A 72,089-nucleotide genomic window follows, 5' to 3' on the forward strand; every position below is an offset into this window, starting at 1 on the left:
TGTTGTATCCACGCCCTCCATCAATTTTGAAATATCATTTCAAGGCATGAGTCAAAGAATTAGGTAGATAAAAAGCTATAGTGGATCCCACCACAGAAAACAGTGGGAAGAGTGATTCCCACCTTTGAAACTATCCTAAGGCCACCGTAATGTTTATTTGAAATTCAACCTATTCAAAAGTTAAAAAAGACATGAAAGATGGGAAAACACAAATATAAGCTAGATCTAAAACTTTTGGTCTTTAGAAGTTTTTAATTGTGGGCGCCACTGGCCCCACCGTTTTCTGTGCTGGGTCCATTAGAGCTTTAGATTTAACTCATTATCTCGATCTTGCCTTAAAATGATCTCTCGAAACGGATGGAAGGCGAGGATACAAAACATACATCATGGTAGGGCTCAGAAAACTTGGGGACGTCAATTCAATAGCTAGTATCGAGACTCAACCATTAGTATCTAATCTGCACCCCATTTTAAATGATTTGATTGAGCCATGTGCTGTTGTTAAATTTTATTAGTGGATTTGCATTGAGTCACTTACAATTATTACAAAATGACAGCACTTTAAAATAATATACATAGCCAACGTTAGTAGTATTTTATAGGCCAGGTGCCCTTGTTAGGGATGAGTGTTAGAAAATCAGTATAACTTTCAAGCATGCTTCGTGCAATCTTTTTTTAAATTAATATCCTGTATCCTAACCAAATCTTGCAATGTTGAGTAAGAAAGATATTCAGCTCAAGTCATTGAGATATTTAGTCGTTTGGTGATGTGGATTGCTTTCATTTTATTTCTAATGACACAATATGATGGGAATTAACTAAGCCACGTGCCACTATCATATGTGACACCGTAAAGCACAAGCAACTCTCAAAACAAAGATGTAAATGTCTGGCCTTATCTCTGACATAGATTGTGCTGCGTGGGCCCCCTAATGATTTTTGTGTTTTATGGCGCAACTTGCAGTCGGTGCAACCCTAATTATTGGGCCTGTGATGCATGTGCTTTACATCCATGTTGTCCATCAATTTTGATAAATCATTTCAAGATATACATGATATTAAAAATGAAATAGCTTCAAATCTTAAGTGGACAGCACAAAAGTGTTGGTTTAATACTCACCGTTGTAAATTGCTTAGGGATGCCAGATGTTTATTTGTCATCCAACCCATTGAAAAGGTCACAAAGAGCTAAATGAGGGGACCACACAGATATCAGCTTGATACAAAACTTTTGTGCCCATGATAAGTTTTTAATGGTCATTGTTTCTTATGGTGTGGTCCACCTGATATTTAGATATGCTTATTTTTTTAGACCAAATCCTATAATGAGTTATAAAAAAATGGATTAATGCCATGGATGTAGAGCACATGTATCAGGGTAGGCATCATGGCCACGGATCCATAGAAGCTGCACCAGTGTATTATCCATGCCAAATGCAAATCCAAATCTAAAGTCGAGCACATCATAAGAAATATTCATGATTAAATGTACACCATTAAAACCTTTGTAAGCCCCACCATGTTATAAGTGATCATTTTTTGTGATGTCTTTAACTTTTACTATTTTAAATTTTCAAAAAATTCCTTAAAATTTTTTAATATAATTAATTTATGTTGTCACTTAGTGACCATTAACACTCAATGTTAGCCTATATGTGGGTGGTACCAATAAAAAACTGCACAAATTCAATTAATCAATCGTAGAAAGCCAACAAATCCATCTGATCACTTAAGCATCGAGTCTAGCCCCATGATTTATTCACATGGGGCCCAAATTTAACCGACTTATCATTGACTAATTAAGACAACTACAATTAAATTAAAAATCTACGAGACAACTAGAAGTTAGATCTTAATTAACAAACCAAATTAATCTAATTATCCATTTATCCTACAAACCAATGGTTTAGAGTTATTATGACCGAATCGTCATTTTCGCTAATTATGAATAGACCATACTATGAATATAGTTAATCCAAACTTTAATTATTGCGTATAAGAAATCTTGCCTTGGTTATCCAAACGAGCTCTATACCACTCATTAGTGGGCCAATAATTCCAAAACTATACAGTAATGTTTGTCTCACTGGGCTTGACGTCCATTGCAGGTGACGAACCAAGAAAATGCTTACAACGACTCAACTTAGGCCGAAATTCAAGTACTTGTAACACGCAAATCCCCTAAGCTGAAATCTGAAACTTAAGTGAAATAGACATTATCTCTTTCAACTTAAGTAAAATAGATCTTCTCTCTTTCCCAGAATTGTGACTTTCCGACCTTTAGATTGCAACCAAATTGAAGCATGAGTTAAAGATATTTATCTGCTCATATCCGTATAGCCGTGGTCCCGATTGATCACCAACGACTGTCCATTGCAAGTGGGGTCCCTACGGTTTATCGAAGTGTCTAATTGCCACTAAATTATGATGTAACATACATACCATGGTGAGACACCTACCCTTTGGTGCCGATGAGCTTGTGAGCCTCTGTTGAAGCCCTGTAAGTCAGAAACACCCTTCCCCAAGACAAGTCTAATGGAAAAAAGGGCATCGGGGCTATTTGTGCACATTTTAGCACTATAAATAGGCCTTACTTCTCACACTCTCACTCCCATACAAATTTTCACTTTCAAAAAGAGGAGAGAGAGAGAGAGGAGGATAATGGGAGAAGGTGTAAGAGGGGATAAATTGGAGCATTTGCCCCATCCCCACTAGCCCGTGACGTAATTGTGACCGCACCACACCGTCGGAATTACCCCGTCGACAAATAAAGGTAACTATTGAGCATTTTCTTAAGATTTAGATCTTAGAGGCTGATTGCATGTGCCCTTACAAGCTAACCTCACTAGCGTAAGGCACCGGCAAGCCGATCCACAAGACTCTGGCCTTAGGAGCAGGTCCAAAAGTTGATGTACCACTCCAAGATGCGAATCATTACCTTTAGGTTGGCAATTATCGAACCTATGTCGCAAATAATGATTGCGTAGTGAAATTATAGTTGCATGCAAATCAACGAAATCCCTTAAATTAATTGTCTTCCATAAATTGTAAATCATGTTAGTGTAGCTGAATATTTGAACAAATGCTAGAATAGACTGAATTTATTAAAAATTTCCGCCCATATGCTCTATATATTCCACTAATATATGCACGTTTTTATCTTAATGCTGTAAATTCCGCGATGATTGAATAATGCACCCACATGTCTATTTGATTGCCCATATTAACTGAAACATCCCAAACATCTTAAATTACTAACATGTATATTTGCCTATTCCTGAAATAGAAATGTTTGTGGCATATTATTAAAATTTAGCCAATTGGTAAATTGGGTTGGCCGGCAAACTGGAAAAAATCAGAAGGGCAGCCCCATTAGATCGGCTGCTCTGGCCCAATCCGACCGATATAGGCCGAAGATGGACAACCGACAGTAATTAGATTACACAGGATGCTTACACCCATTACCGGTTGCGCGTAGTTCTCTTGAGTCAGCCGAATTAGTCCACTAGTCGGCCAACTATGCGTGTTCACCATGTATGTTCACGTCTACATGAATCTGTAGCACCCTCATACCCTGGAGAGGCCCACTGATAACTGTTAGCGAGACGATCCTCAAGTCTCAAGAGCCGGACATGGTGGTACGGGATACTATATCCGCGTTATCGGCCTACGTTGGGGTGATGAGCCTCCTCGTAGTGACAATCGAACAACTAATAAGGCTACGAGCCTAGTACATCAAACCGAAATAATGTCGCGACCGTTTCACAATTGCATTTGGGTGATGACCCTTACATCACTTGTGGGCACCCTTCACCCGTTGATGGACGACCTAACCCTGTGCGTCCAGGTTGTGTCATTCGGGTTCCGAGTGATCGGTTGAGCCAGTGTTAACTTCACATTAATTGGAGAGTTGTCGTTTAGGTGGTAAATTCTAACATGGATCAAGGATTGCAGGCACAGAGCCGATAAGACCGCCCTGAGCCTAGCAATCTGGATAAGATCATTGATTATATGGAGATGTTTCAACTTCCACAATCTTGCTAGATGAACGAACTTAATTAATTCACTTGGCTAACATGAGCATTCGTCACATTGCATTAGCTAAGTATGACGACTTGGCAGTTGAGGTCGGATGATGAGGGAGTGTTGGTTATTTACGAATGTGAAGTTGGAGTCGCTATGAGGGAGTGTTGGATAGCGAAAGCATGCATCGTATCATTATAACATACACGTAAGTATCTAGGAACTGTATGTTTAAGTTGCTTTTTAGTAGTTGTGCATGTGAATTTTATAACTTGTATAACTTGATGTCAATGGAACTACTAAGTTGATCACCCACTCTCACTCTGGGACGATGTTTAAAAACATCAACCAGACCATATCTTAGATGTAGGTACCATTGAGTCCAATGTGCTGGACGAGACATCCATAGACTTCGAGGAAGAGCTCTCATATTTTCAGCTCTTAAGCGGGTTGCTATAGTTTGCTCTAGGGCCAACGATGACGCTGTAGGGCAAAGACATTTTGTACATTTTTTTTAATAATGTGTATTTTTTTTTGCCGGGACGCAGTCTCGTGAGCTGACCGAATATACATAATTTTGCTAGTCGAATCTTAAGGTTAAGTTATGTTTACCTTAGCATACTTGCATTATCCATTTAATTTCTTAAATGCTCATACACCGACCAGATAAACTCAAATCACTCGCTTCCGCGAGACATAAGTGACACCCGGAAACTCGAGAGCTGGGTTTTAATCAACCTCCAAAATTCAAGGCGTTACAATTTTATACATGCCATCCATCTATTTTGTTTGCTCATTTTAGTGCACCCAAATGAGGCAAGTCCAAATCTAAAGTAGACCATATCACAAGAAAAAATGTTGATTGAATGCCCACTATTAGAATTTTCTTAGGGCCATAAAAGTTTTAAATTAAACCCATTAAGCTTTTTATTGATGTATGTGTTTTATAGCTGCGGCTTAGGTCAGTGCATCCCTAACTATTGGGTCCACCGTGATGTATATATCTTATATATGTATGATCCATCAATTTTGATGAATCATTTTAGTTTATGACCACAAAAATGAAGTAAATCCAAATTTTAAGCGAAACACAGTAAAGTAAGCAATGTTGATTTATTCCCCTTTAAAAACTTCTTAGGGGCTGTTGGAATGTTTATTTGCCATCTAACACGCCGATAAGGTTATAAAGACCTGGTTGAGCATTTTACTTATAAGTACAGACCCTCTATTAGCTCATGTTTAATTGAATTGAAGCATTTGATTGAGTTGGCACAACAGTGGGCAAACTAAAACGGATTTATGGTGTGACACCCACCAACGGTGTGATGATGTGATAAAATACTATGGGCCCTACTATGATGTTTTGTTATATCTACACTATCCATCTATTTTTCAAAATTATTTAAGGGCACAAGTCCAAAAAATGTGAATAGCATCTAATACAATTCAATACCATTTTAATCCACAAACCAAACACGCGCGTAAGCACATAAATGAGCCACATATATGACCATTGCATTTAATGCAACTGGCATTTAACGATTCATGCATTTAATGCAATCCAAGCTTATTATTTCGCGAGGTCTAGCTGGGTGCACATGGGTCGTTTGACGCCATGGATTGAAGGGATTGGAGAGGGTTTTGGCACCATTGTTGTTTGGCAGCATAAAGTAAATGGTGATTTTAAATTTAGAGGTTTCTCCTCTCCCGAGGGGTTTGCAAGCCAAGGTGAGAGCTTGGATTACACCTAAAATCATTTCAATAACTATACGTGTAACAAGTCTCATTGTATATTATCATTCTATTGAGTATATGGCTCACTAATGATGATCAGCACCATCCAAACATTGTCTAGCACCGTTCAAACATTGTTTATATTAATCAACGATTAAAATCGTTGATTAGTCACTCAGACATGATCTTATGCTTGCGATCTATCCGAGACTTGGAATTTCATCATTTTCAGGTAAAACATATATTTAAAGGGGCTTATCACAACCATAATGTCAAAATTTGTATATCTCATTAATTAGGGATGTTAAAATTGATTTAATAATTAAATTCAAACTCCTATAAATATGTCAGGTATTTTTGAATCACACTCCAGGTGCCAAACGCACTGGAAGGATCAGGGGGTTTTCAATCCGGAGGGCTCCGAATCCAAAGAGTTCCAAATCCACGCTCCCAAGCAAGCCCTATAATATGAGAGAAGGAATAGACGCCATGGATAAACAGATACCTCACATGGGCCCACCCACGTACCAGGGCAATTCTTTGAGTGGGCCCACTGTGATTTATTGATTTATCCATGCCGTCCATTCCTCTTCTTGGATCATTTTAAGATTTAAAATAAAAAATGAGACAGATCCAACGCTTAAGTGGACCACACCACATAAGCCTATTGCATTTAATACTACTAACATTTAATGCATGGTCATTTCATGCAACTCAAGCTTATTATTTGGTGTGGTTCACTTGAGCTTTGGATCTGACTCATTTTTGTGCACGTATTTTAAAATAACCAGAGAGGAGGGATGGACGGGTGGATAAACCGATACATCACAGTGGGCCCGCCCACGAAACTGCCCGTTCGCGGCTACAGACGGGCGGGGTTGGACGCAATCCGCATCCCCTGTCAGAGGGAAACGGACCTGCCACCTGTCCCGTGGCTGGTGGTCGGTGCTCTGTGGGCTCTACCATGATGTACATGTTTCATCCATTCCGTTCATTTATTTTTAAAGATTATTTTAAGCATTTATATGAAAAATTAGAGATATATAAAACTCTGGTGGTCCACACCACATGAAAACAATAGTGATTGGATATCCACCATTAAAATCCTCCTAAGGCCCACTGTACTGTTTATTTGATATCCAATCTGTTGATTAGATCATATAGGCCCAGATGAAGGGAAAGAGGCAAAATCAGCTTGATCAAAAGCTTTTATGGGCCCCAAAATGTTTTTAATGGTCAACGCTCATTCAACATTGTTTCCTGTAATGTGGTCCACTTGAGATTATTATATACCTCAGTTTAATGATCTGTAAAAATAGATGGACAGCATGGATGAAACACATACATTATGGTGGGCCCACAGAGCACCGACCACCAGCCATTGGCTGGTGTCAGGGCGAGTAGCCAATCCGCTTCCCCGTCAGGGTGCATTAAGCATTTAATGCGTCAGGCAGGTGCAGGACGCAATCCGCGTTCGCCGCTGGCTACCTATAAGGTTTACTTTGGCAAACCAAGATCTAAGTGGGTAGAACTTTTGTTAGATCCAAGCCCTCCATCATCTATGTTCTTTCATTATACCCGTTGAAACTAAAATTCATGATTATAAAAAATTCGAGTAGGCCACAACACAGGACTTGATCCGCTACATTTTTTTATGACCCACCGTGGATGCCATCCAATCCATTAATCCAATGTGTCTCAGCAGGATGAAAGAGTAACCCGAAAATAATTATATTCTAAAACTTAAATGGGCCATGCAACGTGGATTTAAAGGTTTTCGGGTATACATTTTTTGAAGCGGTCCACTAAAATGTTGAATCATCCTAATTTTTGCGATCAAGGCCCAACAAGGGCTGGTCTGCGCGATGGATGGCCTGGATTTCATGTACTTGTAAGTCGTTCCTCTCACTTTAGCGAAAGTAACCCTTGTAACTGCCCTAGGTGAAGTACCCAAGTATTTTCGGGTCCTGAGAAATGATTCATGAATGTGGTAAATCAATGGTCAACATTCAACCAATAAAAGGCCAAAATTTTCTCCGGTCAGGATCTTTCAATCACCGTACATGGTGGGCCCCTCCTAGCTAATTTTGCCAACCGTCGATTTTGTACACACAATGCTAATGCATGCAACGTGACACTTACATGGGCGAGTCCGTTGGTAGTAATAACTTCGAACTGGCATGTGTCCCAAGAAATCTGGACCTTTGAAATGGAAATGGAGGCTTATTTGCTCATAAATACATGCGGGGAGTTGATGTGTATATGAATATTAGGGGTGGATATCGTATTGATAAAACCATGGAATTAGATTGAAATTGACGAAACGGTCTGGTTTTAAAGTGCAACAATTCTGGTTTCAGTTCCAAAAATTAAATAACCGATTACACCAATTCAGCTCTCGGTTTGGAGGTACATAGAACTGAACCAAACCACGAACCGGTCCATAGAACCAATCCGTAGAACCAAACTTGAAACCCTTTGATTGTTTCCATATTTGACTCGTGATTCATAGTTTACAATGCTATATTTGATTGTTTTCATAAATATATTTTTGCATATCTTATATAATATCTAAACCACTCATCAAATGAATCACAACATGATTGGACATAAACTAGATTATAAAATAAAACATGCAATTGTGTTGGTTTATAAAAAGCCTAGAATCGCAAAATCGATCCAAAACAGAAACAGTTTTAACAGTCCTGTTCCGGTTTAATTTTAGGGTGCTAACGGTCCGATTCTGATTCCGAATATCCTCTAAGGACAAATTCGGAATATCCTTTGACAATTAAGAAAGCTTCAGTTCCAATTTCACTTCAGAAGTGAACCGAACCGACCCGTGTGCACCCCTGGAATATCTCTTCCTTTTGGCTATCTTTATCCGTGCACAATCGCATGCACCGTGCCAACATAAAACACACGTGTAAATCATCACTAGGCTGCATTTTTTTAACCGATCCCCAACTTAAGTGGGCCACAGTAAAAAAAAAATGAACGGCCAAAAATTAGTTGTTTAAACATCACTATTTTAAAGTGCCCTCCAAAACCCACGTGGGTGCTGTAAAAGCTATGTGGCCCCATGTGTTATGTACACCGTCCAACCATTTTGCCAGCTCTTTTTGGGCATGAACCCAAAAGTGAGTCAGGTCCAAATCTAAGGTGGGCCACACCACACACGTACATCAAAATATAACTTTGTGCTCTCAAGAAGCTTTTCAATGGTGGGTTTTTAATCACTACTGTTTCCTCTGGTGTGGTCCACTTTAGATTTGAATCTGCCTCAAATTTCAAGTTTGTGTCCTAAAATGGTCCGGCAAAATGGATAGACTGTGCGGATAAAACACATAAGTCATGGTGGGCCACTACTTCGTTACATGAGGAGCGGTACCGAATCCGAGTTATCTGGTCCGGACATGTGGCAGGTAATATACCAATCGGGTCCACCAATGTACTGGCATCTGGTCGAATGGCTTCTGTCTTCAAAATAAGACCCACGCGCAATCCTATCCGTTGCTTTTTGTACCGTTTATCCGGTTTATCCGATTGCATGTTTTATTGGGATGAGGAAGGCCGTCCAATATACATGCTAGGCCGGGTCTTCCAGAACCACCTGGTCGAACGGTCTGCCATGTGGATCCGAAAACCGACCAATTCGAGACGGTTAATTTCAAGGCTTTTTTTTTAAATATAGAAAATAGCGCCCACAGTGCCATGGCTACTTTTTGGGTGAACTGTCTATCGGGATTGCATCTTAAATGATGATCTGAGCCGTTCATATTTTTGGATTTTATGGTACACTGATTTTTAATGGTTCATATTTAAATCTAAGAATCAAAGGTTAGGATCATACACATGTAATCCGGCCGAAAACCTACCTCGTCCGGTACCGTGGTATGGTTGTTCATGTCAAAGCTGTTATTTTAAAACCGACGTTCCGGATTTGGTCTTCTTTAGGCAAGCGGTCCCATTCCTAATGGTCCGAACGGCTGGTCGTACAAAACTTGTGTGCGGATTATGTGAAGCCTTGCCCCGGGAAAAATAGATCGATCTATAAATGCAGGTTAAACCAAGACCTGGAGCATCTCAACAGCTAAAGGAGGTGAGAAGCCCAACACCTCTCTAAGGAGAGAAGTTGGGGGTGAGTGCGTGAGGGGTGTGCGTGTGTTCCAAAAAAAAAAAAAAAATGTCATCCTAAAAGTAGAGACCAATAAAATTGTTCAAAAGACCAGCACAATCCTTAACGGATTCTCCAGAGAAAACAATGAGAAAGTCCAAAGGTTGAAGTGGAGATTACGGGGACATCACAAGGACCTTTGATCGATTTAACCAGTTAATGATGCCAATCTTCTTATAACTTGATTAGTGTTATGACTCTTATTAGCCAACCTTATTCGAAGTTCGAACTACCACGTCCTGGTCTCCAGGCAAAGGCCAACCTAACATGAAGGAAGATTTATCCAATTTTTCCTCTAAGTATTGTGAAAAATTAACTTGCGATTAGTTCGGAATTCTAAGATCTTCACTGATGATTTCGGGAGATTTCTTATACGTTAGAAGTTCTAATCCAACTATAATATGCACCTACTAAATTGAAAAGATCCCTCTGCGATACAATCTCCCCTCTATTATAAACAAGGAGACTCGTAATACTGAAAGGTACACACACATTATCTTTACCCTATACCACTTCTACAAAGATCCGGGTTCCTGACTTCCGCATCGGAGAGTTACCTGCATTAGTTAGGGTCTTTCTTGTTTGTTCACTATGGTCGCAGTCAAGAGTACAAGAAAAGTTAACTAGAAAACAATATCAAGAAAGCTCACTATAAATATACATTGTATATTAGATCCATCCATCCTTTTTTTCGTATCGTTTTAAGTTTGAGCCAAAGAATAAAAATAAAGCACATCTAAACCTCAAGTGGACCATAGTAAAGGAAACGGTGGTGATTGAATGCCATACATTTAAAAACTTCCTATGGACCACCGTAGCGCTGCGGACGTTTAATGCAAACCTGGATGCGGTGAAAAATCAAATATCAGCTTCATCCAAAACTTCTTTGGCCTTCAAGGAGCTGTGTTCTTTTCTATGGTCCACTGAGATTTAGGTTTGATCTCATTTTTAAGATAATGCCCTAAAATGATTCGAAAAAACGAATGAACGGCGTCGATATATAATACATACACCAAGGTGGGCCCCACAGTAAGGGCCTAACCGTCTTGGGTGTGGTCGGGGGACGCGCCCAATCCGTCCCGCAAAACACTGACACGTACCACTCGACAATTGGCAACGGTCAAACGAGAAAGGAAGCGGATTGCGCAGCGTACCGAGTAAACTCTGTGGGGCCCACTACGACGTATATGTCTTATCCACGCCGTACATCCGTTTTTCCACCTCATTTTAGGGCATCAGTCCCAAAACTGAAAAACATCCAAAGCTAAAGTGGACCACACCGAAGAAACAGTAGGATAATAACGTCTACCGTTGAAACCTTTTAAAAGGCCTACATTGATGTTTATTTTTAATCCAAGCTGTTCATAGGGTCACCCAGACATGGATGAATGGAAAACATAAATATCAGCTTGATCAAGAACTTCCGTGGTCCCCAAGAAGTTTCAACGGTAACCCTTCAATTCACACTATTTCCTGTGGTGTGGCCCAGTTGAGATTTGGATATGCTTGGGTTCTTGGATCATGACCTAAAATGACCAGTTAAAGTGGATGGATGGCATTAACAAGGCATATACATAAACGGTGGGCCCCACGTAGTTTACTTACAACGTGCGAAGTTATTCCGTACGCAATCCGCGTCCAACGAGAAAAACCACGTGTCCGAAAGCGCTTGGCAGGTTATGAAAACAAGAAAAACGTGCCACGTGTACTTTCTATTGAACGGTATACGTCGGGTGCATGGTATGAACCTGATACTTCGATGATCCAAGCAAGTCCTCAAACTGGACCGTCTATTTTAAGGGCCATTTTAACAAGTGATCCTAACCGTCCAATTTGTGTACCTCTAATGGATGGTTAAGATACAAAAAGAGTAAAGTCTGCAAATTCAAAGCCAACACGTGGCCGTTGATCAAATTTCAGGGTTGTACGGTTAATCCGACTCTGGGGCTATGGCCCACCAATGATAGCCCCGCTGCGAGGCAGCCATGCTTTATAAACACGCGGTAATCGATCATCTACCGCCCGATGCATGTTGTAGGACATCCCAACCGTCCAAAACGTAGGCCCCACGTTGAAGATTGCCTGGCGCCAAAATCAGGACATTCGATTGGTGTAGTGGGCCATCCTGCCAAAATCAACGGCAATGCGACCGTTGGATTCGTCATAATGTGGGCCTACCTGATGAACGGATAACCTTCATTTTCGAGAGGATCCTTCTCTTGCACGGGTGTTAGACTCCCAGGAGTTTCAACACCCGGTCAAGGGTTCCAGTATCCATAGATGGTTGAAAGCCTAGTACGGCGTGAGTGTGTGTGCGTGTGTTAAAAAAATAAAATAAAATAAAAAACCTTCATTTACGATGTGGGCCCATCTTTTGCTCGGTTGTCAGATGTCCCACGTGTGTGACAAGTTGGCGGGAAAATCTGAGATGCGTGGTGCATGCATGATGCACGATATAAGGTGGGCCCAGACCGAATCAAGGGGCGTGCTTACCGCGCAAATGAACCTTTTTTCTCGTTCGTAACGTCTGCTAATTCTACACGCGTGCGGAGCACTGCGCACCCAACCGTTGCCACACGTATAGCTATCAACACGTGTGAGAGACACGACCTCCCCACTTCTTATCTTCTTCTGCCTAAAAAGCAGGAAGTTCTCCACTCCTCTGGTGACCAGAATGTAAAATCAAATCAATAGTTAATTATCCCTAGCCGTCCATTTTTTTTATACACCGTGTTGCAGTTAGAGTGTAAAATCACTTGATTTTTACTCAAGAAGATCTAAACGGCGTATACCAACTGATGGAAAGATCTGATCTTTCACTCGTCTTCCATAATGGCACGTGTGAATGCGTGTGCTCCTACTCGCGTTTGGAATTACCCAATATAAACGTATTTATGGTGACGGCTATTTTTTTGCATGGTTCTCTGTACTACTTTACTTATGAACTAAAATTAGTAGCCTGCAAAGGGTAGCCTTCGGTGTATTTCCCGCCGTTTCTTGTTTCCCTAAATAGTGGTGATTGGCCAACCGTACACGTGGCATGCCGGGGTTGCCAGTCCATATCTCTAAACATATGGTCGTGATGTGGGCCGACAGTATCCCGGATATCATGTCTGCTGGAATATCAAGACCATCCATTCTTTGGCCATCGGATGAACGGTTAGAATGAGATGCCACCTGTCTAAGTTTAGTGAATGACGTTCGATCGTTAATTTGTGCAGTTCTCTGTATTTGATGGGTGCCAGTTAATTGGACGGTCTGGATCGTCGCTCGACCGGCGTTTGGGAAAGGAGAAAAACGCGCGGGGAGGTCTATATGGAAATAAACCTGAGTGAAAATATATTATTATATACCGAAACTACCCTTTAGAAATCGCTACAATTTCGACTATTATAATTCATTTTTTCCCGACGAGATTTATACCCATTGCTGCGAGAGCTAGGTGTGGCGACGGACCGGGTCTGAGCCGGGGCTAGCCTAGGCCAGACCCGGCCCGACCCAACACTTCAGACCAACAGCTCGAGAATCCTAATTTGTCTCGCGAATATTTCTAGTCTATTTATTTTCTAAGTAACTTACTCACGTAAAAATAAATAAATAACTACATTTTAGATAAATAAATTCCGTGATCTGAATTTACGATAGATGGTTGCATAACTAAGAAACCAATAATCTGTATTTAATATAAATGATTTCATAACTAAGAATTAAAATGACATTTTTTAGGATATAGTACACCTATATAAAAAGAAACCAGTAATCTGTATTTAATATAAATGATTTCATAACTAAGAATTAAAATGACATTTTTTAGGATATAGTACGCCTATATAAAAAAAAACCAGTAATCTGTATTTAATATAAATGATTTCATAACTAAGAATTAAAATGACATTTTTTAGGATATAGTACGCCTATATAAAAAGCCATGTGGGGCCAGGTTAGTTGAGTATGGTTGAGATAAAAGACACATGCTTAACCCAACCCATATGCTAAGTTAGTAGGTCCAAGCCTAGCCCAAAGCCATCCTAGGCTGGTTTGGTCCGGCAAGCTACAAAATCCATTGCCATTTTTATTGAGATTTGAGTGTAAGGAAGAGAGCTTGTGGTTGCATTGGGATACTTAGGACATTTATTATTAGACCACTTTTGGCTTTAATTCATTGTCAGGGTTATAAAAAAAATGTTCTTCCCATGGAGGAATCTCATAAGGTTGCTGGTGAGGTAAGTGATAATTTGTTTTAGCACTGAATTAACAAATTTCATTTTCCATTATTTTTCAACAAAATTTTAATTATTTAAGTTTTTATTTTTTATTTTTTATATTATAAGGCCAAGTTGAAAATAAATCTTAATAAAAATTAATAGGTTAGATTAATACTATGATAATGAAATAATAAATTAACTTTTATATATATATATATATATATATATATGGAAAAGGTACTATGCGCTCAACCTCACGAGTCCGTCCCATGAGGTCGAGTTGTGTGGGCCCCACCATGATGCTTTTCGAACATCTACCCCATCAGTCAGATGCACCATTCCATCGTGGGCCTAGGTCTCAAAAATTAAGTCAATCCGTGACTTGTGTGGGCCACACCACATACAGAAGTGGGGAGGGGCCGTGTACCATTAAAACATTCATAATCATTTTTTGGGCCCACGGAGATGTGGTTTGCAAATCCAGCCCATCCATTATGTGTGTCCCACTTGGATGAGGGTTCAGACCAAGTTTCAGCAGCATTCAAAACTTAGGTGGGCCCCACCAAGTGCTTTTATATGTTTTTTGCATGTCTTCACATGATTTTAGATGGTATGGCCCACCTGAGTTCCGTATACGGCTGATTTTTCCTATAATTTAGAGGGGACCCATCAAATGCACGGTGTTGATGGTCGACACGCATCACGGTGAGGCCCATACAGCTCGACCTCACGGTAGCTTATCGTGAGGTGGAGCGCATAGTACCTTTTCCCATATATATATATTCGTAAATTACATAATAAATATATGTTGGAAATTTGAAAATCTTGTAATATTAATGTGATGACATTTTTTGTTTAACTTTTCTGGAAAAAAAAAAAAATTTCAAATTTCGGCAATTTTTTTTACAACATTTGGCCCATGCGATGCCCATTTAAAAGGAACAAAACGCTCAACAAATAACGTGTTATTTAATAATTATAACTTTGAACTTTCATTTTGATGGATTGAGATGATAATCGACAATCATGAAACTGCTAACTATTAATTTATACTTTCCTAATCCATTTAGGACAAACATAGACTTATATTGCATCATTCACACCATTTTTCTAGTTTTTTGTTTAGCCGGCATGTTAACTCACTTAGGGATTGTTTCAACGCCCACAATCATGTACTACATATGATATACTTCATTGACATCACAAATATGTTTTTTCAAGATCTCTTTTCACTCGAAATGAGGAAAAACATTTATGGTCAATATAACTCTTAATAATAGTTTATCATTGCTAAAAGGGTCAAATATATATATATATATATATATATATATATATATGGTAAAAGTCATGTGTAATTAGGTAATAACATAATGTTCCGTGCACATATTCTAAATATTTTGCATATACGAGCATTCGTGTTTGAACACACACATGTGCTAACATCAATCTTTAAGTGTTTCACATATATCAATCAATGAGCACATATGTCATAATGTCAGGCATGTCATTGGTCATCTTAAGCTCCTTGCATATTCCACCATTCATTATCCCACATGCTCAACAAATAAGGCACGCTACAAGTAGTCAAACATTTCATGACCTATATGGCACATGCAAAACAACACATGCAACATGCAATTTTGTGTGCATCCAAACAACCATTAAAAAAAATATTAAAATATATATAAGAAAAGAAAACTAATAATATATTTCAAATAACAATTCATTCTTTCAAATTACGAAAAATTATGTGGTAGATGGAAGCTTAAATCTCTAAAATAGAGCATTCTACTTACAATGAAGAGTTAAATTTATAGATGATTAGATAGGCGTTGTCATGGTTGATTACAACTCACTTGATTTGTAGAGTTATGCTCTACATGATCATGGGATCAATTCCAAAGAGAAAAGAGGAAAGTCAATGTCCAAAGAGTGAATGATCATATAACTTTTTTCTTTCTACCATTTAGAGACCAACTCTAATTTGTTTAGATAATTTAAGAAAAAAAGAATAATAAAGCGGACCAATGGTTTGATGGATTATGTTATTTAAAATTAATTTATTATTTCTTATGCCATTTATTTTAAGGTTAGGATTTTCTCGTCGAGATAAATTTGTGCATATTATCTATAATGGCAAGGCATGTCAAATCAACGTTTTGGATCATCAAATAATGGGCCACACTTGTGAAGATAGAGAGGATTAAGGATAGTTGTGTGGTTTTGATATGAGGTGTGTGTTAAGTAGCATCGCTTGTATCCCGGCTATAACATAGTTGTCTATGCTATATTAAGACCTTGTGTAGATTGACATTGTCAGGATGTGTTTCCAATCCATTTTTGTCTATAACTTATTATTGGGGGCTTTAAAAAATGCTATTTTTAACATTGCTTGTATTGTAACCGTAACGCAATTAATTGTGCTATATTAAGACCTTTACGTGGACCGACATTGTTGGGGATGTATGGTTAATCCATCTACAATTATAGTTTATTGTCAGAGTTTTAGAAAATACTATTTTTAACATAAAATGTAAATATATAGTGGATAGGGTCAACGACACATACTTTAACATGTGTTGTACCTACTTAGGAGAAACAAGACAAAATATATAAGTATAATTATAGTTTGTTATAAAACAGATGTCTTAAATTTATTTTCATCGCGCTGCTCGACTAGTTAAGGATCCCTTTGACCAGTCGAAGCCCGCTCAACTCGAAGTCTAATGACAAGGTTTCTGAAAATCTCGAGGTCTTCGACTAGTTGAGGGACAGGCTTAACCAGTTGAAGGTGCCCTTCGACCAGTCGAAGCTTATGTAGATGGTGCGTGGATTCTACGCGGACTGCGTAAATTTGAGACGGTTTTAGAGAGGTGCGTAAGTGGAGTTTTCTAAACTATAAATAAGGGTCTCTAAGGCCTTTCTAAGCAATGCTAAGGCTTTCCAAAGGGGTTCCAAGGGTTCTTAAAAGGGTTTTAGGATTTTTAAAGGGTACAGTAAGGGTGAGATTTGAGGTTGTTCGAATCGGGTAAGTCATTTCTCTTTGTAATTTTTATTTTTATAGTGGAATTCTGTCGCTTTATGCTGTGATTTTTTTCCGAAGGGGTTTTCCACGTTAAATCATTGTGTTTTCTTGTGATTTCTTGGTACTCTTGAATTGCTATCCTAGATTCACATCTGTGTGATTTCGCAGCACAAATCCCAACATAATTTTTCATCACAATGAAAAAAATATAACAATTGGTGGCCAAGAAAGTCTAACATGTTACTTTTATAAATTCGTATTCTCACATTACAATTCAAAATAATATTCAGTTATTTGTTGGCTCGCTATGTTGTATTCACTAATTAAAATTTTAAAAAATAAGAAAACTTTAAATTATCCTTCAAGTAATTTTTATTTTTAAACTATGAAAAGTTATGCAACAGTGGAAGAGCTAAATCTCTAAATTGAGATATTTCATTTGTAATGAAAAAACTATTTTTGGCTTTTAGTCATAACAATTCTATTGAATAAGGAATGCAGTGGCTAACACGAGCATATCTCAAGTAGTTGGTATAAAGATTAGATGACAATGGCGATGAATGTCATATGGATGCAAGAGAAGAAGACACGGGAGTTCGGCAATGACAAATGAGGAAGTTTAAACCGATGTTTCACATGTATGCGGGAGAAGAAGATAGAAGGGTTGGCGATGAATGTCACATGGATGCAAGAGAAGAAGACACGGGAGTTCGGCAATGACAAATGAGGAAGTTTAAACCAATGTTTCACATGTATGCGGGAAAAGAAGATAGAAGGGTTCAACGGAGAGAGAGAGAGAGAGAGAGAGAGAGAGAGAGAGAGAGCATGCGCTAGGGGAGGAGGTATTGAGGCTAAACCGACATGCCACATATATGCAAAAGAGGAAGATAAAAGGGTTCGATGGCATAAGATCCATTCCAAATTCTTTTGATTTCTTGGCCCACTGTGGATTCAAATCTCCATAAATGTTTGTTTGACATTTTAAGACAACCTTTGACAAAATAGATGCACGGATTAGATGCCACCCAAGCACCATAGTAGGCTCCCATATAGTCTTGTGTAGGCTACATGCACGCAGAGTGAGAAAATTAGGTGTAAGCTATTCACAAAGAGGGTTTGTACATTTATATGAATACATTTTATTTTTTTTAGTCAAAATCCCTTCTTTAAGTCCTAGAGTTTTAACTTTCACTAAAATTTACTAATGAAGCCAAATTTGTCATTGCTCATTATTTTTTGTGGACATACTCTAAGTTGTTTTAATGCTTTTTATTTATTTGTTTATTTAATGAACTCTAAACCATGGGTTAGATGATGACCACATTTTCAAGTCTTTAAAATAACCCTGGATTTTTTATTTTATTTTATTTTAAGTATGTCCCATGTCATTCAAATATTCAAATGTTGCAACAACTGGTAAACTGATTGTGAAGTCGAAAAAGTCCAAGAGTTGCTTGCTTTATATACGGGTTAGGTAACCACAACAATTCTAGACATCTCTGCCCTCACAGTTAAATAGCTTTGGACATTTTTTCCTAGTAACTAGTCTTTGCCATATATGATAAATGTATCATAAAAATATAGCTAATTGGCAGTGAACCATTTATATTTTATTACACATGAAATGTTATAGGTTACACTAGCTTCTTGACTTCTCCATTTGTGTACTGTAACCCATATATAAAGTATGACAAAGGTTCTATGGGGCTGATCTTGATAATTGTGTAACATCCACTTCATACATACATCAGTCGCGTTGGCTAGTGCGAGCACTAAAACATCTTTCCATGACATTCTAACATGACTTTAAGGTAATAGGTATTATGCACCGTACACATCACAGCAGGCCTCACATGACCCTTGGGCGGATTACAGGCAAAGAGGGGGAGAAGACTGTAAGCTATTCATGGTGGGGGTTCCTCACACTTACATAAGATTTCTTTTTTCTTTTCTGTCAAAATCCCTTCTTAGGTTATAGAGTTTTAGTTTTGGTAAAACTAACGATAAGAGCAAATTTATTATTGCTCAATGCTTTTGTCATACATAGCTCTAAACCGTAGCTATATAATGGTTGCATTTTCAACTCTCCAAAATAACCTTAGCACTTTTATTTTATTTTAAATATCATCCATTGTCATTAAAATATTCGAAGGTCCCACCAATTAGTAAACTAATTGCGAGGCCGAAAAAGTTCAAAAGTTGCCTCATTTATATATGAAATAGCTGTCTTGGTATCGATTCCCTAGTGGGGGTGGCTAACAGTGAAGTGTGAACTAACAGTGGGTGTACTAACAAGCTAACAAGAAGATACAAAAGAAAAAAGAATAAAAAAATGGTAGCTTTGGACATTTTTACCCTCGCGATTAATCTTCAACGCACACTAAAATAAATTTATTTAAAAAATATAGTGATGTGACAGTGAACCATTGATATTTTATTGCCCAAGGGGTGTTATAAGTTACAATACCGACTTCCACGCTTATTTGCATGCATCCCATATTTAAAGTGCAATAAATGTTATATAGAGCTAGCCTGAATAATTGTATAACATCTACTCTATGTATCTATTACGCGGTGCACCACTGCTTGAATATGTTATAATAATAAAAAAGAATATACATTAGTCATCCATCATTTCCTCATCTCTTTTTTCTTCTCCATGTCTACTCTCATCTAATATATTCCCTTGCATCTCTTCAACCCTTTTTCCTTTTTCTCCCTTCCTCCCTATTCTATGTGCATCCAGGTGTCTTTCCAACATACCGAAACACTCATTTTTAAATTAAGATTTTTCCCATAAAATTCTACAGCAATTCGAATTTTAAGAGTGGTGCATTTCAACTGACAAGGTTAAGAAAATACCCTCATTTAATCTTTTCCTAAAAGACAATAAAGTCAAGTATGACATCCAATCCATCCAACACATATACCCCACGATAACAATCAAACAAACCACCAAAATCTTGCAGATCCAATCATAAGGTGGCCCACACATTAGAAAAACAAATACACCATCAAAAAAACATTCAAATTCATCAGTAATCAATCTTAACCATTCAATCTACCTATTTTTGGTTTTTTAGCGATCATCACAGTGGGATCCACACATCTAAACGATTAGATGTCATAAACCTACCACGTGGGCCCCACGTTCATCAACCCCCTAAGTTTGAAGGCAAAAATTAAAGCAGGGGTTATTTTGGTCATTTCGACCCTAACAAAAAACACCACCCGGGAATTTAGTAAATCACCGATGAATTCTGCCCCCATAAAAAAAAATCCTTTTTTTATTTTCATATTTCCTTAGATACAATGAGTATTTTAGTAATTTCAAATTAAGAAGGGCATTTTTGTCATTTCAAATTATCCCATTTCTCCCCCCCTCTCTCTCAGAAGAAAAACGGCGAAAGAAGAGAGAGAAAGTCCACGTCTCCCACGACCTCCAGCAGTTCCAAAGCCATTATAAAAACCTCTCTTTCCATCTCTTCTCACTCCTCAGTAATAAAAACCAAACCAAAAACGAGGGAGCACCAAATTCAAACTCCTTCCCTTTTTTTCAAACCCCGCTCTCTCTCTCTCTCTCGTCATTTTCTTCCTATCCTTCACCACCTTCCCCACTCATGGCGCACGATAGCGACCTCCCCTGCGACGGTGACGGCATCTGCATGCTCTGCAAGAAAGTCCCATCCGACGAAGAGAAGCTCATCTGCAACACGTGCGCTACCCCCTGGCACGTGCCGTGCCTTTCGTCTCCTCCCCAATCTCTCTCTTCCACTCTCCAATGGAACTGTCCCGACTGCTCCCCAGTTCCGTCCGTCGACTCCAAGCCCGCACCGTCCGTCGCGGCTTCTCTCTCCAACGACCTCATTTCCGCCGTCCGAGCTATTGAAGCCGACGGATCGTTGAACGACGAGGAGAAGGCGAGGAGACGGCAGGAACTTATGTCTGGTGGGGCCCGATCATCGGTCGATGGAGATGGGAAGAAGAGAGAGAAGGGAGGGAATGGTGGTGTTCTCGATCTTCTCGATGGGAGTTTGAACTGCTCCTTCTGCATGCAGTTGCCAGAGAGACCCGTTACGGTCAGACTCATTTCCTTTATCTTCTCTCTCTACTGTCAGACGTGTTGTAGTCAGACTCCATTCTCACTTTCTTTCTTCTGGAAGCTCTCATTTGAGTTTTCATCGATTGATTTTTTTAGGTTTGTTTGCTTTTTAGTATTCATTTTTTTTTTGCGGAGAGATTTTGGATTTTGAAAATTTGGATGTGCGTTTGATGGAATTCGTGTTCTGTTTTTCTGTTTTTTTTTTTTTTAAAAAAAATTCGTTGAGTCGTTTGGATTTCAGTTTCAAGCTTCGTTTCTGCTTTAATGGAGTCCTCTTTCCGAAGATTTTGGGCTGAAATATTTAGAATGGGCCGGGGCGGGTCTGGGCTTTGACAGGCCCAGTGATAGCTGGGTCGGATCTGGTTTTTTCTGCTTGCTCTGAAGATCCTATGATAAGCCCTGCCCGTCCGGTCCATTTTTTGTATGGGCTGGGCCTGGATGAGTGTTGTACGGCACCGGTTCTCAACTCGCCCGATTCCACTCGGTCTGCGCTTTCAGTGGCAACGATTGGAATTGAAATGTTAGTGGGATTTGGGTAGTTGCGAAGTTGAGGTGGTCGGATCCGGACTCGTCCTGATTCAACTCGGTTTCAACTGAGTCTCTGTTGGAAAAACTCACGAGTTGATCAGAAGCTCAGACCAGTGAAGGTGATTTTCTGAATTTTGATTAAGATGGAAGAACTCTTAAAATGACCAAAATACCATTACCAGCTTCTCGAAAGTTGCATGTGTTCACGTCATCTGCAAGGCCACGAAAGTCATTTGGAAGGTTCATGGGTTCCTTTTAACTCGACCGAGTGGACTCGGTTTGAGCCCATTTATCATGGGAAAGAGCTCAGTCTAGTTGGTTGATGGGGCTTTCCATTGCTGTCTTGTACTGAGTTCTCTCTCTATCTTGTGTTTCAGACGCCGTGTGGGCACAACTTCTGCCTGAAATGCTTCCAGAAGTGGGTCGCCCAAGGTAAGCGTACGTGCGCAAAATGCCGCCACACCATCCCCCCGAAGATGGCGAGCCAGCCAAGGATCAACTCGGCGCTTGTCGTCGCGATCAGGATGGCGCGGACAGAAAAATCTGCTGCCTCTGGCGCCACCCTGAAACCACTTCCCTTCATGCACAACCAGAACCGGCCCGACAAGGCGTTCACGACAGAGCGTGCGAAGAGGGCTGGGAAGGCAAACGCATGCAGTGGGAAGATCTTTGTCACTGTCCCACCTGACCATTTTGGCCCGATTCCTGCGGTTAATGATCCTGAGAGAAACCAAGGAGTGCTGGTGGGGGAGTCTTGGGAGGACCGCATGGAGTGCAGGCAGTGGGGGGCCCACCTACCCCATGTTGCCGGGATTGCTGGGCAATCGGATTACGGGGCGCAGTCGGTGGCATTATCAGGAGGCTATGAGGATGATGAGGATCATGGCGAGTGGTTTCTCTACACAGGAAGGTATCTTTTCTGCCTTTTATGTCAACTTATTGCTTCTGGGATTTGGTTGATTTGAAACCTGTATGTTGTTGCATTTGACTGTTGTTCTCTGGACTACAATGCTCTGGTTGACTCAGCGAGTTGATTTGGCTGGAATTGTGGTCATTTATATTCTGCTGGTGTATTACTCATGTATATTACCGTTTTATGTTGGTTTTATTGGCTTTCAAATTCATTTTTTGGTCAATGATTGTCACTGTCTTTAACAGCCAAATGTCTGTCAAAGCTCCTGGGTCCTTAGTGGATTAACTCAGTTGAGTTGTGAATTGACTCACCGAGTTTATTGTCCTCTTCATCTGCTCAGCCACACTTCCATACTCGTGTTTCCTTTTTCTTCCGTTCTTTTTTCCCCTTCTGAAAATTCATGATACTAATTCCTATACGCATGCCTGGGGTTTTATAACTTGATTCGACTTGGCCTGACTTGATGTTGATTCACATTTGATTGAAACCCTGACGGAGTGGGCCATGGACATCCTTTTCCCAAGGACGATAATCTAATTTAATCTAATTCTTTGTTGAGCAGACCTGCAAAGATGACCTATTTTTGATATTGAGCTGATTTTGCATTTTCCTATTAAGGTGGAGTCCCATGAGTCTGCATGTGTCCTAGGCTCCTAGCATGGTCTAAGTTGGAAGTCTGAGTTGGATTTTTGAATTGTCCCTTTTGACATGCGTCCGAGGCTCCTAGCATGGTCTGTTTCTGTTGGATTTATATTGATTTGGTTTTTTGTTTCCTTTATTGTTATTATGATGGGCAGTGGCGGGAGAGACTTGAGTGGCAACAGGCGAACTAACAAGGAACAGTCCTTTGACCAGAAATTCGAGAAGCTGAATGAGGCATTGCGAGTCAGCTGCAAGAAAGGTTACCCAGTTCGAGTGGTGAGGTATATACACAAACCCTGGATGGGTGGCTGTTAGCAGAATTTATTATTATTAAGCATTTTTATCAACTATTAAAGATGTCCTTCTGAATAATTTATTAGTAATAGAGGGGCCACTTTAATCATCTAGTTCATGTTGACAAATCACCATTATGATAACAGATGTAATCTTTTCAAAAGTAAAAACCACTTTTAGCAAGATGAAATCATGAAGTTTTGGCATGCATTTGGCAGAACGTCCAAAAAAGTTATCATGTTATGTTTCCTCTTAGGGGGCACATGTGGCATATGTGGAGCATTTACACGCATCACATGTAGGGTGCTGGAAGATGGATGGGGACGCATGTGAGACTGATGGGGTGCTTAAAACTAGATGGTGGCATGTGGGGCACACGTCACACACTGGTAGTCTTGGGGCGCTTGAAGATGGATGGTGACACATTATCACATGTGATACATGTAGGGTGTTTGAAGATGGATATTGGCACATGAAGTGCATTGGCAGATGGCATATGTGGGGCAATTGATGATTGACAATGGCACATGGCACATGTGGGGCACTAGATGATGGAAAATGGCACCAGGCAACTGGCACATGGCAGTTGCACATTACATGTTGGGCACTTGGAAATGGACAATGGCTTATGTCACCCATGATGTATTGTCACATTGTCAAATTGGCATAAGAAAATTTTTGCTGTGGGAAAATGCGTTTCTTGCAAAAAGTCTTTTGCAGACATAGTAAAACCGGTTACATGGGAAAGGACCTTTTTTTTTTCCTTACCAAGAATCCAAACAGCCCCCCGAAGTAGATTTTTCTAGCTTTCCTTTTAGAAGAATATTTGAAAAAAAAAAGTTGTTTCCATGTTAGGATTTTCCATTCCATCCAAATGCCCCAAAGGAACAGGCGTTTCCGGCCTTCGCTGAAGTTTAGGTTACGTTTGGACCAGAATACCTGAGAATAATTTCTTGGTGGGCTTCCTGGTCCGATGCCGCACTGTAGGGTTTTTGACTTGTCATTTGTGGTGTGTTGATGGTTCTGTTTTCCCATTGTTTTTTCCCCATCATTTTTGTTTTGCTAGGCGTCATTCCATTCTCCCATTACTTTCATGTTGCTGGGTGCCCACTGAATGACCAGCTGCTAACCTGGCTATGAGGCAGCACAAGATCCTACTGGTCCCTGAGAATTTTTTCTGAAGGATTGTATGCCTAAGGTGGCCTAAAGAAGTGTTATTTTTGCATGCTCCATATGTGCCCGTTATATTCACAATAAATAATGATATAATTAGAAAACTAACTGCAAGTGCAGGTCTCTTAAAATGATACTAACTTTTGTTAGATTTAGAGAACAGGAAGATCTCTATTTGTGGAAGTGGTTTTAAGTTTTATATTATGACGATGGAAAGATAAAAGTGCCCTTGTATTTATTACAAAACACACTTATACCCAACTGCTTATGCTTGCAATTGCTCAAGGGGGTGCTTGGATGGGCACCGAATTCATTAACTTGGCATAATTTTAATTGCCAAATTCATGAATCTTGTGATCAATGTGTTTGATTAGCCTTAACTGCTAAATTAACCCATTTCCCAATTAGCAATGGGGGCTTAAATCTTGAACTTGGCAATTCTAAAAATTTAAAATTCCCCATTTCACTAAGTTGGTGAATCAAAGGTTTCCTCGGGTGAGCTTGTGATTGATTCACACCTGCTACCACCAAATCTCCACTTCCCTAGGCAGATCCTACATGATGAAATGTCCTAGTCATTGACCATTTACTTAATATGGACTGCCAAGTGTCCAAGCTATTGCTCGGGTGGTTAGCATCATATGATAAAAGTAATTTTTAGAGTGATGCAACTTTTGGGTCCCACGTGAGGATGATCATTAAACCCTTTTCTGGTATAATCAATACGGATCATCCATTTCTTAGCCGATGGTCACTAGCTAGGATCATTTGGGCAAAGTGACTTTTTTGGAGGGATTAGCAATGAAAGGTGGGCTCCACGTGATGTAGGGTCTAGATAATGGGTAGGACATTTCTATTATAATAAATAAGGGCTATCCATTAGGATAATTATATGTAGGTAATGTTTTGGAGGGATGAAAATCAAAGGTGGGCCCACATCATTGCTGGTCTAGATAATATCTTGAGCTCTATTGTAAGCAATATGGACTTTCCATCTTCCTAGCTATTAATTAGATGGTTAGGAAGACAATCAATCATTCAAACTCCTCTATTATAATTGATAGGGATAATCTATTTCCCAAGTAATGGTTAGAATCATCTGATCAAAATGATTTTTAGGAGGACCCACAATGAAAGGTGGGCCGTGCTTGATGGACGGTTTGTGCCACTGATAACACCTCTAGTGTAACGGTTTTGGATTGTCAATTTTCTATTCATCAATTAGATTATTAGATGGCTGGGATCATTATATCAAAGTGGTTTTTTGGAGGGATGGGAATAAAAGGTGGGTCTCATGTAATGGATTTCCTAAATTGACCATTGGACCTCTAGTGTAAGTGTCCATGACTGAACCTTTTCTAGTGTAACCTTTTTGATAGCCGTTGATCGTTGGTTACCATCATCTTATCAAAGTGACTTGAGGAATTAAAGGTGGGCCTAAAATATGGGCCATACATATTCCTAGCTGTTAATGGTTAGAGTCATCCAATCAAAGTGGTTCTTTAGAGAGACAGGTAATCAAAGTTGGGATGCATTATAAACGTTTGTATCCATGATTGGACTGTTTTTCTATGCCGTATTTTATTTGGACCATCAATTTTTATATTAAATATGCATGTATGGTATACACAAACAATATATCGTATTGAATTTTCAAGATGAACTCAAGGTACCATTTGCATTGTTTGATTTGTGCTGAAGGTTTTGATACAATGCAGTGTCTCTTAAGATGTGTATGCTGTTTAGTTTTTACTACACTGCAGTTTTGAAATTACTGAATATGCATGTTCTCTTTTGTAAAGTTGTCTTAACTGCTAAATGCAACCTCCTATTCTCCTTGATATTTGGTAATTAACTAATTATTCATTAAAATTCTTGGCCAAGTTTTCAAAACTATGTGCAAGAAATTTATTTCTATATATTCTCTGATGAAAGTGATTGTAATCAACCTATGGCTACTAAATCGTGTTAACAGTATTACATTGTGGCTGTGGGAGTTTTTGTGTTCTCATTCCTGGTCCCAAGCCTGGATAAAGTCGGGTTGTGTCAGGTTGGCTTCAGGTGTCAAACTTATGCCATAATTTCTATCATGATCCGACGGAATAAGATTCATGTGGCTGAACCCAATTAATTGGTATAATAAGGCTTAGGTGATGATGGTGATGGTTGTCAAAGCTATGTTGGTCAATAAATTTCAGTGGGCTAAGCTAAATCAGTTTTATTGGCCGGGGGGGACTTGCCTAAGTAAATTTTTGCATGTTGTGTATAGGATTAATTCCTGCGCAGCTGAATTCTGGCAGTGGGTCATTGCCCCTGGATCAATGCCACAATATGTTTGTCACCAAGATTAGTTTTGCATGGTTTGAAAACTCGAAAGCAGTTCAGTCAACGTGACCATCTTTTTGAGTTGACTCAACCAAAATCATGAATGGCCAAGAGTTTATTGCTTTGTCAAGATTTTAGGCGTGGTTGACCTGACTCCCTGACGTGCCCAAGTCATTTATCACCAACTGTTTTAATCAATTTTTAATGAGATGGTTGTTTTTGGAGAAGTCCTCTATTAATGATAAGGGTTTCCTATTTTTACCCCTTATTCTCTGTAAATTTGCTATACTTTCTTTTAGAGAGGCAGCATTTACTATTTTACTAATGTTTCATTATTATTATATTTTAAAAATTGGTGCTGAGTCATGAATATCAAGACCTCACTTGCTGGCTTTTGAGTCGAGTTGAGTTTTTAAACCGTGGTGTTTGCTTGTAACAGCAAAAAACTAGAGGCATATGTGAAATTCCCTATCAAATCATTACAAGTTTTGACTGTCTTTTGTGTGTGGGGCCTTATCTGGACAGATCGTGTAAAAATTTCTAGTAATAGATAGTTTCATTTAAAGTTCAAAATGAGAATACAATGTCATGGGGGAGAAGCAGTGACTGCTCATTCTAGTGAAGATCTTGAGGAAACCTCCTTACCAAGGCTGGTGACAATTTTGTTTGCCTCTCATATGATTTGGCTAGAAGATAATCTTTCCAAGAAACAATGCTTAATCAATTGTTTTAAATAGCGGTCTTGGAGGAGACTGAAACTAGTATGACTCACCCTGGTTTGTTCTGTTTTGGTTGTTTCGATCCCTGCTCTGTCTGGTGACTTGTACCAGTCCTAATCGAAGCTGATGACTTGGGGGAAGCCAAGTTGTATGATATTTTGAACCATGCTCTTTAATCTCATCTTCGATAATGGCTAGCTTCTAGTGCTTGAAATCTTGGATAGTGTAATCTTTAGCCATTTGGTTGTAGGTTTCATTATTCATTTTTGATGAAAGATTGGGAAATTGATAAAGTAAATGTCATGGTAGAGTTGTAGACCCATCTGCAGGTTAAATGTACTTCACCATTTATTATAAGACTTCATTCTCATTATCCATATTTTTTGACCAGGTTCTTATGTTTTATAAATTGTCTTCCCTTTTTAGAGTTTTTATCAATTAATTATAAAAGGACTAAATCTTTTATCTAACGAACTAAAATGTAAAGCCTTCTCATTTGCTTAATGCAGTCCTACTATTCACATAGTTCAAAACTTTAAACCTACAACTTCAAGTAACCATCTGATTAATATTAAAACGAAGTAGGATTTCTGAAATAACCTGGGGCAAGATAAATTGATGAGAATGTAAATGAAAATGCCTTGGGAAGTTTATTTTTTAGCATGTCTAAAAGCTAATTTTTAGAATAAAATAACGTGTGAGCTTGCCCTAGGACAATTAGTAAGTTAATGAGGTAGCACATCTGAAATATGAATAATGGAATTTTGGTATTGCTGCACGTTTTGTGTCATTACTCTGAACAGTGGTTGGCATGAAGGTTATATTGAAACTTCTTCACTTTTTTTTTTTTCTTTCTTTTGTGAGAATGAGCTGGTTGGTGACTGTGTGATTGCTCCTATCAATTCCTATTGAATGAACGCTCATATCTGTCCTATATCTAACTCAACCAGCTTTTGCCCGCCAATTAGTTTTGTAGGATGAAAAACTTTCAATAGTCAAAGAACACAAGAAGACATTTTAAATGAAGTTGGGGGTATTTTTGGAGCTGGAAAATGTGGCTGTTGTCTGGCATGTGGTTCAGATATCACTGCAGAAAGCCTGCAACGGCTTAGATTTTAGCTGCATTTTTTTCAATTCTGTGATGCTGGCAGGCTGCCAGAACTTCACTTTGCATGTAGCATGCATGGAGCATAGTAGTAGGGAGCGTGCAACAGAGGCTTTGTGGTGCTCACCATGATGGCTATGTGAAATCCATACTGTTAATTTGTTTTGCTGGCTCATGTTAGGATGTTGGCCCAAAAGACGAAGCAGATTTAAAGTTTGAGTGCGCCACAACACATGAAAAAGTGGAGATGGATTGCCCACCTTTGAAAATCATGAGATCCCTTCTCTCTTTCACTCTTTGCATGTGGCCCACACATTTACTACAATTTTTCCTCTTCCTATGTCTCCTACTCTCTCCCCCCCCCCCCCCCCACCTTTCCATAGTATCTTAAGTGGCAACAAATGAGATGCAGTCTCTCGCCAATTTAACTATTAGTATTTATAGTCAAATTTCAGTCTTAAGGAAATGCCTCTTCATTGGGTTCTGTGCAATGCCTTTGCTTGACAGACATACTTCTATTTAACTTGAAATTGCATAGAGATTTTAGCTTACGACCAGATATTGCTCTGATGTCTAGTCTAAAGCAACAGCTTTTCTCTAAAATTTTGTTTCATGAGCAGGTCACACAAGGAGAAACGCTCTTGCTATGCACCTGAAACTGGAGTGCGGTATGATGGAATTTACAGGATTGAGAAATGCTGGCGCAAAGTTGGAGTCCAGGTATTGTCATGCGCTTAATTAGGTGGTCTTTAATCTGATGTTTCAAGATATGTTTGGTTTTCTTGGCTGCTTTCGGTCTAGCTTGGCTGCTAATCAATGGTCTCAAGAATATGGAGGGAGCCACAGTAGCATCTTGCATGTCTTCCTTTTCTTTTACGGGAAGAACCTCTCAAGTGGGTTTGTGCTGCTGCGTGTCCAATATGTTCTTCATATTTTTTGTTCTCTTGCATTTCTATGAATGGCCATCTCTGTATTTCTTTAGTTTGGGAAAGGCCCAGGCCCGAGTTCTGTTCATAATTGCATTGGGTGCTTTTTAACTGTTTGTAAATAGGTGCTTTCGGTTCTCGTTTCCTTTTTTCCTTCTATTTTTTTGTTTGAATCAATTTCTGAGTTTTTGGCCTTACATTAACTAGTGAGCAATTGCTGCTGAAGAGAGATTGATAAGCTATGCCGAACTTGGTTTCAGGGTTTCAAAGTCTGCAGGTATCTGTTTGTTCGATGTGATGATGAACCTGCGCCATGGACAAGGTTTGTTTCGGGTGTCCTGCTCTCAGAGTTCTGCTCTTAATCTACGTTGTGCTGATGGGACCTTTTTTCCTTTCCTATCTTAAACTAAAAAAATGCAGTGATGAACATGGGGATCGCCCAAGACCTTTGCCTGGCATTAAAGAGCTGAAGAATGCAACTGATGTTACAGAAAGGAAGGAGAAACCGGCATGGGACTATGAAGTATGCATATCCACATATCATCTCTCTCTCTCTCTCTCTCTCTCTCTCTCTCTCTCTCTCTCTCTCTATTTTTCCTGCACTTGTATTTGGCTTGAATTTATTGTTTCTTCTTCTGTTATCCAAAAACATGGTGGGTTATCATTTTTTGTAAGAGGTGTAGAAGTGTAAGCTTGTCTAATGAGCTTCTCTTTTTTCCTGCCTCTCAAAACACAGTACTGAGAGAATTGGGGTGACATCTCTCGTAAATAATGGAAAAAGAAAATAAAAATAAACATTCAGGGGTGCTCTGATGATGTCTACATTAATGGGATTTGGATGCACATCCAAGCACATGCACCACTATTTGTTGTTTAAGAAACTTTTGTAAGAATATTCATTTTTTAGATGAATCGTCTGATCCTCAGCCCAATGGTATCCGCTGCAATACTGGTTTTCAGTTTGTAGTGGGGCTCATTCTTTGAAAATCTCCTCCATATGATCAAAGACGGTTCATATTCTAGTAGACAATTGAGAAAAGAAATACAATGTTGATGTTCCACATAAAAGGAGCCTATAATTGGTAGCTAGGAACTTCATACGTGGGAGATATTTGTGGCATGGTTGATCCATGGTAGTTCTCATAATGTTCTTGATTAACTGAACTATGGGCCCCACTTGCATGAACTGAAATAAAAGCATATGATGAATAAAAGGGCAAATGTTCTTAAATGTGTTTGGGGATATGTTTTCATTTCTAGATTTTGATCATGGGTTTCCACTGTTTTTATGCCGTAGGTTTCTTTTGTGCACTGAGATGTCTTATGTTTCTATCTATCAGGAAGGGAATGGCTGGAAGTGGACAAAGCCACCGCCGATGAGCAGAAGATCTGCAGACACTGGAAATCCTGAAGACAGAAAGAGAGGTCGAAAATCTACAACACAAGGCCTCTCTGTCAGAGACAGGCTCCTAAAAGGTTTAGACTCCTTTCTGCCCTTTTCTATAGTGAAAGAATTGAAATTTGGCCCAGCAGGAGACCTCACTTGTATGCTACATCCCATCCATTGTATGCTTGGCAATTGCCATACATGAATGTTAATCTAGGTCATCCAAATGATGGCCCAACTTGGACAGAGCATGACTCTTATGGATCGTCGCACAATCCTGTCCAAGTGCGAATAAACGTATGGTGAACATCGTTAAAGGACTTGGCAAGTCAGGTAACTAGTCTGGCGTTGAGTTGAGCCCTGACTTATTTGAGCTGGAGGTGAATTATTGGGGTGACTTGTGGTGCTGAACTGGATCCAGTTTAACTGGGTCCAAGTCAACTTGGATGAGTTGGAGGTGAATCATCGCAGTCCAAGTAGTCTCAGACTTGCATTTGATTTGTTTGAGTCTTAAAAAAACATGATGGTGAATATAAAAATAATCAGCGGTTGTAGTTGAACAGGGAAAATCATGCGGTTAATTTTGCCCCACTGAGTGTGAATTCTGTATCCATGGTGGGGCAGAGCTAAAATTGGCATGGATGTATGCCATGTGTACAGTGGATGAGTTGCTGAGCCTGAGTGAAGTCTAGCTTGTCCGAGAGATACCACCTGTACCCTCTTCATTACAGTCACACACAGAAAAGATGTTGGTACTATCTATCCTTAGGAATTATAATCACTTGAGTTTCTGTAAGTGTTTAGTTCACTGAGTCACAGCCTTGCCTGCATTTGTTCCATGGTTCCATGAATCAGATCATTCATCTGAGGACTGATTCACGTTGGATGGGAATGCTCAGAAACTCTCCCAAAGATCTGATGATCCTAATCCTTCTTTGCTCCATATTTTACTGAATGTGGACTTTTGCTGTTTTTTAACCTTCAATCTGTAGGCCACAGATTGAAGGGTTTGGATCATCCAATCTAGCAGATTTCTAGGGCTTCCTACATCCACATCCCATGATGATTAGCATTCTGGATGACATACCACGGACCCCACACGCACAGGAGCCTGAAGACTCTTCAAATCCTCTCTAGTCCATGCCTTTATCCATCTTCCACCGAACAATCCTATCGAGTGCTCTTTGAATTAAAAGTTTGATCACAACATGTTTTTATATCTACCATTATAGATAACACTAGAAGTCAGTGGACATTTTTATCTCTGCAATTAGTCATCTAGAGATTTTAAAACAAAAGGACATTTATGGCCCTTTTCCATCATTTCCATTTTTCATGAGAGTAGCCTGTACCATTCTCTCCACTTTGTGTCTATCTGCACATAATGCAAATCCTTACAGAAGCAAGTCCAACAAAAACCATGTGTGCCACTGTGACATGTTTGTGACATCCACTCCATCCATCAGTTGTGGCAGCTCATGTTAGAATGTGTGCCCAAAATGGAAGCTCATGTAAAACTTGTGGTCCAAATGATTAGAATGAATGAGATGGGGACGCTTCTGTTGAAACCATTCCTTCGGTCTTTCTCTCTTTGCATGTAGTCCACACCTAGCCCACCCTTTCTCAATCTCTCTCCTCTCTCCATTTGTGTTGTACATGCCACACTATCTAGTGAAAACAGATTACTATAAATTTGGTTTTCCTAAAACGAGATGGGGTAGAAAACTCATTGATGAATGAGAAAAGTTGTAGAATTTATTTTGTAGATTTCTTTTTTTTCATTTCATTTTCTTTGGTAATAATCTATTGTGGTATGTTTGGCAATCCATCCCTTGATTCTTATTTATTTTTTACCAATCCATTCTTACAATCTTTTGGGCATCCAATAATGCAGAGTTCAGCTGCCTACTCTGTCGTAAAGTGATGACGCTTCCGCTCACGACTCCCTGTGCTCATAACTTCTGCAAACCATGTTTGGAGGGTGCATTTGCAGGCCGAGCATTTGTGCGAGAGAGGACCCATGTGGGAGGCCGGAGCCTCCGAGTAAAAAAGAATGTCATGAAGTGCCCCTCGTGCCCCAACGACATCTCTGACTTCCTTCAAAATCCTCAGGTATGTCTATCAAGCATATGTTCCTTCTCTAAAGTTACATGATTAGTCTTTAGGCTGATGATGCCTTTTTGTTGACTTGATGAGTCTTTAGGCTAATGAAATGGGTAATTTGTGACCGTAGCTTTTATAATGGGCCGCTGTATGTCTCATGTTATGGTCCAAATCGGCTGGTATTTTCGTCAAAATTTCTACTAATACTGGCCGTGTTGTCCCATCAAAACTTCCTTCCAAGATGGAATATATGCCCCTTGCTATGGATGGGCCACAACATTGCAACTCATGCGGGTTGGGTTGAGGGTCAGGGTTGAGGGTCAAACGGAGCCTGGTCTGACCTCAACAAGACCAAACCTGCAGCCCAACTCAACCCGAATTCCAACCTGAGCTTCCCAACATGAATTCCTCTATACTCAGCATAAACTGACCCAAGCCGACCCAGATACATGAGATTCTTCCCAGCATGACCTAGCCTGACCTGAATTTTCTCAACCCTAACCCAATACCCAACATTTGGAACCTGACAACACGACCCAAACTTAGGTTGGTTTAGTTAGGTTGGGGTTAATTTGAACTGTTGCAGCCCCAACGGGGCATGGGAAATCCCTGCGCTGATCACATGATCCTAGCCATCAGAACCGTGGCCATCAGATGGATGGTTCAAACTAAAAATGTTTAACAGTCCAAATCCTTGTTGTACACAAACTGAGAGGTAGTGTCACATTATACCAGCTATTGAGAAAAGCACAAAACTAGATAATAAAAAAATGTTACGTCTTACTGTTATATTGGGTGTGGCCGCTAATATAAGGGCGGTCGACTATGGTTCCAGGATTTGACTGACACGTGCTGTGTATGGTTTTAAGACTTGGTTGAATTAGATGTATCGATTCCAACTTGGTTGGACCCGATCCGGTTTGACACTACGAGTCACCTCCCACCCATGAGAGTCGGGCTGCTTCACCCACGACTTGGGTGAGCTGCAACTCGACTCAACGCTGAACAAGTTGGTCCAAGTTGCTAAGTCATTTAACCATGGTCGTGACACTGGAACTAAAAACCTTGATTGCAACAGGTTAACAGAGAGCTGATGGATGTGATTGAATCGCTAAAATCCAAGTCTGAGGAGAATGTTGAGGATTTGAATGAGGAAGGAAGCGAGGGTACAGACGAGAAAAAGTCTGATGATGCAGACGGAGATACCGAAGTTGGCTCTGAAAATCCTGAAAAGGCAGAAGGTGGCAGTGATGAGGAGGTTGCCAAAAACCAAGTGGAGGTGGTGGTACCCAAGCGGAAGAAGACGGAGAACAGTACCAATGGGAAGAAGGCAAAGAAGAGCAAGAAGTCCAGTGATGCAGAAGCAGGACATGATTCCCCATCTAGCCCGCTCCATGTGCGGTCTTCGTCCGACGATGATTTTGAGTAATTGGAATGCGATCTGGTGGGTTAAATTGTTCGGTTGCTGGCTGCAGGTACATTTCATTCTTTTTTGAGTCTTTTAGTCTGCCCGATTTTTATTTATTTTTGCATGCCCACCATATCTGGTATAAAGACGGTCCATGAAATTGGGCCTCGATCTTCAACTTCCAAATTAAAGAGGAGGAAAAATAACATTTTGGGTGCCAAAATGTCAATATAAGTTTCAATCTTTTTGTCACCTTGACAACATTATTAAATTTCTAATAGAAGATTTACATAGTACATTTTGAGTTATTGATTGATATGATCAAGGTATCCAACAACCATTATGTAATGGAGACAGCTGGCCCCATTATGCTGTTATGTGGCCATAACGGCTGTTATGAAAAAGAAAATGATTTGTAACGCCCGATATGTTGCTGTTACAGTTTTTTCAATTTAGTTTTTATTAAGTTGGCTGTAAGCGTGTTACGGTTGTTAGGCAATACCTGCAATGTGATATGATGATGAATTGTAGTACTGCTCACATGATTGCATGTTTGATACTTCTTTTTGGCGATCTGGAATTGTGATATGATGGGACCCATATGTATGGCCATGTATATGGGATGTGGATTGCATACTTATACTGACAGTAGCGACTAGTTGCTGGATGGTGTTCCGCGGCCCCCACAATGATGTATGTGTTTTATCTAGGCTGTCCCATCCATTTGGCCAGTTCATTGTTGGCCATGGGCCTACAAATGAGGCAGATTAAAATCTTAGTGAACTACACGGGAAAGAGTGGTGATTGAATGCCCACCTTTAGAGACTTCGTGGGGGCCACGATGGTTTTGGATCAAGCCGATATTTATGTTTTCATGTCATCCAGATCTGTGACATAATCAACAGGTTGATGGCTAATAAACATCAGTGGGGTCTAGGAAAGCTGATATCACCACTTTTTTCCTGTGTTGTCCACTGTAGATTTGGATCTGCCTCATTTTTGGGCTCGTGCCGTAAAGTAATGATCCAAAATGGGTGGACGGTGGATAAAACACATCATTTTGGTGCCCGCCTACTTTATGTATAGCATCTTACCTGTCCATCATATGCAGTGTGTGGTTGGGGTGGGGATCCCTAACCGTGGGTCCCATTGTGATGTATGTGCCTTACATTTGTTGTTGGTAGATGTCTCAAATCTGTCAAATAGGCTCAATGTCATTAAGGAAATTTGGTCAGCTCGAGATAGCTCGGCTGAAAATTTAGTAGCATATTCTTTTGAATTTGCGGGAAGTTCGGCTAGCATAAGGTTAAGTTTGGCTAGCCCACTTCGGGTAGCCCGAGCTTTGCTTAGGCTAGCCGAAGGTTACACAGTTTGTATGTGGACCGTGTAAATTTGAGGCAATTTTCGGACTATTCCAAGTCGGTGTGAAAGTAGGGTTTCCTAATTTATAATTAGGAGTTTCTAAGGCCATTTTAAAACAAGTTAAGGTTTTTTAAAAGTATTCTAAGGGTTTTTAGAAGTGGTTCTAGGGTTTCAAAGGGTGTAGCAAGGGTGATATTCGAGGTTGTTTGAATCGGGTAAGTCTTCTCTTTGTAATTTATGCTTTCATAGTGGATTTCTGTCGTTTTGTGTTGTGATTTTTTTCCGAAAGTGATTTCCACGTTAAATATTTGTGTTTTCTTGTGTTTGCTTGGTGCTATTGGATTGCTATCCTAGATCCACATTTGTGTGATTCCGCAGTACAAATCTCAACAAGTGGTATCAGAGCAATCGTTGGGGCACATATTTGAATCTGAGGGATAAACAATAATGGTAAGTACTAGGTATGATATTGAGAAGTACTCAAGGAAAAATAACTTTGAGTTATGGAAGATCAAGATAATCAGTTTCTTAATTAAGCAAGGCGAAGATGGTGCTCTTGAGGAGCGAAAGTCTATTATGACTGATGATGATTGAAATACTCTTAATAAGAAGGCCTGATCTGTTTATGTTTTATGGATGAGGTTCTCTATGATGTCATGAGAGAGAAAAATTGCGGCTAAGTTATGGGCGAAGTTAAAGGATGTGTATATGAAAAATTCATCTGAAAAATGCTTACACTTGAAGCGTCAGTGGTATAACTTCAAGATGACAAAGGCTAGAGATCTGAACGCTCACATTAACAATTTTAATAAATTAGTTTGCAAATTGCTGAATATGGAGGAAGTGATGAAAGATGAAGAACAAGCATGTATATTACTGAATTCTCTTCTGGTGTCGTATGAGTCATTCAAGGGCACAATTTGCACCACGAATAAAACCGTAAGTGTCGACATCGTTATCTTAGCCTTTCAAGGGAAGGCCATGAGAAAGCTAAATGGTGACATGAGGACATCTTCTGATGCACTATTTACGAGGGGTAGAAATTCTGAACAATGTACAAGATTTTCAAGTTCTAGATCCAAATTTAAGGGCAAGTGCAAATGTAAGATAAAATGCTGGAACTATGGGATGGAAAGACACATGAAGAATGGTTATGAAAATCCTAAATCGAAGAGAGAAGAATCTAAGGTTTCGTACAGGGAGGCCAATGCTGCCACATCAGATGAACCGAGTGGATGTGATGGTGATGTCTTATCTGTATCAACGATCAGATGCCCATACGATGATCGTAAGGGCGAATGGATCCTAGACACAAGGTCATCTTTTCACATAACTCCACATCAGAGTTGGTTCACTAGTTACAGAGTGCGCGATGGTGGACATGTGTTTATGGGCAATGATGTTGCCTGTAATGTTGTGGCTGTTGGTACGGTGCACATCAAGATGTTTGATGGGACAAAATATATCTTGACTGATGTGAGGCACGTTTATGATTTGAAGAAGAATCTAATTTCTTTTGGTGTACTTGGGGTAATGGGCTGCAAGTTCACAGGTATTGATGGTGCTCTTAAAGTATCTAATGAGGCACGAGTAATCATGAAAGCACAACGACTCAGTAATCTTTACAAGTTGATCGGGAACACTTCAAAAGGTGGAGCTGCAGTGACTATAACAGATTCCACCTCTGCACGTGTGTGACATGTTGGGCATGACCACATGAATGGGCATGACATGAATGCTGTGACGTGCAGATAGAGATACAGAGCAGGTGGAGCAGTCACTTGTGAGAAGAATCACACAGTATGATCACAAGATATCGGCGAGGTATATGGACGACTCTAATATCGCATATGCCCTCGTTGCAGACGATGGAGATCCGTCTTCTATTCAGATGACTCTAGTTGAGCTTAGTGCTGATAAGTGGAAGGTGATTATAGACGATGTGATAGACTCGTTGTACCAGATCGACACATGTTAGTTGGTGGAGCTTCCAGTGGGCAAGATAGAAGTTGGATGCAAGTGAATCTTTAGGATGATACAACATAGATACGGAGCGAGGCTGGTAGTGAAGGGTTATGCTTAGAGAGAAGGGATCGACTTCTCAAAGATATTTGCGCCGACGATATAACAGGTGTCTATTAGATCCGTGATGGCGCTGATTGGCTAATGCGATCTCGAGTTGGAAGGATGGATGAGGAGACCGCGCTTCTGCATGTGAGATTGGAAGAGCGGTTCTTCATGAAGCAACCAGAGTAGTTTGAAGTTAAAGGGACAATTTTTATTTTTTATTTTTTTACAGAAGGTCGTGGTATGACTTGTCGCCTAAGCAGTGGTATAAAATTTGATTCCTTCATGGTAAGTCAGGAATTGTATGTTGATGACATGTAGATCGCCAATCATGACATGTCTGAAACCAACGTACTAAAGACTCAGTTAAGTGGGACATTCGAGATGAAAGATCAGGGGGCTGCAAAGATGGTTTTCGACATTGAGACTGGAAGAGGAGTAGGCTTTGGTTATCTCAGGCAGAATACCTTGGGTAGTTATTGATCAAGTATGTGATGAACCAGGCAAAGCCGGTGAGCGTTCCCTACACGTCTCTCCTCAAGTTTTCCCTAGGACATGTCCCAAAATAGATGAGGAAAAATAAAATCTATCTCATGAATCTTATTCGAATGTGGTTGACAGTGTATGCCATGGTCTGTATTAGATCGGTTATTTTATAGGCAATCGGTATTGTGAGCAGATACCGGCTAACAACATTGGGATGCAGTGAGATGGTTACTTCGATACATTCGAGGTACGAGGGACTACGTCTTACTTTTGAGAAGACATGAGCATAAGTGTTTGGGCATGTGGATTCAGATCAAGCAAACATGTTTACCAAGATCGTTCCTTCAAAGAAGTTCAAGTTCTATAAAACTTCGTTTGGCTTGGCGATGACGTAAAAAGAAGACGGAGTGTGCATGAGAAGCGTTGATGGAGCTATGATGCAAGGTAGAGATAAGAGAAGAGGTCTAGAAGCTATGCGTTTGAAGATTAAAGGCATGGTGGAGATCATTGTTGATAAATGTCTTAAATCTATCAAACAGGCTCAATTGTTATCAAGAAAATTCGGCCAGCCCAAGGTCAAGTTCGGCTGAAAATGCAGCAACATATTCTTTTAGAATTGCGGGAAGTTCGGCCAGCCTAAGGTTAAGTTCAGTTAGCCGAAGTATCGGTCGGGTAGCCCAAGCTCTGCTTAGGCCAGCCGAAGGTTACACAATTTTAAAATAAGTTAAGGTCTTTTAAAGGTATTCTAAGGGTTTCTAGAAGGGGTTCTAGGGTTTCAAAGGGTGCAGCAAGGGTGAGAGTTGAGGTTGTTTGAATCGGGTAAGTCCTCTCTCTTTGTAATTTATGTTTTCATAGTGGATTTCTGTCGCTTTATGCCATGGTTTTTTTCCAAAAGAGTTTTCCACATTAAATCTTTGTGTTCTCTTGTGTTTACTTAGTGCTATTGGATTACTATTCTACATCCATATCTCTGTGATTTCATAGTACAAATCCCAACAACATTCACAGTCCCATCTGTTTTGACAGCTCATTTTAGGGTATGATCAAAAAAAGAAAAGAAGCGGATCCAAATCTTATGTGTACCATACCATCGGGTCAAAAGATGCACCACAAGATAATTGCATGAACCAAAATAATAATAATAATAATAAAATCTTGCCAATCAAATCATCATATGGGGTACATAGAATTTGAATGTTATTGGGTGGTGTATAAGTTTTTAAATGGTGTGGCCCACTTATGATCGGATCTGCAATGTTTAGTTCATCTGATTATCATGGTGAGGTTCAACTGTTGGACAGGGCAGATGTCGTGTATATATCACTTGGACCTCACAATCCTCCTTTACAGTTTTTGATTTTGATTTTGATTTTGATTTTTTTTTTTTTCTAAATGAGTGTATTTTTATAATTTCACTACTGGGAAGGCGAGGAGGCCTTAGTTGTAAAATTCCAAAACTGTGTTTAATAATTCTTATGCTGTGGCTCACCATAAGTCCAGCCGATTGAATCACCATGTAAGCTCAAATGTGAATTTGGATGTTTATGAGCTTTGCATATTGTTTGTTATGGTGTGGCCCACCTTCTGATTGGATCAACAATATTTTTGGTTCATCTGATCATTATGGCGGGGTTTTTTAATTAAACAGGTTGAATGTCATGCACATGCCACGTGGGCTCCACACATTCTGTACTGCACCATTTGGAACACAAAAGCAGTGTATGTTGTTTCTTCTGGTATGGCCCACTTTAAATCCTACCGTTGGAATCATCATATATGGGCTAAAAGTGAATTTGGATGTTTCTTAATTGTGTATACAGTTTCTTGTGGTGTGGCCCACCTTAAATCCAGCCAATCAAATCATCATATGAACTAAACGTGAATTTGAATGTTTATGAGCGGCATATATTACTCGTTTCGGTGTGGTCCACCTTATGATTGTATCTACAATTTTTTAAGTCCGTCTGATCATCATGGCAGGGTTTTTCAGTGGACAGATTCAATATCAATCACATACCAAGTGGGCCCCACACAAATTCTGGACTACACCTTTAATATAAAAGAAAAAAAGAAAAAAAGAAAGAAAACGATAGAACATTTTCCACAAAATCCGACCTGCCGGATTCGAACCAGCGACCTAAGGATTTATCTGTTTGGATTCCCAACTACAGTCCTCCGCTCTACCAACTGAGCTAAGGTCGGTCACTTGCTATGTTTCTATACATTTTTCATATAGTACCATAAGTTCAGTTATCCAAGTTACAATGGGACACGTAAACAGTCTGATCGCTTGATCTACACCATTCATTAAGTCCAATATACATTTCATAGGCTACCACGAAAATATCAAGCTGTTTTGATGATCTTAACCGCTTCTAATATGGACAGTCAAGATGATTCACTTATTTTATATTTCTTATCATGGATTAGCTATGATTCTAGAGATCCACTTCCATCAGGCAATCCTAATAATCCCATCCATGGATTGGAAAAAGGATGGCTACAAAAAATAGAGTCGAAACTAAGATGGATTTGATCGTCTGCTCGGTCTAATTTCTTGTATGGTAGACCTTGAATTGGGTTCTAGACTTAATAAACGGTGTAGATCAATCTATTGGACTGTCCAAATCGTGGGCCTCACCATAGATGAGCCAATTTTTGAACTATGATCCTAACATGCCAATATGAGTAGCCAACGACCCAGATTCAGATACCTCCACTAATAAGAAGTCAGGATGTTTTAATCAAAATCTGATTTCGGGGCTATAAACAAAGCATCTTTTGAATGGCCCACTATTTCAACGGTTTTGGATTCACAGGAAGATAAGATGGTTGCGCTGTCACCTCCTCAAATAACTATTGCTCTTCTTTTCTTCTGATCTGGATTGCTTATTCATGACGTGGTTTGCATGTGATTCCTGTAACCCCCAAGCAATGTGGGGCCCACCATGATGTTTGTGTTATATCCAATCCGTTCATCCGTTTCGCCAGCTCATTTTAGGATGTCGGTACAAAGAGAGAGATCCAAAATTCAAATGGGACACACCACAAGAAACAGTGCTGATGGAAAATGGACGGACTGGATATAACATAAACGTCACGGTGGGCCCCACAGTGTTTGGGTTGCAGGTGCCTATCTATTTATTCCAGGCCCCTAGATGCAAAAGTCACAGCAACTGGAAGATCCTAACCATTTCAATGTTGGTCATCTCTGTTGTAGCTGTCTGTTTTACAAGCCATAGATCGTACGGTTAGCATTCATTTAAGTGATTATTGAGACTCAAAAGCAATCCAATGCAGGGCTTAACTAATGGATGATTCAAGTTAGATAAACTTAACTTATTTTTTCTTTTAATGAATTTAACTGTCTACTTCTGGTGCAGGGAAGAGTGGGAAATATCACTGAAGAAGACTGTCTAGTAAAGGCCTTAAATTCGAAATATCACTGAAGAAGACTGTCTTTATCAAGTAGTAAAGGTCTTAAATTCATAAAGTAGTGTTTTGTTTTTTTAATTCACAAGAGAAAAAAAAGAAAGAGAGAGAACTCGAATAATTTTATTGAATAATGCATAATATGTATGATTTCTCCGTTATACTCCTTGGAAAAAAATAAAATAAAACCCTTTTTTGAAATTATCCAAAACAGTAAAACTTTAACTCTAATAAAAGTTCTAATTCAAGTAGAATAGAACTTACCTGAAATAGTAAGTTTTACCAAAAATAGAAAGTACTAAATTAACCTTACCGGATCATTCCCAGCATGATTACAATTTGGGAAAAAAAAAAACCAAAATCTAAAACTCAATCAAGTTCTTAAAAACAGAAATCTAAAACTCTAAAAATAAAAAATACATCAAAAATCAAAATGACTAAAAATAGTTTTTTTAAATCACAGTTTTGAACAAAATTTATGCGTTTCTCACAAAATAGACAGATGTGACTCACTATATATGTTTTCTCACGAAATGGATGGACGTGACTCACGATGTATATTTTCTTGCAAAATGAATGGGTGTGACCCATGTGGGTCCGTTGACCCCCGAATGGCCCGCTACATAAAGGTTGATAGGCCGTGCATCCCGTAATAATATTTTAATCAAAAGTTATGGCAAATTAATGGTTCATATTTCAAACACTAATTTTTCCCTATCCGGACTGAATTTCTTCAAACTGGACATGCCTAGGCTAAGTTACATCATGCCATACGTAGGACTAGGCCTGAATCTGACAGACTAATTTTGCTTCTGTTTAGCCTTCTTTTGGTCCAGCGATGCTAAGAATGCATCCATAATATGTCCTACATCAGTTTCATAATTCAAGAACTCCAAAACTCGGGTCAACTCAAAGTTTCAGATGAGTCTCTTTTGAGTTGACTCAACCAAGTCAGTGAGTTTTAGAACTATGGTCCACTTTGCATGTTACAAATAAGATGGTTAGAATGGTCCAGTTGTTCTAAACTTTGGTTGGCTGAGAGTGGGCTGGAATATAGGTCCTCACTAGGTCGGGTCCTAGTGTTACCATATCCGAGTTGGTCAGCTTTAGGTAGAGCTGGGCATCAAGTCGAGTTAGGGCTGATCTGACTCAATCCAGTTTCGAAATAGGCCTGACCCGAACTCGACCCAACTTGGTACTGAGTCCAGCATGCCTGACCTGATCTGAGTCCTGGTATGGCCTGGACTAATTCGGACCGAGTCCAACCCTAGCCACAAGTACCAGGCCGGTTTGGGTGCAGTAGGTATCCACGGGCTGAAATCACAACTCAAAACCTAGATTCACTTGCCAAAATTGCAGCCTCCATCAGCTACACGGCATCTCATATCTGAAATGTCATATCTGACCCTTTTTAAAATATATATGCAGTCAAGTTTCGGATCGAGTCGAGTCAGTACCGAGTTGGATTTCTGGTTGAGTTGACTTACTGTGTGACTCAAACTCAACTCGTTTTGAGTTCGTATTGGATGAATTCAACTCAATTCGGATCAACTCATCCACTTGGTTTGGATCGAATCAGATCTGAACAAGTCAGACAAGTCAAGTTTGCCTAGATGAGTCGTCGCGTGGCCAGCTCTAGGTTTAGGTCTTGCCAGGTCCAAGCCGCATTTTTGAAGACCTGGACCCAAACGTTATTGGGTTCGGGTACCCATCGGGCCTTTGGACCCTGGTTTTGAACAAAGGTCCACATCAAACAAGAGCATCTACATGGTTGGGCCCACCTGAATGGATGGACTACACACACATGTATTACCTTGACTAGTTAACAGGGCGTCTAACATGTGTGTGGCTTAGGAAACCTCATTTCATCGCCAGAATAATTAATAAGTAGTAATAATAATAATTATTATTATTATAAATATTAAAATTAACTAGACGCAATGCACACCCAGTCCAATTTTAACCAGGTCCAAGGTGGTGGACTTACCCAGAACCAGCTAGACCCCCCTTTCCTAAAAGAATAAAATAGTATAGATCCAAAATGGTGGACCTGTACCCAGCCCGATCTCTAAACAGGTTTGAAAGATGGGACACAGACCTGTTCAAAAATGCGTCGGTCGGGTGCATCAGGTACCTGCAGGTCCATGTATCTAATGAGACAGCCCTGCTGGAATGGATGAGCAGTTGAGATTGAGAGCAGGTCCATGTATGTATTGAGACAGCCCTACTGGAATGGATGAGCAGTTGAGATTGAGAGCCTACAAGACAATTAGTGGCAATGATCATTCCTAGCTAGGTAGTGTAACGTAGTGGAGAGGAGAGCGAAATCGACCAAGCCCCATCTCTGATGGCAGCACGTGGTCCAATCAAATCAATCCGCTTCGGGATTTTACATGCCAGATAGGAGCATAGACTACAGGTTCATCCTGGTGTGATTCACCCTACGACCGGGTTTGATGGCATGCATCATACTGGCCCTTGGGAAGGTTTCAATGGTGTGTCACCTCCCCACAATTCCCTGTGGTGTGGCCCATATGAATAAGGCTGGCAATGGTCCGGGTCTGGTTGCGGAAAAATCAAGCCCAGCTCCATCAGTTCAAAATCCAAGCTTGGGTCCATCCCATTGCCAGGCCTATACATTAAGTTCTAGATCGACCTAAATTTTGGGCTGACATGAACTAACCTAATGAAGGATGGAATGGATGTCAAACACGCATCAAGGTGAGCCCCACAAAGCTTGCATGGGTTGGTGTCTCACCATGATGGGGGTCATCAATGTAATGGGAAATTAAAGCATTTCACAAATTTTCAATCAGTTTCATGAGATTTGCAAGATTAGCAGAAGAGAGTTTGTTGTATTCGAGAAATTCAAAAGAGATTCAACCCAAAGGAGATTGAGGAGGCACATGTGTTGATGTGGCATGTATGAAAGAGATCTGTACCATACGTCAGGTGGGGCCAAAAACATTCCTGGCCTGATAATCCTATTCATTATGTGGACACAATAGTATGAGAAAAATGGATGGTCAGAAAAGGGGATGAGGGTTGCAAATCCAGCAGTTTGAGTCGGGTTGAGGGTCAACATGAGCCCGACCCAACCTGAAGAGAACCCAACTTGCAACCTGACACAATCTGACTTCCAACCAAAGGTGCCCAACCCTACCCAAACTAAATACACATGGTTATTGCCAACCTGACCAAACCCAACCTGAATTTGCTCAACCCAAACCTAACCCTATTTCAAATCGGGCTGGCGTTTTCCAACCCTAACCCAGACCTAAGGAGGGTTGGGTCAGTTGGGTTAGGATTGACTCGAACCCAAGTTGCAGCCCTAAAAGGGACTAATGATCTGCATTCCAAAAACACGTGTGACCCACAGATGAATGGACCAGCTGAATTTTGGGACTGTCATGTTGGGCCCCAACTGATGAATGGGAATGGATCTCACACATATGTTCCACATAAGCATGGGTTCTGTGAATACCTTCATCAATCTTCTCCATGCAAATCTCCTTGGCATTCTCCTTGTATAAGGACAGGCCAGCACCAAAGAATACTACTTGAGGAAATTCACTTACAAAATAGATGAGAATTCATACCCAAGTTAACAAAAGGATGTATTAACAGTTGCATTACCTGTCTCTCACAAGCTTGCTTCGACCCAGTAACCGCAGCACTCGAATTTGTATATATACACATCTCTTTTGCATTACGCATGTTTTTAGGCTACACTGCCTTTCTAATTACCAAACTGTTGCTCGAGTTTCTCAACCAAAGCCTGCTTTTCCTCTTCTGGGAGGGCATTGAACATGAATACGGATTTGTCGCCAATGTCATCCTTTAAGGAAAGTTTAAAAAAAAGAAAAAAAGAAAAAAGAAAAAAAAGGAGAGAGAATATCAGGAGTGAGTCATGGACAACAGAGAGATTTAGTCATGGCAGAGACATTAAAGAGAGCTAAAAACAAAATTTAGAAATATCAAAATACCCTTGTAGGCATGGAAATATCAATTTCAGGTAATGGTAAATGGTAATAATGAAAGGGTTTTCTTTTTGTTGCCAAAATGTTGTTTTGAGCCAAACCCCTTTTCCGAAGCCCGTGTTTGGATGCACTTTTGCAAACGTCATCTTTTTTTTTTTTGAAAGGTGAAATTTTATTGAAAAGAAAGAAAACAAGAGACGAGCTAGCAATGCCAGAAAAAGAAAACCTAACAGACACTAGAAAGACCTAAAACTAAAAATACAGCAACAACCAGAGCCAACACCGGGAGACCCAAACCCGCCACTGCAAGGGCTCCCACAGACAGCTTAGCTCAAAATAATAATAAAAAAACCCGAAGAGAAGCCCCTGCCTCCCAAAAGACTAAGGCACCCAATCCCTCAAAAATTGGGTAACCCTAAGGAAAACTCCTGCCTCCCAAAAGACCAAGGCACCCAGTCCCTCAAAAATTGGGTAACCCTAAGGAAAACTCCTGCCTCAGAGTTCCTTTTATTCTGGAAGCAACAGTCATTCCTTTTAAGCCTAGATAGCCCAAAGAGCCGCAAGCATAGCGATGCGCCACTTCCTCCTTCCCAGTATTCCTCCATCCTCATCGTTCCAAGCTAGGAAGAGGTCCTCGATCGATGTAATGTGGCGGGTCATCTAATGCCCCATTTGACAAAATAGGTGCTGAAAAGCCCACTCGTTGAAAACCAATCAATGAGAAAGTTGACCAAGAAAATTGATGGAAATGGGGTTTGCTGAAGTCGTGTCCAAACAGGCCCTAAAATTATTATGCTAGAGACCAGATTTGTCCATGAAGATACCTTCATGGGCTGTGTAAACTTCCTAGCTGCAAATATGACAAAGAGAGCCATCCACACACCCAATAGACTAAGCTTCGTGTTGCCATCCATTAATCCACTCTGCACATTAGAAACAGCCTGTCATAAGAAACAGTATTCTAAAGCTAAAACCTATGATAGTTACATTTGCATATATGCTCAATGTATTGTCTAAGATTTGACACGATGCTCATAATGGTATCAGATAATATAAGGTAAGCTTTGCTAAGCCGCCATGCGTGTACGAGTAGCTAATGCACACGCCACCACATATGCCATGGTGGCGTGAAATATCGAAGCTTGCCTAAAGATACAGGTGGACCATTCGGTATGGTATGTCATGATATTAGAAATAAGTTGACGGTCTCAAAACCTTCAGGTAATTTTCTCACAGCCTTACATTTGTTCAGTTAATTGTCACCTACCTGACCAGTGGACCAACCTGATTCTTGGCATAAGGAAACTACATAGTGGTAACCTTCTGATGGATGGCTTGGATATTGCACCTGTCTGCCAGGTACATTGTGGTGTGCACGTTAGCTGACAAGTACAGGGCTTAGCAAAGCTCATATAGGGTACTTGCAGGAATTGTTTTATCTGAATCCTATTTATTGGATTTATCATTTCTGAAATTCTGACAATTTTCGTGCATTCTTGCCAAAATAAATGAGGGTATGTGCATTATAAACATTTTGGCCTGTTTGGTAGCCACCTAAAAATAAGTTCGTCTCATTTTAGTTTAATGGTAATTAAATATTTGAGAGCTTTTTAATAAAAATGATAGGGATTAGTTGTAATTTTTTAATTGTAATCAACCAATACGACAGACTATTATAGTGTCGGATTGTAATCGACCCATGTAATAGTCTATTATATTGCGACTGTGCGAATTTTGCGCTCTCATTGCCGGTCCCAAGCCAGATAAAAGAGGTTGCATTAGGCTGGCAACTGGTGAAAAACCCATGCAACAACTTTCATCATGAACCCGAACAATGTGACATTCTAGACTCATGCTAGGGTGTTCCCAGGCGCGGATAAAGGAGGGTTGCATCAAGTTGGCAGCCGATGTCAAACCTATGCCATAACTTCCATCATGAACCCGAACAATATGGCATCCCAAACTCATGCTAGGACATTCCCTAGTTATGGCCCTTATTAGAGTGGAGGGGTGGAACAAGATTCATGTAGACAACCCCAATTAGCTGGGATGAGGCTTAGATGATGATGATGGATTTTTTTTAGGGGATTAAAAATAATCCTCATAACAAACAATTTATCTAATCTGTAATACACAATTACCATTAACTAAAATGAGATGACCTCATTTTTTAGTAGCTACGAAATGGACCTTTAAAATTTCATCTAGTATGTTAGGATTAAAAAACAACTTGTTTAATAAAATCACCCTGATGCAAAAATCTTAATTGGCCTGTAAATAGACAGTTCAAACCAAAAAAAGAAGAAAAAAAAGATCCAAAATTCAGTGGAAGGCAAAACGTTGGATGGCTAGATATTCTAATCTTAGAGAATTTTGAGGCATGGTCCATCCACAATGGGACCCAATTCTTGTATAAACCTTGGGTCCTCAACAAGAACTTTTTATTTATTTTATTTTTATTTACACGCACACCCCACATGGGCACTCGAACCCATGATCTCAGTGTTGAAACACGGTGTGTCTACCACTGAGCCATGCATTGAGACCCCCAACAAGAACTTCATCAACAGTTGCTATCGGAGAATTAAATGATTCTCAGATGGTGTCCATAGGCCTTTCAATAGAAGTGAGGCCGTTGGTTTAGTGATCTATTTTGATATGATTGTTCCAACATTTTATGGACAATGTGAAACAATCCTAATTGTTTGAATGGCGGTCTGTAAATAGGTAATTTGGAAGAAAAAATGAAGCGAAGATCCAAAATTCAATGGAAGGCAAAAGATCAGATGGCTAGATCTTCCAATCTTGGAGAATCTTCGGGCATGGCCCATCCACAATGGGGCACATCCCATAAATGTCTAGATCATCAAACCATGGTCCCCGGACAAGTACGTGTCTCCTTTCTATATGTTGCTGATATGCCGAATCCAAATCAAAGGCTAATAGCAGCTTGAGACAAAATACCAGGTGGCCAAGAAGTACTGTGGGGATGATGAATGTCAGGACCCCAGCTTCCAACTTTCCATAGCAGAGACCTGTGTGGGGTTTGCATCATTATAAGAGAAGAAATATGCCAAAATGTTGCAGGGCATAGGAACTTTGCAGAAAGAAAGCAGTATTAGGGTAATACTAGAAATATCACACCAAAGACTTTGTACTCTTCAGAGGATGACAATATGTACATGTGCACTACTACTGCAGAAGTGGAGTACATGTACCTCAATCCAAACTGTCCAAATCATGATTTTATTTTTTTTCTGGTTGAAGGATAACTGTCCAAATCATGATCCCCACTGTAGATCAGGAAATGATCCTAATGGTGAGATAGGTTGGGCGAATTAAATGAAAAGGAAAAAAGAAGAAGAAGAGGAAATGTCCATTAATCACAGGTTGGGATCATCCAACCAAACTGTTTTGGGGCTATGCGCCATCTACAATAGGGGACATGAGTTGGATGGTTTGGGCTGAGGTTGTATACCACGTCTTAAGCAGCTGTGTGTATGCATATAGACCATCATGCTCTCTTGGGGTATCAAATAACTCATCTACCACAACCTGTACATACAAAGGAGCAACACTTAACATGCATCATGAAATCGCATTAGCTATGCCACGAGGGATTATAGAGTCCTTCTCATCAGCAAATGTACAGTTCGCTGATTCACAGAATTCTGTACATGTTGTTAGCAATTTTGGAAAGACATGGAAACATGAGGTTTTCAAAAACTCCTACAATCAACTCCCTATATACACAAATCGATGGTAGAGACCTTACCTTAGATTCATTCCTTTGATCACGTGACGATTTGCCGATGTCACTTCTCCAAAGTAGGAGATCTCTCGCCGATCTATCCCAATGAGACGAGAAAGTAGAGAGCCATTTGCATGCCCACCATAGGGCTGGGTGTGTGCACCAAAGAGCTATCCACAAGGTCGACCCCACATGTGTGCATGTGTGAACAGAGGAGAGATGAGATGATCTCTCTCTCTCTCTCTCTCTCTCTCTCTCTCTCTCTCTTCCTTTTCTCTTCTCTCTCATCAAACCTCCAAGGTGGTTAAGGGGGTGTTTGATTTTTCAGTTCCTCAGTAAGTAGTTGTAAATAGCTCATTATTGTTATTTGGGTCTATTTGATTTCCAGGGCTATTTCCACCTTGAAACTTGGTCCAGAAAAGGTTGATTTAAATGTGGGGTCCACCATGGTGTATGTGGCATATCCACGTCATCCATTCATTTTACATGAACATTTTAGGGCATGAGCCCAAAAATGAGGCAAATCCAAACCTCAAGTGGCCTGCACCATAGGAAACCGTGGTTGTAGAAGGTTTTTAATGATAGGCGTTCAATCCACTATTTTGTGTGGCATGGTTCACTTGAATTTTGGATCTACCTCAATTTTTGGATTCATGCCCTAAAATTATCCTACAAAATGGATGGACAATGTGGATAAGCCACATATTATCATAGTGGGCCACATATGAAATTCGCACCCTCGGTTTTAGTGTCAAAAAAATAAACGGTCATTGTCAGCATAGAAAAAAGTGCAGGAAATATGTTGGTAATTAATCATTACCCATTTACATGTATTTACATGGGAGAATTGAAAAACAAACACCCTCTAAATGTCCACGGTTCTCTCTTGCCATCTCTCTCCTTAGGTAGGATCTATTTACAAGGAGTTGGGGTTTTAAATGGATGTACCAATTTAGTGCCCCTATAGACTTCGGTAATGTCTCACATTACCAAAGGATTTTAAACCTGCCTTTTTGATGTACCCAACTTGACCCAATCCCTCCACTACCAAGTGGCATCCACTCTTGACCATAATCCCATGCCGGCCTAAGAGATGGATTACAAGATCTCAACCATCAAATATCCATCAAGTATGATAATAAGATTTTGAACGGTTAACATAAAAGAGCAACAATTAAAAACCTTTGACTAAACATCTAAAACCTTTCAAGTGCTAGACCGAGTAGAAAATCATTCAATAAATGGTTAGATCACCAAGATCTAAGCGATTAATGAGTTTCAAGGTGAACCAATGGATCCTATCCTAGAATATGTTATCTTCTACCACATCCTAATGCCTATACCTAACCGCACATGTGTCACACTAATGTAACCTCATAGGGTGAGCCAAAACACAAAACATTAAAATTGCAAAGTCTTTACATGACCTCAAGTCTAAGGTTTAGTCAACACTACTATGTGCTTAAGTCGACCCAATCTGGACATGATAGGTCTTCGAGATCAGATACTTGACATGGTCTTCCAATGCAAGTGCTTAGCTAGCCCATAACCTACATGTTGTGAACACTCACACTCCTATGTGGGGTAGGGCCAAGGTACCAAAAGCCCAATGGTTAAGACTATCCATCCCAACTCGTTGGTTCCCACGGAGAGGATGGCCACTTAACATTCCACAAATTGCCCAATCCCACAACTGTGGCTATAGAATTTAAGAGTTGTATATTTTGTCAATTCCCTCATGTAAATACATGTAAATGGGTAACTATTAATTACCAATGTAATTCCTGCACTTTTTTTTATGCTGACAATGACCGTTTGCTTTTTTGACACTAAAACCGAGGGTGCGGATTTCATGTGGGGCCCACTATGATATGTAGCTTATCCACGCCATCCATCCATTTTGCGAGATGATTTTAAGGCATGAATCCAAAATTGAGGTAGATCCAAAGCTCAAGTGGACCACGCCACACTAAATAGTGGGTTGAATGCCTATCGTTAAAAACCTTTAATGACCATGATTTCCTATGGTGTGGGTCACTTGAGCTTTGGATTTGCCTCATTTTTGGGTTCATGCCCTAAAATGTTCAGGTAAAACGGATGGACGGTGTGGATATGTCACATACATCACGATGGGCTCCACAGATTTAAATCAACATTTTCTAGACTAAGTTTCAAGGTGGAATTATCCCCTGGAAATCAAATAGATGTAAATAACAATAATGAGCTATTTACAGATACTTACTGGTATTTACTAAGGAATTGAAAAATCAAACACCCCCTTAGAGTACTAAGATCCATGAAACACAATTCTCTCCATGCCAATGGCCATTGTGTCCAAACTCACCTTCCCCTAAGACAACTAAAGGAATCCATCCTTGTAACCCGTAAAACCATATATAGTTTTCGAATATATCATACATAAGTGGTTATTAGATCCATGATCATGGTCATCATTGGCTTTTTGGGGCACACAACATCAACACATATGGGGCCATGGTATGTTGATCCGATGGATAAGGATGCACCAAAACCCCCAGATTAGAAATCTAGCCCCTCAAGTCAACTATTTTCTGCACAACATGGACCATTGATATGAATGTCCTTAATTGTTTATTTCTGGGTTATTGAACAAAGGGTTAGGATCTTCCAAGATCGTAACATTGAAGGAGGGAGGGAGGTTGGTTTTCCAAGATCTCCTGTCTCTATAGAGCCTCTTCAGTCTGGAAATCCATTGCCTCCCTTGGGCTCCTTTTGATGGATGGGTTCTCTTTGGCCCTTGGTAATGGAAAGCATATTCATTTCTAGTTGGACCACTGGATCTCAGATGGCCCCCTCTAGTCTCTTTTTCACATCTTAACTAGGATCGCCTCTAATCTTTCCAACTCGGTAGCACATCGCTTTTCTAATGTTGGTTCCAAGGTGTAGTGCCCCCCTTACAGGAGATCGATGTTCAAGCTTGAGTTACAAGGATTTCTGCACCTTTTGAAGCTCCCTGAAGATGTCAGGTCTACTCTAGGCCTGGAGGATTCCTTGTCTTGGTCACTCTCTCCCTCAGGTCTATTCTCTTCAAAGTCTCTGCTTCATCTCTTGCATAACTTGGTCACTACTCCAACTTGGTCCTTCCACTCCTTTGTCTGGTACTTTGGAGCAACATCGAAAGTCGTTGCTTTTGCTTGGCTTCTCGCAAGAGGAAGGATCCTCATAGTCGACAATCTTTAGAAGCGTGGCATGATTTTCCCCAATGTTTGCATCTGTTGTCTTGAAGTTGAGACTATTAGTCACCTATTCATTCACTTTCCCTTCGCAAGGGACATTTGCCCTCCATTCTCAGTAGATTTAGTTCTTAGTGGGTCATGCCTAGCGACATTTTAGGCCTATTGTTTGCTTGGCACGATAGAGGCATTGGCAATCCTCTAAAGTCCCTTTGGCGCCTTGCTAGGTCAGCAACTCTCTGGGCCATTTGGAGAGAAAGGAACATGCACTGCTTCAGGAACCCGTCCTCCTCTTCCAGGGTGTCGGTTGGGATTCTCCATAAAGTCTCCATTAGTCTCTTCCCTCTGGATAGTAGTGTCATCTCCTCTATTCTAGGATAGTTTTGGGTGTATCGTTCCTATTATGGGCATTTCGACTTTCAAGTTGTTTAGCTGGTCTTGTTTTTTTGCTTTTGTTTTTCTTGGTTGTATTGTTGGGTTCAGTCTTATTCTTGTTTTTTTGCTTTTGTTTTTCTTGGTTGTGTAGTTGGGTTCAGTCTTATTCTTGTTTTCTAGTTTTGTTTTGTCTTGTTCTTGTTTTCTAGTTTTTGGTTTTGTTTTGTCTTGTTTTGTTTGTTTTCTTTTGGGTTGTTTTTGGCTCCCTTTAATATAATCTTCGAAAAAAAAAAGAAAAAGCCATTCCACTGGAATTCAGTGAAAAGCTTCCGAGTTCGAACATTGTGGGCAACCGGTTCCATTTTGTTGATTCACCTTGATGCAGATATTAGCTTGATGTGGGACGGCAGTGCCATGGGGAAGGTCAGACAAAAAAAGAAGTTTGGCATATATGTCTATTAGCGGGAATTTGGTTCATATGGTTAGAAAGAAATTATCATTGTTTTAGGACTACAAGGAGCAAAGAATTGGAGGTCTTTAGGAGGGTTAAATTTCATGTTATGGAGCGGGTGATTGCATCAAAGGTGATCGACCATTTTCCAGATCGCTGGTTGGAGTTGTAATTTTCTTTTGGTTCTGGGTTCCTGTGCTATCTTTGGCCTAGGTCTATTATCAATAAGTTATCAATGTTAAAAAATAATAATAACTGCAAAAGAAGTCCTTTGCAGTTGGAAAACAGATTTTGCAATTTGAGAAGCATGCAATCAGGTCCGGAGCTTCTGCTGTGAATTCATATTCTATGGGTAATAATCAGCATGGAGTGCTTTTAGCATTGGACAGTCAGAAATCATCTCTCATATTACCACTGTTTAACATCTTTTACCAATCCTTACATTATGAGAGAGTATTGTTACTGATCATTGGAACTAAGATAAATTCATAGTCTTTATTTCAGCTAACCTTGTCTTTTTCTTTCTAAAAAAAGGACGGTTTCTTTTTGTATTGGCCATTTGGAATATAGATTACAGAAATAGGCCCAATTATTTTCACGAGGAAACGAGTTCAACTGTGGAAGAGGTCTCATCTCATCTAATATCAAGTTACACCAACAACAAAACTTAAATGCTTGTCCATTAAGGCATTAAAGTATAAAAATGTCGGAAATGATCCTAAGCAACTAGCTTGCACCACACATTGTGCACTCATGCGGAACATCCATCCAGTCCAACCGTGCTATTCATGGGCAATCCATCCATTTTGCAAACCATCTGATTGGTGGCTTGTAAAAAGGATGTCCTGATAGTTTTCTGCAGAAAAAGTCCAATCGTCAAAACTAGAAAGCCCATTTGGCAGAGCTTCCCTTGGTTATTTATGTATCTCAAAAATCAGTTTGATATGCTGATCCTAACTGTCTAACCAGTAGCCTGGACAGCTGACGGCTATAACACAATGGGCCACCAATTGGATGTGAACCATCCAATCAGTGTGATTTTCACAAGGTGGCCCATGATGAGTGTGTTGGACCAGATGAAATGGTCGGATCAATACTTTGTGCTGTCCATGCACATTCAACTCATTTGCATCATAATATGGTACAAACTAGTCACATAGTATCATTTCCCATAAAAGATATCAAACTCACTGTCTTTACCTTCCTTGAAGACAAGTCCTGTCAAAGACGCAAAGAGAGGCCCGATGAACCACACAGCTATTGGGTTATCAACGACGTACTGTGTCAAGCTCTCTCCAACAGGTTGTGCAAGATTTAGATACGTTGCAAGTGAGCCAACAACACCAAGTGCCCATAACGCTTGAAGAGTGCGTTTAATAGGCGTGACGTAAATGTGGATTAACAACAACGATAAGCCAAGTCCTCCAGCTCCGATCACATATAACAAATCAATGTTTTGTTTTACTATATCCGTCAAGAAAGTGTCTTCTGGTAGAAAAGCAGATGAAGCTGCAATTACGAAGGATGCAGCAGCAGTCACCAATCCAGATCTATACAAGATAACCTGTTGAAATTTTGTAAATAATCAATTGATCTCTCTCAAACACAGCCAAGAACCAATCATGCTGATTCGAAGGTTTATGAGACAGGCATGCAATTACTAAAGCATAAGATGTGTATGCACAACTGTACATGCTGTAGATAACTATACAATTGCCTATCCTATGTGCGAGGTCCCCTAGTTCCTCAGCTGCACCACTAGGTGCATTTACAGTAGCAGCAGAAGGGCTGCAAATGGTGGGTTTGCAAGGTGATGAGTAGGTTGCCAGCCAGATGTGGAGAAGATGAAGAGGAAGAATGAATGGAGATTGGGTGAATCTGGTGGGCGGTGATAGACCCGATGCTATAGATGTGCCGAAACACATGGCCACGGTGGTTGTGAAGTGAGGCAGTGGTTGGTGGTGATCACAAGGATGGTGGTGGAGGAATCAAAACCATGGCTCTGATACCATGTTGATTACAAAAGACTACATTTTGGAGAATTGTAATGTATCTTATTTTATTGAGAATGACAAGTATACTTACAGGAGGTAGGAGATCTTAACAGGTATAAATGCATTCAACTAAATCCACCCATATACTTATCTATAGTATATACAACCGTACATACACATCCTATATTCTAACACTGATAAACATCTATATGCCCTCAAAATTGTTAAAGTCTTACAATTTCCTATTCAAATCTATCTTTCGATGTAAACTCTGATGCAAAGACCATGGATATCTCCCCATTCAACTGGCCCTGTTTAGGAGAAGTTGAATAGATATACAACAATTTGCTCAAATACGAAATTGCCCAACTGTTATGAGTGTTAATGGATTAACCGTTAGTTATATCATAAGGTAAACGTAAGATGAAATGGAGGCATAGCTACACGGTAGACATTGTAAGTTTAGCTTCTTTCAAACGTTGGATTTTTTGGTAGATAACACAATATATAAAATAGAGGAGCTGATTAGACTTTGATGTTTGCAAATCCAATCAGATGGCTCAAATATAAAACCGATCAGACTATGGAGCCCCCAAGCCCAATCAAAATGTATTCTAGGATTTATAAACAAACTATATAAAGTAAATAGGAGTTTTGTACAAACCATACTGCCCCCATGGCCAGATGGTTGGTTGAATATAAATAGTGATTTGAGTAGGATTTGGACTCTTTTATTTAGTTTTCTTTGTTTAGTCATTTTCCTTCTTCTACTACAACTTTAATAAGGTAACCTAAGCTAACTTTGGGAAAGCAAGACATATGTGGGCCCATCGGGTCAAGATGAGTATTTATCCTTGAGAGGGATTTGCATTGTAGTTAAGCCTATAAACAGGCAAAAGGGCCATACCCATGAACCATTCTACTTCTGATTATTTGCAATATAATTTTGAGGGATTACTTGAAGATGGAATTTCTTCTGAATGATTTCTAGTTTTTAGAACTAAAAGACAATTGGAATCCTATTACATAGTCAATTGTTGGGCTTATAATCAAGTTTGTAGCATCTAGAGGTGGGATCAAGGATTCAAGCTATTCCATAATGGTAACGGTGGCCACAACATCCACCGCCAAGATATAGGTTGTAATGGGCCGTACCCTTTTTTTTTTTTTGAAAAAAAAATAGCCATTACAAGTTAATTTTTTCGTAACAGCTGTTACGAACCCATAACAGGCAACAATTACCACGGTTACAATTACATGTCGTCCATTACATAACCATTTTGGAATACCTTGGGAGGGATTGAACTTCTAACCCAAACGTTTTGGAATTCTCCATTCCACCACCAAGTTTCCTTATAAGAGTGGCTTTTCCCTCTTATACTCTTAAAACTTCTTTCATCACTTTATGAATGCACTTAGCCATCACATTCCGCATAACATTAACTTCTTCCTCATCATCCAACTTTTCTTCTTTAATCAATTTATTCCTAAATGGAACTTACTTTATCTCATTTTCAGTCCCAACACCTTGTTCTTAGAACTTCTCAATTTCACCCCCTGCCAACAAGGTTTGGGCGAATGGTCTTCACCATAGGTTTGCTCCCTATAGGTGAGGGTTTGATTCCCCGCGTTGGCTTTACCCGATACACGTGGTTGTGGGTGATTGCATGTATTTACAGGGATTAGTCTCACTTCAAAAAAAGAGGCGGGGACACGTTGTGTCTTCAAAAAAAAAAAAAAAACACCTTGTTCTTATAACTTCCCAATTTCACCCCCTCTTGCATCTCTTGATGTAAACATTCATAACCATTAGCCAACGTTGTGTGGTCAAACTCTTCCTTGTTATAACCTTAAAGTCTTTACATATTAACCGTTCTGTCTTTTCAAGTAGAAAGAAGTCTAATTGGTTGTATATGATCCACTTTCAAAGGTTATTAAATGCTCACATCTTTTCAAAGTATGTATTTGTTATAGCAAGATTGTATGATATAGCAAAATCCATGATAGCATCCCTCATCTCATTTCCATTTCCAAAATCACATCCTCTACATACCCTTTCATACCATCTACTCCCTTTTCCCACATGACCATTTAGGTCCCCTCCTATAAATCTTCTCTCCATTTAGAATTCCTTGTATTAGTCCATCGATGTCCTCCCAAAAATATCTCCTCTAATCCTGCATGTAGCGCACATGCTCTAACGACATTGATTATCTCCTCTCCCGACACAAGCTTTACCATTGAAACGTATTGCCTACTCTCTTATCTACAACTTTACCACTAAAACCTCTTTCTACCAACATCCTAACACTATTTTTATTGTAATATTTTCCCATATACCAAAGTATATATCCATCAATTTCCTTAGCTTTTGCCCCTTTTCCACTAGGTCACTTATACACAAGCTATGTTAACTCTCCTTCGTTTAACCATATCCACCAACTCCATTCTCTTTCACCTCTCAAGTTCCTCATTTCCATGTGGCAAGATAAATCCTATTCCCCCAAGTAGCTTCTTTATCTTCACTCATCCAAAATGGCACAAGAACCTTCACCTACTTTTTACTACACCTAGACGTCATTGCAGTGAGCGCTTCCACCGACACTCTGGCTAACCCTTGCCCATTTCTCACCACACTTGGGCGCCAGTGCCACGAGGATTGGCAACGGCCGGGCGGCCGGCAGACCTAGGTTGGCCGGTGGACTAGGCATCCAATCAATTTTCTGATTGGGCTTGGGCTCAGGTCATTTTGAGCCCGGCCCGGCCCGGCCTGACTCAATGTGTACACGTCTCCTATTCTAACAACTTTCGAATCATATAATCCGTTAGGCAATAAACGGGTCAGATCAATCAACGGGTTGTGCTTGCATGTACACCGTTGGTTTTCATTTTTCTAAATGTCTATGTTTTCGTGTATGTGCAGCCCACCTGATCAACAGATGGATCAGGAACATTCACCTTTCGGGTCGGGCAGGCCCGGAGTGCCGATTCGGGCCAGGCCTAAACCAAACCCGTCCGAAAAAAAAGCCATTCTAGCGCAGATCAGCGGTCCAGAACAGTACCTCGCGAACATCAGTAGAATCGACGGTCCAAGGGCCGTAGATTCCTTGATAAACGGTCCGATCATCACCACCGTACGTCTGCGGCTGAGAGTCTTCTCTTAGAGCTTTGCATTTGATTGATCTGATTCCAGGACAAGCTCTTCTTGAAGGAGAAGGAGAGCGCCGAGAAGATATCGGGAGGGAAACCGTATCGCGATATATCGGCGATATTTTAGGCCGCTGGGAGAGTTTCTGTGTAACGGGAACGGAGAAAAGGAGGAGTTGTACGGCCATAGCGGAGCGCCTTTTGGTTTTTGGGATAAGAAAGGCGCGAGGGGGGCTGTACGCAATATCACCGATGGAATTATACGATACTCTGGCAGAACATGAATGATCATATGCGCGTGCACAAAGAGACTGTACATATATATCTACCTCAATCTAAGCGGTCGTTTGGATGCCCGTAATTTTTTTTAAATTGTAAACAGATTACCTAAAAAGTGTCAGACCTGTAGCAATTGCTGTAGCAAAAAAGTTTTAGCGACGAAAATTTTCGTCGCCAAAAGATTGTGACAACAAGATTTTATCGACAAAAAATTTCAATCATCGGTAAAGGCAAGTTTTTTAGCAAGCTAAAAGTTAACTTTCAGCGACGAAAATTTTCGTTGCTAAAAAAAATTACAAAACTTTTAGCGATGAATATTTTCGTTGTTAAAAAATAAATATTAAACTCTTATTGATGAAATTTTCGTCGCTAAAAATAATTACAAAACTTTTAGTAACGAACATCTTCGTCGCTAAAAAATAAAAAAGTTTTAGTGACGAAAATTTTCATCGCTAAATTCGTCACCAAAATACCATGGCAACAGGTTTTTACCTAGGTATAACTAGTTTACATGCTATTTTATTTAGCTTTTAAGTGATAATCTATTTTACGCTATTTTATTTAGCTTTTAAGTGATAATCTGCTTTAGGTGAAGTGTTTATAATAAATAAAGAGGAGATTAATACCATAGAGCGAGTAAACCTTTCAAAATTTACAAATCATATAAGAAAGCCTTGATTTTTATAAGGTTTTAAGAGAGCATTAAAGCATGTATGCACTAAATGAACTTAATGCCTTTCACCCATTACAATAGCCCCATGTGCAATTTAAAAGTTTTTAATAGTGGACATCCTATTCTTCCCTTATGTGATTCATTTGACAATGGACATGTCAATTTTTAAGTTATAAGAGAGCATCAAAGGAAGTATGTGATTAATAGATTGGATGTACCATACACATTACGGTGGGCCTCACATGTCATAAGTATATATTAACTATTATGCTCTAACATGTATAATGAATATTTAGACGTAAAAACCTTTCGCATGCAAATACATGCATCCAAACAGCCCCCATGAAGAGATTACCTGTAATCTTTTTATAACTTTTTTTTTTTAACACACGCATGCACACCCCCACACACCATAGTGGGATTTCACCACCTATGGATGCTCAAACCCTTGACCGGGTGTTGAAACTCTTGAGAGTCGACCACCACAGCAAGAGTAAGGATCCCTTTATAACTTAAGGACTTTGCAGGCATCCAAACAACCCTAAACCTTTCAATATGTGTGTCCAAATGTAGATGGTGGTGAGATGAAAGTATTGTTTAGTGTTATTTATTCTATGTTCCTAAGAACTGTCCATTTAATGGACGGTTGGTATAAAATTTTCACAGCTCACATTGAATAGTAGGGGTGTCAATGGGCCGATTTAGGGGTCAGGCCAAGCTCTCCAAGCCCAACCTGCATTGTTACACCTAAGCCCAAATCCAACCTAGCCCATGCCGGGCTAAAATTGCTCGATCCAAGCCCGATCCAAAATATTTAGCCAAGGCCCCACCCAAGCCTAAGGTTGAGCTAGAGAGAGAGAGAGATGCAAGGTGAGGGTTCCATTCCACATATAAGCAAAGTCTACTTGAATGAGCTGACCGGCTCAAGTTCTTAGCCAAGGCATGTATATGGCAAGGCCTGCCTGGTGAGCAGTATGGATTACCCACATGTGTGGCTTAATTATGTGAGAGCAATTATATTTCTGAAAAAAAAAAGCAATATGATGAATGGCTGAAAAATGAAGGGGAGAGAGAGACCTATGGCATGACCAAGAGATGAAAGAGATCGTGACATCCTGACAGAAGCGATGACTTGATCTTGCCTATCACCTTACTGCAAATCCAACAAAAGCAACGACCGAATCTTACTAATAACCGACCCTCCACGGCTGAAGTTGGTGGAAAGAGAAAGGGTCGTTTTATCCACAGAGATAGAGAGGAAGGGAGAAAATGAAGTTTATAAAAGGAAGAAAATGAAGACTAGCAAATACAAGGGCATGTTGTGTAATGGTTAGAGAGAGATGCATTAAAGAAATAAGAGTGGGAAATGCATTAAAGAGGGAAGAGATAGATACATTAGTAGAGCTGTACATGAGTCGCAACTCGCTAGATTTGACTCGGAAAAGCTTGACTTCCCTCGGCTTGAAATTGGATTCAGACCAATGTTCGAATGATCTCCAATATTATCGAAATATCTTCGATTTTATCTTTATCTCTAGCTCAGCGATACCAATAACACTGGTAGTGATACCAATAACGCCGGTAATATCAGAAATTCCAGGTATTAGCAATGTATCACTAAGTATTGTCAACATATCAATATCGCTATTGTAATTATAAATATTTTCAACTATGTAAATTATAGGTATTGCTTGTATTGCCAATGCATCAATATTGCCAATGTATCGCTAATATTTTTGACTATGTAAATTTTAAGTTATGCTTGCATCACAAGTGTATTGACGTTATTTTAATAATACTGGCAACATATTGATATCAACAGAATTTTTTTTATTAGAAAAAAAATTATTTCAATTTTTTTTTCATGGGCATATGGTTGTATGTAGTGTTAAATTTGTCATTGATAATATTAATAATATCTCAATATTATTGATATTGCAACATGCGCGTTATTAAGACTACAATATTTCATTTCTTTCTAATTGTTGATGATTTCTTGGTGAAATATCATGTGTTGTTGATATTTTGCAATATCGATGGATGTTTGGATGAAAGGTTGGATGGTTAAATAGGTCGAATGAGATAGTTGGACTGATTTCTTACAACAACACTTGCTTTTAAGGTCCCATTAAATGTAGAGGTGGGCATCGAGCTGAGTCGAGTTAAGGTGGGCCAAGCTTGGCTCGGCTTGTCCATGTTGTACTCGAGCTTGAGCTCGGCCTCGAGCTCAACATTGAAGCTTAGCTTGTGAGGTAGTGGTTCGAGTCGAGTCAAGTTTACCTTGAGTCGTGCTCGAGCTTGTTGGGTGAGAGAGTAATAGATTCTGTTCTTGATCCTCCTCCATTGATGAAGAATTCAAAAATCTTAGGAGAATCAAAGCAAAACCCAATGAAAAAACTAAACAAAACTTCAAATGGGATGAGGAAACCTGTAAGAACCGATCTGTTCTTGATCTTCTTCCACCAACAGAAATCTAAGTACTAAAAAAGAAACCGAGCAGAACACATATCAAAAATCTAAGTAAAGAGCTCTAGCTAATCAGACCATTGGATTTTCCTTGAAGCTCTAACAAATCTGAGAAGAACCCATCTCGGATTTCTTGGGTTTCTCGCCTAAGAAGTAGATCTCAAGAGATTGAAATCATAATATTGTGAAGCTGAAATGAAAACTGGTGGTGGTGGTCCGGGCAGGCGTGCGCCTGGCAGTGGGTAGAGAAAGAGAAGAAAGGGAAAGGGAAAGGGGGTGCGTGCCGTCTGATAGCGACTCTAGGGTTTGTTTTCTTCTTCTTCATGTGCGTAGGTGCACATGGGAGCATGACTCATATATATATATATATATATATATATATATATATATAATATTTAATATATTTATTAATCGAGCCGAGTCGAGCTCGAGTTCAAGCTTCAAGTCAAGTCGAGTTGAAATGCCCCCTGGTCAAAGTCAGCTCAAACTCAACTCGAGCTTCAAATAATTAGCTTTACTCGGCCCGAAACAGCCATTCAAGCCGAGTCAATCAAAGTTGACTCGAGCTGAGTCAATCATAGTTTTTCGAGCTAGCTCGACTCGGGAACAACCCTAATTAAATGGAAACTTGTTGTGTACGCATGTATTCTTTTTATTTATAAATATGCAAATATGCACATTTTAATATCTCCTGAAGTTTCGCTGAAAATTCTGTTGTTTTCCCCATGTTTTCCTGCATTTTCGGTTATCGGTGATATCAATATTGTTTCCATATCCCTGGCCAGCGAAAATTGTAGTGATACCGATACTTCGAACACTGATTCAGACCGAGTCGAGATGGCTTTTGGAGCTCGAAAAAATTTCGAGTCAAGTTTGAGCTTGCTCAAGCTTGACTCGACTCGGATCGAACCTCAACTCGAATCGACTCAGATCGAATTAGCTCGGTGACTTGGTTATTTTGATATGAATGCTGCTTGTCGAGTGTTTAATGAAATGACTCAACGAAGTGTTGGCGAGGAAGGAATGGATACATCGGCTGTTTGATTTTGGTGCTGCTCGCCCAGGTGTTTGATTTTGATACTGCTTTTTTAGGTGTTTGATGAAATCCTTGTAAAATATTGTTACTGTTTTACATTATGTGAGAAATTGAAGATGCATTCTACCTATTTGAGAAAATACCGAACATGCTTGAACTCAGCTCTAATTAGCCCGAGCTGCTGATCGAACTGAGCTGAGGTAGCAAGATAGGCTCAAGGACCGAGCCGAGTCGAGTTTGAGCTGGGGTTAGCTATTAGCCGAGCTGAGCCAAGCACTTACAGAAGTACCTTCCCCACCATTATTCCTTCTTCGTTGCTTCGACTGAAAGGCAAAGATAATAGTATCAAGGTCTAAGGTATCCCTATTATGGTATAAAGTATCCACCAAATTCTCATAAGGATCTAGAAGGGATGTCAACAACATTATGATTTTGTCTTCTTCATCTATCTTCACATCAATGCTTGTCAATTTGAAAATTAATTTGTTAAAGGCGCTGATGTATTTAGAGAGATCCGGAACTTTCGCTATCCACAAAGTGTATAACTATTTCTTTAGATATAGGCGATTGGAGAGCAACTTCGTCATGTAGAGGCTCTCCAACTTCGCCCATAAGCCTATGGTGGTCGTCTCAAAAACAATATTATAAAAAACATCATCGGCTAAACATAATTGAATTGCGCTGATAACCCTTTGATCTAAGTCATCCCAAGCCTCTTTCTTCGTAGTTTCAGGATGTCTCACTTTATGAAGAAGAGCCTGCGACACCCATTGCTAAATAAAAAAGGGCTTTCATCTTCAATCTCTATAATTCAAAGATATTTTTTTATCTGCATATTTCATCTCAAACTTCACATTCAATCCCTTTAAACACGTCTCAGATTCGATATACAACCCTAACATAAAGTGTATGCTCTAATATCACTTGTTGTGCACAGCCGGCACACGTTAGGTGCAGAAACAACCTTAAAACGCTCTAATATCACTTGTTGTCACAGTCGGCACACGTTAGGTGCAGAAACAACCTTAAAACAAATCAAACACGTGAATATAAAAATGCAAATCAAGTAATCATAGAGAAACACTACTATTTTATGCGGAAAAACTCATATGGGAAAAAAACCCATGACGCCCAAGTGACAAACAATCTACTATGAATAGAGAATTATAAGTGATGAACAACTTACAGATTCGAAATCCTTGCTTATACAAGTGAATTCTCCTTCTTAAAACCCTAGTTCTCTATATCACAATGTTTTCGTACCCTAATCCTACACATAATAAGACTTATATAATCCAGTTCCATAATTAGAAACAAAATTGCACACTTACATAGAAGTTGCACATGTCATCGATCAAAGCTTCGATTGACCGATCAATGACCTTCGATCGATTGACATCACATGTTCAATCAATTGAACATGCACAAAAGTATCCAGAGGCTTGATTTTTCTAAATTTGCTCAATTGATCGAGTCTTGATGTTCGATCAATGGAATGTGTCCAAATCAGTCCAAAGACTAAACTGACCTATTTGAAAATTTCTCAATTGATCAACCAGTCTGTCGATCAATTAAAGACCCTAAATTTCATCATATTAAAGGCACCTTTATCTACATTTGAAACCATATGCGAAGGATCCTTTGACTTCAAACGTCCCTTGATTTTCCAATGTTTCTAAGGACAAACAGCACATTACATAATACATCCGATATTTTCATATCCCAAAGGTTGTCATACATGTGTCAATACTAATACTGAAAAAACTGACAAAATTAAACCTCTCCTCCTTTTGGTTCAACACAAGCCCTTTGATTCATCCCACAGGGAGGTTTAGGAGCAAAACTCTTGCATCGCTTGCGTGGGCACGCAGATCACTTTTTTTTTGGGACAATGACTTCCTGTGCATGAGATCTACACCGTCCATCAGGCATAGCCTCCTTTGTTTGGCCTGAACCCAAAAATCAGGCTGGCAGGGCACCCCACAAGGAATTATACCTAAAACTTCCAAATTCATGCATTATGGCCCATTAAGCTTTTGAACAGGCTGAATTTAGGCCCAGTAAGGTCCAGTAAATGAACATGCTTAGATCTATCTAGTCTCATGTCCCAACTTGGCTCACTAGCACCTGGAGTGATCTTACACACAACATATCGTTTCAATGCAATGTTCCAGCAACATCAACCGTTAACATTACATGGCACACGTGTGTCATTCTAAACCGTTCATTTGCTAAATGATACCGTGGATTGGCCATAGCTCACCTGTCACATTCATTGGACGGTCATAACTGTTTGAATGTGAACTGTCGCTCGTTGCATGCGATCACTGCTCATTTATATTTTTAATTGTCCTCTTGCAACTGACTGCCCTGGCCCTTAGAAGTTTCCAATCAGCAGGACTCTCAAACCAGGGCCCAACCACAGTGAGGCCCACCAGACGAACGGTATAGATCATCCAATTAGATGGGCTGGGCCGGACTTCTGGAATTAGATTCTTAACGAATTTTTCAGAATAGGATTTTGAAAAGTTCAATTTTAAAATGCTGCTGGATTCCCACCACGATCTTTAAACAGCGAGAGAAATGGGCCTGTGACTGCCGATTGGAGGAATTTTGATCAACGGTTAATATTCAATGGGCCCAAGTCCTCCAACCAATGGCTAGGATAGTATTACAATTGCAATTTTGGGCTGTGGCCCATTCATGGTTGGGCCAAAAGATGACGAGTCCAGATCCCATACACATGTTAGGAAAGGGGATCTGGTGCCATCACTTACATGGAAGTTTTGTCAAGCGCACGTGTACAAGATCCCTACCATTTATTTGCTGGGCCCCACCATGAATAGGTCGTACAACAAAAGTCAAACGGATTTGAGCACTTGACACTACGCCAAATCGTAGATTTGCGACGGACCAAATCCGTCGCTGTTTACTGGGTCGTTATTCATTTTCGACGGATAAGGTCCGTCGTTTAATCTGCGACGGATATCTCCGCCCAAAAAATAAAAAAATCCGTCGCTAAAATTCGAAAAAATCTTTGCTAGTTGTTAAAATTATTAGCGACGGATGAAGTCCGTCGCTAATATGATGAGCGACGGACCCAAATCCGTCTCTTTTTCAGAAATTAGCGACGGATGTGGTCCACCGCTAAAATATCTGTGAATGATTAGTAGATTTTATTTTATTTTTTTGAATCTTACACCTGATAGTCATTCAAAAAATAATGCACATGATTTTTTAATAAGAATCCTATTCACAAAATTGATAGAAACAGATTTCTTAAAACTTCCTTTCAATACATTAGTACCGAGTACAAAATCAAATTCTTTAGATTTCCTAATTGTGTAGGAATTGAACTAGAAATTTGATTTCTGTAGAGGTACAAAGGTGTAAGGTTTCTCAAATTACCTAAAGTAGAAGGGATTGGACTTGTCAGACTGTTATTTTACAATGACAATTGAACCAAATTCTTGAGATTTTCTAATTGTGCAGGAATTGAACCAGAAAAATTTGATTGTTATAGAGGTAGACGATTGTCATCCTGGTTAAGTTACCTAAAGACGGGGGAATAGGCCCAGTTATTTCATTAGACGAGATGTCGAGCTCTGAAAGGTGAGAAAGGTTATCCATTGAAAGAGGTTGAACTCCAAAGAGATTATTCATGGAGATAATGACGGAGACGAGTCTCTAAAGAGTGCCAATATCAGCTGGGACGGTTCTAGTGAGTGGGTTGTCACTGAGATTGAGATGGAAGAGGTTTGGAAATGAGGAGAAGCTCAAGTTATCAAGCTTACCTTGCAAGCCTACACTCGGTAGGCTTATCTCTATTACGCTTCCAAGGCCGTTGCAGGAGATCCCATACCATTTGCATGGAGAGATTATGGTGGCACTAGCATTAGCAGCTGGAAGTGACCATGAATGGAGAGCTTGTGGTTAGAAGATGATGTTTTTCCATTCCAAGAGAGCCTCCGCTTCTCCGAGTGTGGATGCTGCTGCTGTTGTAAAGGCATTGGAAGAAAGAAATTCTAATATTAAAAGAAGAAAAGCAAGAGAGATGAACAGTCTAGATTATTGAAAACCCCACTTCTGATAATTGAATTAGGTAAGTATAAATTGTTAAGTTGCATCAATTCCAATTTTAATTATCCTGGACTACATTAGCCTGACTACATGCATGGAAGCATGACTTGCATTAACTAAGCGCTATATGGAGAAACATGCTTTAGATCCACCCTCTGTCTATTACGTGCGCCATCACATTTTCACCGTGGATCCAAAAAATTAATCCAATTCAAGACTTAGGTGGGGCACATAGTTATGGTGTAAATCATACCAAAAACCTATAAATTTATCAGGTGGGGCCCACGTGAGTCTCGAAATGTTCTGATTTTTTGGGGGTAACCCTTCATCATATAGATGGAACAAAAAAAAAAAAAAAAAACCAACAAGAGAAGTCCCGCCATTAAAATTGTCTAAATTATGTGTTGGGCCCATTGTTGTCTAAATATGGCATCCAATTCACTAAGTTGACTAGCCCCACTAAGATGAGCTTATTCCTTAAATAATAATAAAAAAGATAATCTAAAACTCAACAAGCCCAAGTTGCAGCCCTGTCCACACCACACACACACACTCACATGCAACTAATTGATTGCACATATGAATTCGTTTTCTGCAATCAATCAAAAGCTACAGAAAAGCTAAGCAGAGACAGAGAAAGAAAAGGAGGAAGAGAGAGAGAGAGAGAGAGAGAGAGAGAGAGAGAGATGCTTGCCTGTAACGCCCCGAAAATTGGGGGTTGAGCAGAAGCTCAACACCCGAGTTCTGACACATCACTTATGTAACATAAAAAATGATGATTTAATATTGTCCATGTTAGTGCATTTAAACATGAACTTGATTAAGCTAAATCAACATATCATACTCCAGAGACGATTAAATTTAAGCAAGCGGAAGACTGTGATATATATATACAAAACATATAAACTGTTATAGGTCTCCACAGTGTGAACATGTTACCAGGTTAAATATATACATGTACAATTTCCAAAATATCCAAAATGAATATACATGTATGTCCCTAAAATATAAAATGGTAAAGTGTAGTGGCATCTAATCAGCATCCCTGGAACCCCGTCGATCAGAACATGGTCTTCATAGACTCGCTTGATAACTGCATAAAGGAGAACTCCTCGTCATCAGCAAAGTCAAGCTCCATCATGTAAGCCTCGTCGTCATTTGCAACTACAACAGGGTCTGGTTGGTGTTTTAAAACACGGTCCCAGAGTGGGAGTAAGTGATCAACTCAGTGGAGCTATAAGGCAAAGGTTAACATGGTATCAATTCAATCAAGCAGTAATGATAAAATAGTACAACAATCATATCCTAAGTACTCTTATTAATGCAGGAATGGTATGCGATAATGATGTATGCCCTCGCCTATAATCCCTTAGCGATATCATCTCACAATCGTGGCATGCACCACTCCGAACACGTGCACTTCCTTGCCAAAGCACTATGCAATGTGGATGCATGATCGTGTTAACCAAGTTTTTATTTAAGCTTATTCATACAGCATATTCGGAAAGCTAAGGTACCTCCCTTATATCATTACCTAAACAATGATCTCTCTAGGGTTGTCAATCCCAGTTAATCACATACGATGGGCATATTCCAGGTCACCACGGAGAGGCTCGTCACCTCAGCGCAGGCCTGGTTTATACTCGAGGTCACTACGGAAAGACTCGTCACCTTAACGTAGTCCTAGTGTATACTCGAGGTCACTGCGGGAAAGGCTCGTCACCTTAGCGTAGGCCGATAGCTCGAATATAATGTCTCATACCACCATATTCAGCTCACGAGTTTGGATTGCTCACTGGTCACTACGGAGAGACTCATCACCCCAACGTAAGCAGACAGCTCGACCACGGTGTCCCATACCACCATGCTCGGCTCATGAGTCTTGGCGGATCGTGGTACCATGGTTACACGGGCTTTCATTGGTAAGTGGTATATTTGATTAAAGCAGTTGCGTCCATACAAGTTAAGCATATAATAAGCCAATCGGGTTACTTGACAAGTCTGATTAGTACGGGCACACATTGAATCAATCGACATTGAGCACATAAGCAATCCGCGTGGCCTAACCACTGTCGACAATAAGCGTACGACCCAGATTCCTCGAACGTGTCTAACGTGGCGAAACTAGTTCGGCTACTCGAACAAGAGCCATTATCGATTGCCTGGACTACATCGTAGCCCCAATCACACTCCAAAGCAGTAGCATTCACATGTGATAGTCAAAGACAGTATGTGATCATCAATCCAAATATAAATCTCGTTTAAGCATTTTAACAAATGCATAGTGCACATATCATCATACATAAGCATTTCATACATGGATCACTAAGCCTAATGTAAATTATATGGAGAAATCTATTCGAATAGCTAAGGCGATTGAGAATCTTATCTCAACACCTTTAATAAATACATTTCATTAAACAATTACTTATTTAGACAATTAATCAAACACTTAGACTATACATTACAATATATATGTAGTATATTAGTTATAATAAATATTATGGCAAATCCTTTCACAAAAGAGTTGCCATGCATACAACAATCATATATTTTCAATTAATAAGCATGTCAAGCACAAATCGTAATTCCATATTCATTCAGACATTTCTACAAATACATAGAATGCATTATATTCAACATAGGTTATATATATGTGTAACATACAGAAACATCGTGACTAAACACATGTGATAACAATCAAGCCAGTCATAAATCATTAACTAACATTGAAAGCCTTGAAAACCATAACCTAAATGTTTATAGTCCGCAACTTTTGCCGATATACTCGTATCGAACTCAGTTTGAATACCATGTCTTTGTCTATGACACAACGGTTACCTGAATCATGAAATAGGTTAGGTATTTCGTCGATTCATCAACTTGGATACCTAAAACAGATTAGGGTTATGATTTTTTACCCAAAACGGAATCGGTATAGCCGGTATAGCAACACTGATGGGGTGATTCAGCACATGGAGTGGCAGGATTGAATCCCATCAACAATCTCAAGCTCTCTCTCACTTCTCCTTTCTCCTTCTCTTTTCTCTCTTTTCTCCCTTAAGGTTTATAGAATTCGTATGGCATGGGAGAGAGGGTTTAAGGTCCTTATATAGGCCTAGAACTGGTCTTAATGCCCCCTGGGTCATGGTATACTTAGGTTATAGCCAAAGAGCGGCTAATTCGGTCCAACGGAGCTCATCTGGAGACCCATTTTCTGCGTACGGTCTAGGAAAAGTTCTCTGACATTGGATCTAAGTTAGGTTAAGTTTTTGATTCGATCGGATTCATGGATCAACAGCGGTGGACATGATTCAGTTCAATGGTTGTCGACACTCGATTAGAGCCACAAGTGCACTGACCCATATAGGAAAATTTCCCTAATCCGAGGGTGTAGTTGGGTCAAATTTTGATGGTCTGAAACCTTATGTTTGGCCTGCAAGTGAACGGCCCAAATTACTTAAGTTTGAATATATTTTCTAAAGATAATCCGCATTTCTCACATACTTCGCTCCGGGCTCAAGTTGTGCGTTTCAGGATAACATTTGGATTTGATTTCCGAGATGGTTGTCAAGTCCAATAAGGCAGTCATAATTGTATAGCTTCGCGGAAATCAGACTTTCGATGCATGGTCAAGGTCCGATACGGAGTTTCGAGATGCTCCCGAAAGCAACTGGGTTTTGAGATTGATCATAGGTTTCTAAGTAATTTAGCGTTAGCGATTCTACTAGTTTTGGGTCTTGCAGTTCGTATAAAAAGCTATTCAAGCTAATCTACCAATTAATTCAGTTTAGTACTTAATTACTTTTCTTCTAATTTCTAAAGGATTCGGTCCTTAGTGATTTCTGCCTGAGGTGGTACTTGGGTCTTTGTAAAGATTTTTTCGAGACGTTACAATCTACCCCCCTTAAAGAAAAATTTCATCATGAAAATTAGTACCTTTTCGTACTCTTCAAGAATCTAAGGGTAGTTCTTGCAAACCTCGGCTTCAGTTTCCCAAGTAGCCTCTTCCTCAGTATGATGTGTCCATAGTACCTTCATAAGTGGGATAAATTTACTGCGCAACACCTGCTCCTTCCTATCTAGGATACGTGTCGGTTGCAGGATATAAGTAGCATCCTCACTCAATTATACCAGTTCCCATTTGATGGTGTGAGAAGGATCGGGAACGTATTTCTTCAGCATCGAAACATGAAATATGTTGTGCACGTCTGTGAGTGGTATGAGCAAGGCAAGGTGGTACGCTACCACACCCACTTGATCTAGCATCTGCAATGAGCCAATGAATCTTAGCGTGAGTTTCCCCTTCTTGCCAAACCGAAGGACTCCCTTCATGGGAAAAACTTTCAAGAACACATGGTCCCCAACCTCGAACTCTAGCAGTCGCCGCCCCGTATCGGTGTAACTCTTCTGTCTGCTCTGTGCTGTCAGAAGTCGATGTTTGATAATGTCGATCTTCTTTGAGGTCGCCTGCACTAACTCTGGGCCAATCAAGCTCTTCTCGCCAAC

The 72,089-nt window shown here is 39.8% G+C and overlaps 2 protein-coding genes and 1 non-coding gene across 3 annotated transcripts; 1 reads left to right on the forward strand and 2 right to left on the reverse strand.

Annotated features, from left to right (window-relative positions):
- The first annotated feature begins 20,653 nt into the window (after nt 1–20,653).
- On the forward strand, nt 20,654–35,206 carry LOC131246613 (E3 ubiquitin-protein ligase ORTHRUS 2). The gene is made up of 9 exons (XM_058246909.1): nt 20,654–21,243; nt 22,172–22,704; nt 23,505–23,630; nt 29,586–29,685; nt 30,152–30,213; nt 30,312–30,414; nt 31,232–31,367; nt 33,173–33,390; nt 34,460–35,206. The coding sequence occupies exons 1-9, from the start codon at nt 20,785–20,787 to the stop codon at nt 34,808–34,810; spliced, it is 2,088 nt and encodes a 695-aa protein (XP_058102892.1). The 5' UTR covers nt 20,654–20,784; the 3' UTR covers nt 34,811–35,206.
- Nucleotides 35,207–40,813: 5,607 nt separating this feature from the next.
- TRNAY-GUA (transfer RNA tyrosine (anticodon GUA)) lies at nt 40,814–40,906 on the reverse strand. Its single transcript has 2 exons — nt 40,870–40,906; nt 40,814–40,849 (listed from the first exon to the last, which is right to left on the reverse strand). It is a non-coding gene; the product is annotated as a tRNA-Tyr (tRNA).
- Nucleotides 40,907–45,696: 4,790 nt separating this feature from the next.
- Nucleotides 45,697–59,280, reverse strand: LOC131246614 (uncharacterized). The gene is made up of 5 exons (XM_058246910.1): nt 58,962–59,280; nt 55,106–55,469; nt 49,081–49,151; nt 46,941–47,039; nt 45,697–45,974 (listed from the first exon to the last, which is right to left on the reverse strand). The coding sequence occupies exons 1-5, from the start codon at nt 59,232–59,234 to the stop codon at nt 45,876–45,878; spliced, it is 906 nt and encodes a 301-aa protein (XP_058102893.1). The 5' UTR covers nt 59,235–59,280; the 3' UTR covers nt 45,697–45,875.
- Between the last annotated feature and the right edge of the window lie 12,809 nt (nt 59,281–72,089).

The sequence above is a fragment of the Magnolia sinica genome, chromosome 5 (assembly GCF_029962835.1).
Source record: "Magnolia sinica isolate HGM2019 chromosome 5, MsV1, whole genome shotgun sequence".
NCBI lineage: Eukaryota > Viridiplantae > Streptophyta > Magnoliopsida > Magnoliales > Magnoliaceae > Magnolia > Magnolia sinica.

Excerpts from the sequence above, each read along its gene's own strand:
- LOC131246613 (XM_058246909.1), top strand. The coding sequence starts at position 20,785 with ATGGCGCACGATAGCGACCTCCCCTGCGACGGTGACGGCATCTGCATG. Across the intron at positions 31,368-33,172 it reads CAGAGACAGGCTCCTAAAAG|AGTTCAGCTGCCTACTCTGT; the intron begins GTTTAGACTCCT and ends CCAATAATGCAG. Across the intron at positions 33,391-34,459 it reads ACTTCCTTCAAAATCCTCAG|GTTAACAGAGAGCTGATGGA; the intron begins GTATGTCTATCA and ends TGATTGCAACAG.
- LOC131246614 (XM_058246910.1), bottom strand. The coding sequence starts at position 59,234 with ATGGCCGTACAACTCCTCCTTTTCTCCGTTCCCGTTACACAGAAACTC. Across the intron at positions 55,470-58,961 it reads ATTCTACTGATGTTCGCGAG|GTTATCTTGTATAGATCTGG; the intron begins GTACTGTTCTGG and ends AAATTTCAACAG. Across the intron at positions 47,040-49,080 it reads CAGTACTTCTTGGCCACCTG|AGTGGATTAATGGATGGCAA; the intron begins GTATTTTGTCTC and ends TCTAATGTGCAG.